Raw genomic sequence first — 68,719 nt, forward strand, 5'->3', positions numbered from 1 at the left:
CTGCACCTCTCACTGCATCTCTCACTGCACATCTCACTGCACATCTCACTGCATCTCTGACTGCACCTCTCACTGCACATCTCCCTGCACATCTCACTGCACCTCTCACTGCACATCTCACTGCACATCTCACTGCACATCTCACTGCACATCTCACTGCACATCTCACTGCACATCTCACTGCACATCTCACTGCATCTCTCACTGCACCTCTCACTGCACCTCTCACTGGGCCTGCTCTTCTCCCTGGGCCCCTTGCTCTTACTCTTCCTCGTCCAGACATTACAGTGTTTGTCTTTTTCTGTTTCCAAAAACATATCTCCTCAAATTCCTCCTTTTACTGTATAAGTGTCAATGTAACAGAAAAAAATAACCCCTGCCACTGAGTCTAAGCCAGACTGCAATCAGCTATGGTTGGCCCAATTTACCCAACATAAATCAGGTGTGTGTCAATTATTCAATTGTTTGTTTATTATCAGCTGAGATATATTGTTTTTGAACTGATATCATTGAAGAAGCCGAGGTTTTTATACTGTATCTAAGGTTTGGAATATTGTTTTTGCTATTGTGGGGTGGTGTGTGTTAACATTTGTAAATACTACAAAAACAATCCATAATTTTGTTGGGAGGTATAGCTTGTCTGTTACGAAAATGTAAGCATTGTGGAAATGTGTTCACTGACTGCATATTGTGTGAAAACTGTATAGTATTGCTTTTAATTCATTATGATAAGATTTCCTGCATACAAAATATATTTCTAAAAAGTGCACAGATGTGGAATGTGTCTTAGAATGCAATGTGGATTATGCCAGTACTTACAGAGACAGTGGTGCTTGGTGTAGGGGCACTGGACACTGCTGCGCTGGGTTGGTCAACAGCCTGAGATGGTCTCCTAGCCACACTCAGATTTGGCTTTGCAGCAGCAATGTGGGACCCACCAAATCTTGGCTTGGTAAACTAAAAAAGGGCAAAACAACTTCAATGAAAAGACAAATTGAATTGTAACAGCACATTGGCCAAAAATATAATAAAATGTAAAATGAGAAAATATCTATTGATTAGAGTTGAGCCGGATACTTGGCTGAAACGAGTATCCGGTACGGATAAAGCACTTTTGCCGAGTACGAGTATAATACGAGTAATACGAGTCAATATCTGTGCTCGGATTGAATAAAAATCCTCATTGGGTAGCTGACTGTGTCTGCGTTCTGTGATAGACTAGTCACAACGCCCCTCCCCTACACGCATACAGATTTGATTTATTGTGCTGCTGTGTCCCGCTCTGCTCACTCACACACAGAACACTCTCTCCCTCTGTCTCTCCCTCAGTCACTCAGGTTCGCGGGTCTTTTTTCCGTTAACGTTTAGGGTTTCTTCAGCTTCAGGTTTGTTTTTTACTTCGGTTTGTAGTACACTTACTTATTAACCAGTAGAGTTCTGGTAAACGTGGGGTTTGTTCAGACGTGGTGCTTGGTAGAATGCGACTCGCGTTGTGTCTCTGCCAGTCGGAGTTTTTTTTTTTTTTTTTTACCGTTTGTTTTACTTCATGCACTGAGTGTCTGACACTTTTTGCTGGATTTCATTAAAAAAATAAAGGAAGTAGTGGTATAAAACTATATTACAAATGAATTAGCTAGCAACACACACACACACTCTCTCTCTCTCTCTCTGCCGGTCATCTGAGTTTTTTTTTTTAAACCGTCTGCTGGCTCTAACCAGTTTTTTTTTACTTCACGCACTGAGTGACACTTTCTTGCTGTATTTTATAAATAAAATAAAGGTAGTTGTGTTATAAATAATATTACAAATTAAGCTGCTACACTCACAAAAACACAAACACCCCCCCCCCCTCTCATGATCAGTGATACAGAATAATGAGTAAATAGTTTTCTAATCAGCAATAAATAACAATTTCTCAACAACCCATATCAATTGCATGCTTAAAATACCATACCGGTTAAAGCCCCGCCCATTTCAAGACAACCTGACCCACTTCCGGGTTAAATCCCACCCACTTCCGGGTTAGGCCCCGCCCAGTCCGAGTACAGATACAGATAATTCATATGGTTAACAGATACAGATACAGATACAGATAATGCTGTACTCGCTCATCCCTACTATTGATCCTATCATTCATTATATAACTAAAGGACCTGCTTTCTTTCTTTAACTTATTTTTTTGTCTGTGTATTACCACACTCTACTACTTATACAGATTGAAATAAGCACAGTTAGAATAGAAAAATGTTTGGGAAGGTATTGCTAGAATGTGAGTATATAGTAATTTAACAAGTACCTTTTAAAAATGACTTAAAATCAAAAATAGTTTGCACATACCCAGATAGCAATGAGTCGGCGGACCACCGTCGGTTCTCCGGCGGCAGTAGAAGCGTCAGAATGGCGACATCGCAAACACGTTGGACGGCGCACCGCCGGCGGCAGCCGCTTTTTAAAAGCGGCAGCCGCCTTCATACCGCCTTCGTTAAGCGGCCGGCCCGCGGGCCAACCGCCGTTCCGCCGCCTTTATATTGAAGGCCGTCCTTCCGCGGCCCGCCGGAGGCAAACGCTATTTTCGAGCGCTCTGCCGCCGCTTATTCTGGCTATATATATTTTTATTTATTTATAGCATGCAGTTTAGCAAGAATAATGATTGCTCAAACCAGACAAATTTACAATTGGCATTTTTATTCTACATTTCAAAGTACAGTAACTGTCATTTAAACAAGATATTTCAGATCACTGAAACATAACAGAAAAATAAATAAATCAATATACTAACATGCAGGTTTCCAATTCAATTTTGGTTAAACAGCCTTACAAGCAAATTACAACACTTACAATAAGTGTTCATATAAAAAGGACAGCTCTAGGGTAAAAAATTACCAGTAAACATTATGACAAGTAAAGAGGATATTTGATACCAAATAATGTGCAAGATACCAAATAAATAAAAGTATAACTACATTTACAAGCCATTTCTAACAATATGATAAGTGGTAGTAATTTATAGTAAAGCTCTGGAGTAGAATAGGCCGTTATAACGGCAATGCTGACCTGTGGCACAAGGATTTACAAGCTTTATTTGAAAAAGAAAAAAAGAAAGTAATTTCCACAGTGAGTGAGTGTAGTCTGACACTTCTGACTTCTTTAGGGGTCTTGATTCTACTGACTGCAAGATAAAGAAAGGATTCCAGTTGTCAGTGATTCTGGGGTGTCAGTAGTCAGTCTAGTTTTAAGTGGTCGGCTGTGGGTCCCTCTCAGCTGTGCGGCGCCTTTTTCTGCCTTCACGGTCAGATGCTCCTTTCAGGTAACGCGTAACGTTAACCTGGACCGCCTCATCAGTGCATCCTGGGTTGCCGGGTCCTTCCGGATGGCTAATATAGAAAATACAGATCTGTCATTTAATTTGAATTGCATGAGGACAATAGGACATACACATCTACTTAAATCTAAAAAAAATATCCAACTTACTTTGAACAATGGTCTTCAGGAACATGTCTCTAAAACATGCTTTATCCCCTACACCAAGCTGAAAATCCAAAAAAGTGTTACAAATTACATTTCTCTGAAGCTTCTCATAAATAAATAAAAAATGTGATTGCAGTATACAATCTTAAATTTTACTTTATATCTAGGTCTACTACATGTACAGGTAGCCCCAGTGGGAATTAAACCGACAACCACAGGTGCTGTTTGCAAGTTGTGCCTAATTGCTCAGTGCAAGCAAACGTCTTCAACATTGTTTGTTGAACTTGTTTCACCTGCTCTTGAAGTAAGATTTTACAATTCGTATTTTTATATGTAATATTGTAGTGTTTATTATAAATGATTTATCTGTGCACTTCATTATTCTTTTAAAATTCATGTAGCCTTATAATCTTTAATCAAATACGTTACCCTTCCCTCCCCCCTCGAAACGACTTCTCTTCTCTTCCGGTCATGTGCTATGGTGCGAGGGCGTGGCAACTCCCCTCAAACCGTGCTATGAGCAGAGATGGAGAAGAGGAGCGCTAGAGTAAAACCCTGCCCTCCGTTCAATATACCGTTTCACTTTTAAATACGTCACAACACTGGAGAAAAGTCGTTTGTAACTTCCGGTTCATGCCGACATCAAATAGAAGCAATAGTTTCCAAGACAAAAAAACTTCACAAATAACATCACTTACTTGTACTCAAACTCTTGGCTCTGTGAAGTGGAGTCTGGATTACTGGGGAGAAACCTGGTTGCGAGAAAGAGGAAACAGAAATTTGAAAATCTAACAAATGGTATAGTTTAGTGGCAGGATCACAAATCCAGCATCACAGCAATAGATTTTACATACCAGTTCAGCATTTTTCTGGTTTTCTGGAATCGATGCATCTTTCTAGAGTTTTTTTTTTTCTTGAGACTTCCAAGATTCTAGAGTAGGGAATAATGAATGAAAGAGTCAGTTATCCACAATAAACAGAAAATAAATTACACAGATGAAATACAGGAAAATCAAATACACAAGTCAGACCCATTTACCTGCTCCCTTCATGAACTTAAAATGATGTTTCTCCCAGGTGCTGTGTGGAGGTGTGCAGAGGATGGCTAATTTGTTGCCTTCGTCTTTTTGCTGAGGTTAAATGGGGGCCAATGGCACATGCTCTCGCTGAGCCACTCTTGCGGAACCACTGCAAATGGCAGATCCTCCTCGTTGATAAACTGAACAATGTGAACCATCTAAAATAGAAGAACATTTTGCATAAAGTATACTTTTTGATTAATTTCCAGGCAAAATCAATAACATTAAAATGCTCACCCCTTCAAAAAAACGAGTCATTTTCACAAGTGGATCAACAGAAAACCATGTTCAGACAAACACAATCATATACATATACACACACATATATACATATAAACACATATATACACATTATATATATATATATATATATATATATATATATATATATATACACACATACATATACATATATATATACATACATATACATACATATACATATATACACACACATATATATATATATATATATATATATATATATATATATATATATATATAAACACCAAAAGTTAAACTTTCTAGATGTAAAGCATTCTTTCTAGATGTAAAGCATTGGCGATTTACTGTAGCTAGATACATTTCAACATGTCGAACATGCTTGAATTCAGTGAGTAAAAAAGGCGAAGCAGCATGTGTTAGCTAACACTGTAAGTTAAACTAGACTAGCAGCATGGTTGTCGAATCAAACAAAACATCATTATGTTTAGTTAGAAAACAACACAAGTTATACTGATCAGTCTTTCTTGTCGTAAAGATTTTGCTAACGTTACCATTCCCACGTGGGCGGGAGAATTGTCCTTCAGGATTTGGTTACGTAAGTTAGTTAATTATTCGACTGACCAATACTATCTTAAACCACATACTCTAGTACTCACACTGGCATAAACATACGTAAATATAGTTAAAAGAAGAAAAGAAAAAACTAACGCCAGGAAGAAACTAAGTAACGTTAGCCTAACTAACGTTAGCTATGTGATGTCAGAAACATGACGGAAACTTTGTAAACAAGGCTAACTTACTAGCTTGACTAGTAAGGCAAGAACATATTTGAAAAAGATGAACTAAAAATGTAAAAAATGAACATAATATTGCGTTACAGAAAAAGGAAAAATGTACTTACTTTAAAGATCGTAGTCAATGACTAGATAGGATATCCTCTCCAAATACTGAAATCGTGTGACGAGTGGCCACTGTTGTGTTGGTAAATCTGCTTCTGTTTTTTAGGTACTGCCCCTCTCGGCCGGTGAAGGTACTTCTCTGTTTGTGCTTTAATACTTTCTTAAACATTTGTACAGATTGCAAAACTCGCAATTGCAAATTAATCCCTTATACCTGTAAAAGGTCAAATAAATAAAAAAATCGAGCTTGTAAAAAAATGAAAGACATAAACGAAATTTCCTGGGGTGACAGAGAGACAAAATATTTCTAAATATTTCACTTTATCTTTCAGGTCAAAACAGGGATTTTCATGTTTATTATAAATATTACCATGGTTGCAAATTAATAAAAAAAATCTAAAGCATACTCAAGCTTTTGGCCAAGTTGCAGATGTCTTTCACTGTTCACTGATTTCAGGCATTGGTGAAAAGTCTAACTTCATCCATTTATTCTGCTAAATTGTTCATACCATGAATGAAATATTTATTTTAAAACCTAATCAGAAAGATATTTATTGCCAAGTAAGTTTTACAAAAGGAATTCTTTTTGGACTATTTGTGCATCTCAATTGTGCATAAATCAAAGAAATGTAAAGAATTGTCACCTTAAGTGACTAAAATAATTCTATATATTTTACATAGGCATATCACTGAATCGCTTCAGAGTTTCAACGTAATTTAAATGTATTTTCCTAAACCTTATCATGGAATCAGACTGAGTCAAATCTGTTATAAACCCTAATGACTTTGGAGCAACAACAACAACATAATTTGATATAATTCACATAATAATTATAATCGCTTTAAATGTGAAAGTTAAAATGCTGTCAGTTCCACTCATGCCAATGACATGGCTGGTCGATTTCAAAGCGGCTTGCCGCCAGCCGGCCGCGGTTCATTTAGACGGCGGCAACCGCCAGAGAGAATGAAGTCGGCGGCCCGGCGGCTGTTCGCCGGCGGCATCTCGCAAGAAATGGGAGTGACGTATTCGGCGGCAAACGTTTCATCTCCGCCAGCGGGACGCACCTATAGCCGACAGTTTTGGGGCCGGCGGCAAAAAGAAGCCGTGCCGATATTTTTTGCTATCTGGGTAGTTTGTAAGAGAAAGCGTTTATTAACAGTAATGAAGGTTACACTTGAAATGGCAACAAAGCAGATTCATGATGACTTAATTAATAATACGTGTATAATTAATTGTGCATAAAAAATCAAGAGAGTTGGAAAAATCAAGAGAGATGCCATGAAGGACGCGAGTGTCCTTTAACCCATAATGGCAAAGCCCAATTAGAGAGGAAGAGGAGAATGCAAGAGCAGAGCCCAGAGAAGAAAGAGAGATCACATAGGTTACATTGTTCTTTCACCATTTTACTTGATCTAAACCAACCTGAGACAGTGAAACTGACCAATAAGCAGACTACAGCTGCCCCTGTACAAGGTGTGACAGCTGGCAGGTAGGTGTAAAAACATACCAGCCATTTCCACTGAACTTAAACCTTTATACTAAACGCATATTAAAACTGCAATTATATAAAAAAAAATGTTATTACCTTTGACAAACTTGGTATAATTTTAGAAGTAGGCTGGGGTGGGAGCTGACGCTGACTCTGCGCCATGACCTCCTGTGCTGGTCCAGTAGCGGCAGACTGTTGTTCAACAACCCTTGGTGCTTGTCCAATAGAGGCTGTGGCCTGCTTAAGACAACCACAAAAATACATAGGCTACAATAATTGTTGAACGAGAAGAATTTGTTCAGTAAATTATATATATATAAAAAAAATACAAGTTACATCTTTACATTGTTACCTTTTGAGTGTGAAAACCACATATGCACTTTGGGACCGCTCCGAGCAAGGTTGTCTGGCCGCGAGACTGCATCGGACATCTTTCAATCTGTAAACATTATCACACATATAATATAGAATACATGCAAGTATGAATGGCACATTAATTTATTGTAGTGTGTCATTTATTTTTATTCATGTTCTTTGAAGGGGAGATACAAACTGTAAAATTAGAGATAAAGAGTGAGTAAAGTTTGTATCCTCCTTTAAAAGAACAAGAGAGGAACATTTCACACCTTCAAAAAAACATCCATTCACTCAACATCCCCACCCCCACTGCCTCAAATCTCTGAATCTCCCAGTGCAAAAAAACGTTTTTTTTTACATAAATAAACATAAATCTCAAATACCTGCAACATTATCTACATACATATCTATAAATAATGATGACATAGAATTAAATTATTAGGATTACAATTATTACATCATGCAAAGGTGACAAAAGCACACTCACCCTTTGGTACACGTCATGCCACTTTTTCTGTCGAGGAGCTGGCCTGTTACCCTCATTTGATGGCCAAACTCCTGTGCTTGCAAACTTTTTTAGCCTTGCAATCCAGTCAGTATCTGACATGGCTTTATGGGATTTTTTGCCAGACATTTTTTTGTTGGGGGGCTAATGGTTAGGTTATATCGTTTTGAACAAAACTACTATAATACAAATTATTTCTTTAAAAAAAGCACACACGATATTTACAATTATAATATAGTATACAATTATATACAAATATAAAATTACATTGTCCGAAAATACAGTTAAAGTTACCGAAAAATAAGTTTCGCAGTCCTCCGTTAAAATGATGCTGCCTGACCTCCGTGACAGTGATGCTCGACGTCTGAACTTTTTGACCTCTGACACGCCCCTCAGGATATGTCATTACTTCGTACACCTTCGGCTCAGTTCGGCAACTTGATTGACACTTGGCTAGCTTCCTGACTCCTCCTCCTAGCGGTGCTAAGCGTAAACGTGCCATCGACATTTCCTTGTACTCTGATTGGTCAAATGTCGAAAATGATAAGGAAAAAGTCAAGAATGGCGCTCTCTGATTGGCTGCAGATGTTATAATGTCGAGAATGGCGCTCTCTAATTGGCTGCAAATGTTATAGCGCGTCGACGTGATTGGCTGTGGCGTTCAACATTGTTCAACATTATCCCCATTTTGACGGACTATCCTTCGGCAGCTGGCGTTCAGGTCGCAGTCTCCCCTGGAGGCGTTGGTTCGAATCCCACTTCTGACAAACCTAACCTTTGGCTGCCGGCTCAAGCTAGAGTCTTTAACCCTCTGGCAAGTTTATCAAGAAATGCAGTAATGTTGACAAAGCACTGCAATTCAGTTCATGCTAGAATTAACCAAACATTAAAGTAACACTGACCTGCAGTACATGACCTTTAAAGTAACACTTTAGTGCAATGTATGGGATTCTATGGCACTTGGAATTTCAAGTCATGACATTTCAGAAAAAATGGACATGTTGATTGAATCGGATTCAACTGAATTTCACGAAATAACATGTTGTGATGTTTACCGGAAGAAGATGTAGTAGAATTTCATGGCACAGATTCTTGGAAATTTCTTGGAATGAAATGTCATGGGTTTGGGGGCATGGGGTGGAGTGTCATGACACAAGATTCAAGGAATGTCATGTAAAACATTACATAACATTAGCATTAACAAGACATTCCATTAGAATGAAAGAATGATATAAGCCTTAACAAAACATTGTAACAACTGTCTAGTAAACAGGAGATCATGGATTCGAATCCCAGCAGTGCCTATGCCACAGGATGTGGGCACCGCTCACTTAATCTTTTACATATGTAAATCTTTGCATGCTGAACAGTGTGCATCTGCACAAAATGTGGAAATCTAAGATGTGATGTGCATGCAATAGCGTCTTAAAGCTTGTCTTTTGTGGCTCTGTGGCGCAATGGATAGCGCATTGGACTTCTAGATTTTGAATGGAGGTGTTCAAAGGTTGTGGGTTCGAGTCCCACCAGAGTCGTGCATACCCTCTTTAGCTCAGATGTCTTTGTGTTGGACAAGCATATGCTTAAAACTTGAATCCACAAACTACTTCAGAAGCATACCCTTCACGTTCTGCTTATTTCCCTTATTGGACACACCCAACTCAGATCACAGAGTACTCTACTAATTAACTTAAGTCACCTATTTAAAGAAGAATAGGTTGAAATCCACTGGCCTAGGCCAAAATCTGCAACAACCTATTGTTGGCCACCTACCTAGAAAAAAAAGAAGAAAAAAAACACGCTTTCCATTTCTCCAGGCTGAAACAGCATTTAGATGTATCGTAACTGGAGGTTCCCGAAACATTTGAGACACGAGTACTGAGAGTTTCGATCCAGAAATAAATGGCTTGAGATATTCCCTTGTCCCTCAACAGAAGCCTGCACACCTTTCAGGTTTTGGAAATAATCCTGTAACTTCAAAGGGACCTATTCATGATGTAATCAGCTATTCTCCTGACATGCTACCTCTTTTAGACTTTGTATACAAAAGCATCGAACTAGTGACAGTAACTGGCGCTGTGGCTTAGTTGGTCAAAGCGCCTGTCTAGTAAACAGGAGATCCTGGGTTCAAATCCCAGCAGTGCCTAATCTGTGGCTTTTAAGATTAGTCATTCAACCTTCTCTGATGTGAAAGTCTTGGCAGGAAAGACAATCTGGACTTCTCGGTTGCAAATGAAGGTTTTAAAAAGGTTGTCGTTTTTTGGGTCCCACCAGAGTCACGAATGGTGTCCCTTTGGTGTCCCTAATGGTGTACATTTGCTTAAAGCTGGGGTTTTCCAACTTTTTCAGAAGCCTACGCAACACATTTTTCTTCTTTTCCTTATTGAGCACACCCAAGTCAGATCGTCGAGTACGTTACTTATCAATCAATTATTTGATTCACCTGTATTAAATGAGAGAGATAATAAAAAATATGTATATGTGGTGCAAATGCGCTTCAAGAATGGTTTGCAAGCTCCTGGCTTAGGCCTGAAATCTGCTACTACCTATTGATATGGTCAAGCCTATGGATATTTGTACAAACAAAGTCTTTACATATATGAAGAATAATACATGGATATCTTTTTGGATTTTGCCCTTTCATATCAGAAGAAGGCTCAGGAAACATTTTAGGCATGACTATCGAGAGTGTAGAGCCAAAATTAAATGAGTTCAGACATTCCCTTGAGGCGAGAAAGGCCCTCGTGTTTTGGAAACAATCCTCTTACCTCTAAGGGACCTCGTTCATGACGTTATCCGCTGTTTTCCTGATGTGGTACCTCTTTTAGACTTGTTTTACCAACAAATTTCACCGTATCTGGCGCTGTGGCTTAGCTGGTCAAAGCGCCTGTCTTGTAAACAGGAGATCCTGGGTTCAAATCCCAGGAGTGCCTTTGGCACAGGATATGGGAGTGCTTAACCTTTTCACATATGAAAGTCTTTGCGTGACAAACTGTGTTTACCTGCACAAAACTGGAAAAACTAAGAAGTGCTGCGCATGCAATACTTCCCTGAAGTGTGTCATTTTATGGTACAATGGATAGAACTTTGGACTTCTAGGATGCGAATGGAGAAATTCCCTGGTTGTGGTTTTGAGTCCCACCAGAATAGTCAGTGGCCTCTTTTGCTCTGATGTCTCTGTGAGTCAGACATATGTTTAAAACTGGGGTCCACAAACTACTTCAGAAGCCTACCCTTCACATTCTGCTCATCTCCCTTATTGGACACACCCATGTCAGATCATTGAGTCCTCTACTAAGTAGCTCAATTAACCCTTTTGAAATAAGGAAGATAACGAAAATGTATAGCGTCTGGGAGGTTTTGAGAATGGTTTGAAAACCACTGGCTTAGGCCAGAATCTGCTACTTCCTATTGTTGAGATCCAGCCTCTGGATGTATTCAAAACAGTCTTTACTACGGTGGCCGAGAAGGGTCACAACACATACAAACCCCACAACAACTACATATTCAGAAAACACATACAAATTCAGAAAACACATGCAAACAACGCCACAACAACTACATATTCAGAAAACACATACAAATTCAGAAAACACATACAAATTCAGAAAACACATGCAAATTCAGAAAACAACTTTGTCGATTTCACATTCGCTACAAATATTCGCAGCACGAGCAAATAGGGAAACGAACTGCAAACTGCAAAAACACAACGGAAATGTTTCCGGGGGGGCCATAATCAGTGACGGACCCGCATCCATCCGGTTGTCTTAGCGCTATTTTTTGAATGTGTGCTGTGCTTTTGTTGTCTCAAGAGGTAAGTGTTTCTCTTTCATAATGACAGACTTGTCGATGTGCTCTGATACCGAAGTGGTTTTGTGTGTTTTTAACATATTAAGTTATTGTCCCCATAACGTATTAATCTGCCAACGTTGTTAGCTGGAAACTAAGTTAGCTGGCTAGCTCGCGTCTGGCCATTAAATAGATGCATTACTGGCGTTTGTACAATGTTGTCCTGATATCTGAACTATTTATTTAATTTTTAGTTTGAAATGTTCTGTCCGTATTGTGCCGAGCAACTGGGGGACGCTCCCAAGTTTGCACGTCGTGTGGTCTGAACGTGGGGTTCCTTACGGAGCGTCAGCCTACAGGTAACATCCCCTTACTGTGTTCCTATTTATACATTTATCAACCCCATTAAAGAATATTAGTTTTTATAATTAATCTTTCTTTGCGTGTGTGTGTGTGTGTGTGTGTGTGTGTGTGTGTGTGTGTGTGTGTGTGTGTGTGTGTGTGTGTGTGTGTGTGTGTGTGTGTGTGTGTGTGTGTTGTGTCGGTCCAGAGGATGACCTAATACGTGCTTACTTTAGAAAGGACCACTCCAACGACGTTATTCGCGATTTTTTGGAGTCAAAGCATGGTATTGTAATGAGCCTGAAAACTCTAAAAAAGAAGGCTGAAACGGCTAAATCTAAGTCGGAGAGCAAATTACAGTCCACTGGAGACTGTGAATGCTGCCATCACTAGTGAATTGAATGGCTCAGGACAGCTGTTGGGCTACAGGGCTATGTGGCAGACCCTGAGACAGAAGCATTCACTGACAGTGAAACAAGACGATGTCATGCAAGCCCTCAGATTATTAAATCCAACAGGAGTATCTCTCCGTCATAGGCGCAGGTTTGTTAGGCGATCCTATTGCTCTGCAGGACCCAATCAGGTGTGGCACGTGGATGGCTATGACAAGCTCAAGCCCTTTGGGATTGCCATCAGTGGCTGCATCGATGGGTATTCAAGGCGGGTTATGTGGCTCAGTAGTGGCAGCACCAACAACGACCCTGCAGTAATAGCTGTAGGGTCTGGACCAATCAGACACACACTAATTATTCATATTCACTATATTTAATGAATATAAAGGTCTATGAAACTCTCCCCCAAAACTAACCTCACAAATGAAGTTACTTTGTCAGCCGGGTGTCCGGTTACAGAACACTTTAAGACTGATAACAGACTTTACGACCTCAAAGGAATGTGGCCACATGCGCCACATGCTTAAGAGAGAGAGACCATCTTTAATTAAATAAACTTTGCGGTGTTACTCTGATCTATGAAGGAACATGCCTCACAGAAACTGTGATGATTTACTGTCTCGTGTACTATTAGGTATAACAACATGGTATGTTTGATTGGGGTGTATGTGGTTGAACAACCACCCAACGGTCAATATAACCTCACCTGTATCATGCTTCCTAGCAAATTAATCCTCATTTAATGACACACACTTTGATGTACATCACCTTCTCTTAGAATGCAATGTGAATTTGTTATGTCTATTTGAGCTTGAATGAACAGTCTAAGCATGCTGGGGACAAAGACCATAAATCAACTAAGAGCCGCTTCCCCTCTCGGACATGTCACCTTACTCATAGGTCAGTTCAAACCTTAGGGGTTGGTTCTTTCTCAGGGTATATCAGAGGCAGGCAACAGTGACCGCCCTCTCTTAGTTTTTTCATCCAGCCGCAACACTGTTCTGGTGAGACTGGGGAGCCCCCTCCCCCTCCACGGGGGCCCCAGGGCCCAGCAGGCCTCGATTCCAACCAGATCCGGCCTCATGGAAAAGAGAGAAGACTCTCTCACAAAGAACCAAGGACAATCTCAGGAGTTTTGGAACAAAGACTCCAACCAACAAAGACTCCAACCAACAACGACTCCAATCACCCATCCTTCCGACTTCCTCACTTCTCCTGGGTGCTCGGCGTGGCCTCAACAGAGTCCCAGGCCTTCACCAAACCAGTCATGCGTTCCTGGAGAAAGAGAACGCTCAACCAACTTCCACTTGACACTGCCGGAACCATCAACGACTCCAATTTTCAACAACTTCAAGAATTGTTCCCATTACAAATGCAAGTATTCAATTCAATGAAATGTGAAAATGAAATTCTGATGGTTCTTCTCATAGACCCTCTTCCGGTTTCCAATTTCATCCTATCACTAACCTATTTATGTATTCATGTGTGTATGTTGTTTAGTTTATTTATATTCATATAAATATCTATATTTAGTTAATAAAACTTGTACATAATATGTATTTGGTTCTGTTTTGTTTGCAATACAAGTCACTTTACGATCACGGTTTTTGCTACTGGCTCAAAGTACTGTACAGGCGAAGAAATAATTATTCTTCGGTGGCCATGGAAGATACCCTTTATTAGAATAAATTAATAATCAAAATAGTTCGTTGGAAGAACTGATTAATTGATTGTAATATTAATTCAGCCACATCAAGTTAATCCAATTAACTGACCCAAATATTTATAATTAATAATAACAAGATATTATTGATTATTAATATTTCCAAAAAGCTGAGTTCCTTACATAGCTCACCATTACCTGCAGTGTGTTTCGAGCTGTGGCCTTCCGGCTCGTCTTAGGACAGACTGTGGGACAGAAAATGGAGACATGGCTGCCATCCACTGTTCTTTAAGAGAGGACCACACCGATGACTTTGCAGGTTCTCTCAGCCACATGTATGGCACTTCAACTGCCAATCAAAGGATTGAAAGTTGGTGGTCCTTTTTCAGGAAACAGAGGTACGTTTAACAATACTGTTACTCACATATTTTTCAATACTGTTTCATATTTCTGTAATCTTTTCGTAATATTAGGCTGGGTTGGAACCATACAATGCTGACTTTGAAAATGTAGGCTTATTTATATGAGCGTCATACATGGATCAGGCTGTGTACTGCCGATTGTGCAATAGTTATGATAAGTAAAAGGATTAGTGTGCATGGTTGACTGTTTCAAATTGTAATAAGTGTTGACAGTCCATTCTGCACTGGTGAATGCAGTGCAGAATGTTGTTTTCCAAGACTGTCACATAATTTAAGTATTTGTATTAGAAACATTTATACAAAACTAAAATCACTGTACTCCATTATTAGGACACAGTTCTGGATGGATTTATTCAGTGACCTGAGGGAGAGACACTACTTCAATGGCACCCATGAACACAAGTGCCTTGTACGGTATGTGTTCCTGGGCATCTTTCAGAAAGAGCTTGATGAACACCGAGAGCTTTGGAATAACCATACCATCAGACCCGTCCGGCAGTCTCTCTGTCCATCTGGGAAACCTGATACCATTTACAACCTGCCTCACAGGTTTGTATGTAACACCTGTATTGTCATTTTCAATAAATGTTTGGTTGGTTTCCCTTTGAGATTTAAACACTATTCAAAATGAGTTCACTGTTGTGCTTTCTGTGCGGCCTTAGGTTTGGTGGAAGGGATTGTGGATTCCCAGTGGATCCCCAAGTGTTACAGGAGTTCAAAGACCTTCTGCCACCCACAAACAGTTTGTGTGGAGATGCTAACCTCCAAGCATATTTTGCCAACTTGGAGAGACAGAGCCAGCTCGCTCCACCCATCAACTGGCCAGCTGCTGTTGACAACTACATTAGACTTAAGGAAATGGCTGGTCTTTGAGAGAGAGAACTAACAGACGTGTAGGCAGTTTATTTTCTTTCAGACAGCATTGCCTCCAGTGTGGTGTACTGATATGGACACCTTAAATTAAAGGTTAAATTAAAAGCAAAGATATTAATCGATTGCAATGACTTCCCTTACTTTTTCCACCATCACAATGTATGCTTTTGGTGTTAACAGTGTTGATAAATACGGTATGCTGAAGCTAATGGTGACTTTCATGCTAGATCGGTAACATTTCATGACCAATTTATGCAACAACAAATAAACTTCATTCTGATGGCTCTTGCAAAATGTTTCAGAATAGACAAACTTACATTTTCTTATAAAAATTATTTTATTTCTTTTAACTGTTAAAATACTGACAAACAGTAAAGTGCGAACAGTAACAGCAATGTAAATCTGTCACGGAAAGTTTCCAAATAGAGAAACTTGCACCTTTTCTTATACAAAAAATCATTGGACTTCTGTAAACCATGTAACCATACAAATAGTAAAGTGCGAACAGTAACAGCAATGTAAATCTGCCATGAAAAGTTTCCAAATAGAGAAACTTGCACCTTTTCTTATAAAAAAAAAATGGATTTCTGTAAACAATGTAACAGTGCAAAGTGCAATGCAAACAGTAACAACAGTAATGCAAATTTGCCACTGATAATTAATTTCTGATTGACACCTCAATGGAGCCCAAATCCTGGAGCGTTCTTGATTCCATAATTCATGGCTTCCTCAAAGATTTCATATGAGGGTAAGATCGGGAGTTTTAATGTGTTCGCGCAGACATTAGCCTCAGGAAACCTTGAGTGTTTTCTGGAATGTGAGTTGAGGCTGTGGTATTAATTTTGCTGCTGGGATTTCTTTCAGGCCTGTGGCGAACATCAGAATGTCCTGCAAGGACATCCCTGACCCTTCCTCTGTGGGGGTTGGGAGTAAAGAAACACATTGAGATTTATCATCCATTTGTGAACTTCACTTCAAACAACATACAGAAAATTATACCTTTTACAGCGATTAAGTAGTCCAGCCAGTAGCCAAGCACTCTCTCCTCCTCATGGCGATTTGAGCTACCAGTTGGGCTCATTTCTGGACGGAACAGTGACTCTACACTCTCGGCTGTCAGGTCTTCCGCACTGTAACACATGTAGGGCAGGAAAATGGAGGGATGCTGTTCCAGAGCGTTGAAAAAGTTGAGGGTAGCCAGGCCATCCTTGAACCTATTACCGGGTTGGGTTGTGGGTGAGGGGAAGAGGCAGATCATGGTAAGTTCTTAATGCTATTGCCAGTAGGACTCACATTTGTTAGACACTCATTTGAGTTTCATTCAAATTCTCGTTTGAATTCTTACAAAGTAGTCAGAGTGACCTACCTCTGGAAGGAAACATGGTTGCGGTAGGTGAAGTACCACTGGATGTAACCATCCACAACTTTTTCCTTATCCTCCAGTGTCCTCAGGCATTATAGCATCCTGCTGTCTGAAGCATGCTGGAGTGCTTATCTGCGAGTTCCACGAGTTCTTCCAGTGTCCTAGCATTCTTAATCTAGAGTAAAATAAAAACACTGTCTGTACACTCTAAAAAATGTTGGGTTATTTTGTGTACCCAATAACATTTCTTCTGGTGAGAAAATCCTGCACAACAGCTCTGTACTTTCATGTCAAGTTATAATATTTTGTCTATGATATAATGCACTTGTTTAAAGATTAATCCATTGTTCTTTCTGTTTTATGTAAAGACACTCTTGGAGATGTTGCTTTAAAAACCCTGCCAGCTATCCTTCCTCCATTGCCACACAAAACAGGCTGCAAGATGGCTCGGCCCTCTTACCATGAGGCAAAACAAGCATTTGTTGATTTACAGCCTGTAGGTACATCATTTATGACAACACATTTGGGGTAATATTTGATCCATTTGTGCATATTTACCATTTAAAATTTCTATTTAAAGGTTGGAACAAACATCATCAAGTATTTGGAGGAGGAGGAGCAACGGAGGCAATTCCCTCATGTCCTGCAGCTTGGGGACAAATTCAACTGCTCACAAGCCTTCGTCATTGTGGGAGGAGCGGCACTAGAGCAAGACAGCCTTTTACAAGCTGTGGATACATGCTTTAAATTATTTTATGTTTTAGACATTGAGTATCCAACGCCTGCGGCAGCTGTTTGGCAGTTGCTACAACACACAATATTTCACGAGTTCACACTTACATACAATTAAAGGGAATAAAGTATAATGCGTATTTGGCGTGCTGTACGGGGGGAGGGCTCCGAGCTCGGAATTCGGCCCGAACCCAGAGTACTCCCCCCTGTATGTAAAGTGGTTTAGGACTAGAAGAGTGGAGAAGGGGTGGTGGAGGGACGCTGCTAAACTGTCAGAGAAATGAGGTGAGAGTGCTGAGTCTATATATACACGTTTTAATCATGATTGCTGAGTGCTCTCCACCCGTGTTAATTATCTGAACGTGCTTCTCCCGAACTTTGTTAATAAAACATCATATTCTGTGCCAGGAGGAGTTCCATCAACTCATTGTCGCCTACTTAGGCAGTTTATAATTGGATAAGCTGGACAAGCTTTGGTTTGTTTTGTTTGTGTATTTGTATTCCATGTTTCTTAGAACTTAAAACATAATTGTAATTAAATTAATTTTAGCATTCTGTGGCAGGAGCTGTTCCCTCAACACACTGTCGCCTTATGAGGCAGTTTATAATTGCATTACTTCTATTTATTTATTTATTTATTTATTGAAAGAATTTCTTATTTTAAGGAAGTAAATGAAAGCAATTGCAAACAATAACTTAATGAAAATGTTTACAACTTGTAATGTTTACAACTGTTTATTTGTGTTTTTGTGATCCATGTTTCTTAGAACTTAAAACATAACTCTAAATTAATTAATTTTAACATTAATATTCTGTGCCTGGAGGTGTTCCCTTCAACACGTTGCCTTATGAGGCAGTTTATAATTGCATTACTTTTTTTTTTTTTTTTTATTGAAACACTTGCAACAATAACTTTTGAATGCAATGTCTAATTGGATGTAAATAAAGCATTGTTAATATACTTAAGTTGTGAGTGAGTGAGTTATTTTCATGGAAATAATAGTAATTATAATTAATATTAATAATAGTTTGATTAAAGCATTTTGGCCAAATAACCCAACAGATTCGTTTTTTGAAACCCAATTTATTGGGTAAAACTAGTTACCTAAGTTATTGGGTTAAAATAACCCAACAATAGGTCGGTGCTATATCAACCCACCATTGGATTAGCTGTTGGGTTGATTTTAACCCAACTTTTTTAAGTGAGTATTGGTTGGAATTTAGACTACATATTAGTGACAAAGCATGGAAGTCACTGGTTTTATTCCAATATCACACTGGTTTTTCGAGCTACTGGGGTGTCCAAATTGTTGATTGTTCATCAAAATATATAAAAAAAAAATTCTTGAATATTCTTAGAAACACATAATTACAATTACCTCAAGGAGAACATTCCTGACTTCAGTATCAGGTATATCCTCAATTGGTGCCTCAATGGTCTTAACTTTACCAACCAGGTACTGGTAGAAGCTTGGGGAAAAGCATCGAGGCCCTGGACCACCATGTACAATGGAGACGGCAACCATTCTTCCAACATGGAAATACTCATCACCTTCTGCAGCTAACAATGGCAATGTTCCACGGTTAGTTCAAATTGATTTATAATACTGTCAAAATGTGACAAAAAGTGAATTACCTTTGCTATCAAATGACAGGTATTTGCCATCTTCTTTGCCTTCAAAAAATCGACTGGTTTTAATGGCGTCCATCAAGAGTGTCAGAAATTCCCGTGTAGGCCCTCCTGTGTCCACAGCCTCCTCTGTTTGCCCGATGTCATCAGTGAATTTGACCAAAAGGCTACAGGTGGGGTCAAATGAGGAACGTTTGAATCCCCTCAGAGCACCATCCCAGACATTAGCACGGTTTATATTTAACCTGCTACAGCTTTTTGTGTTAATGTTGTATGACAGATTTGACAGAACGTCTGCAGCCGTCAGTCCAATATCTGCGTCTCTCTAACACAAGAAAGAGAAACATTAACACTGCCTTTTATTTGGATAATTAAAATATAAATCTTTTATGGTCCCATTACAGTGAGAACACCATATGTGTGTGATGAAATGTGATGGGCATAAGCATGAAGCACACATTGCAAGCTTTCAATAATTTCTGCCAGATTTTGTTTCGGTTTAGGGGTAAGTAAAAAAATATATACAATTTGAATATTTGCTTTAATAATTGTATGGCAACAGAAACCAGGTAAAATGCCAAATGTAGCTTGAACTATGTAATATATCTGAGGAAACAAACAAAAAAAACAACAACAAAGGTTGACAGCATTATTTCTATCAAAGTACCTGTCTTCCTCCTGAAAATTGTCTACGTCCTCAACATCAGAGCAACTGCTGTCAATGACAACTGGTGCATAGATCTTGGTATATGTGCTGTGGATTAAAGGAACAATGAAATACTAAAACAAGATGGTTGTGAAATTACAGTAAAAAGTGTTATACTTGGTACTGTAATGCATTACATTCAGCAGTCAATATTTCATGCTAAACCCAGAGCCAAAAGTATTAGTGCAATGAACGAACAATTTGAATCCATTGTGACTTACTTGTAGAAGTCACATGATGTGGTGTTTTTGGGTCCTGGTCCTGCTCCATTGGCCTGTTTATGAAAGTAGAGATAACACCAAACAAATTAACAATAATTACATCATTAACATAAACTTAATAACATTACAGAATAATACATACTTGCCCATCAGATGGCCTGGACACTGTTGGTGGACATTGTTTTGGTAAACTAAAACAAACAAATAATTTGAATAATTTAATTTAAATCATAATATAGATATTTGTTAATATGATTTAAAGAGCACAACATGCTCGATCTATTCCTTCTCGCAATTGAAAGAAAAAATAAATGAATGCTGTGAAATACGTGGATAATCAAAAACCACAAGCACAGGTCTCAAATTAGCGGGAGAAACTTACATTTTCAGTGGAAGGCTAGCAAATGCCTCATCATCGGATTCTGAAGAGGAGTCATCTCCATGACTTTGGAAAGAGAAAATGATGCATCATTATTAGGCTAGGTATATGCAAAATATATGGCAATTTTACAACCAGCACAAATTAAATTAAGAACTCACTTAATTACCAACCATTATCAATTATTATTATTATTATTTTACATACATGTACTTCAATACTTACTCGAATCCTGAAGGGGGCAGATGTACAGTACGATCCTCTGGTAAGACTTTCCAATGGCCTCTTTATAATGTTCAAGGACAAAGGGTTTGTCTGTGCCTGGTATATTTTGTACCTGAGAGCCATCAGGATATACCAGGACATATTCTCCATCGTACATCATGTCTTGATTAAAATCTCGCTGTTTTTTTATAGCAGCTGGCAAAATTTGTTTTGATGACCACAGGGGTTCAACATTTAATGGCAAAGTTTTCCCTCTTATAGGTTTTAACCCATATTTTGTTCTGGTCATTATGCCAATTGAAATCTACAGAAATAAGAAAAGAAGAAAAACAAACATGTTTAAGACTGTGTGTACTGTGTAATAGTCACATTGTGACCTAAACCTCCATATTAGTTTACCTTGACCATAATGTTTGGTTTCTTTTTAGCCTTTGAAAAGGTCCTCCTCTCAGCCTCTTTAACTTCCCTGAACCTCATGAATTGACCTGCTCTTCCTTGGATACTTGTCTCATTCACTAACACACACACACACACACACACACACACACTGATTCATTATAGCTATGCTTTGTGATTGGTTGATAAATTGCCACCTTTCTGACAGCTAAAACCATGGGACAATTCAATGCAGCACAGTAACGTTAAAATGGGAGCACAGTAAGGGGATATTACCTGTAGGCCCACGGCCTAGGCTTGATGACGTGGATGGACACACCGTAAGGAACCCCACGTTCAGACCACACGACGGGCAAAACTTGGGAGCGTCCCCCAGTTGCTCGGCACAATACGGACAGAACATTTCAAACTAAAAATTAAATAAATAGTTCAGATATCAGGACAACATTGTACAAACGCCAGTAATGCATCTATTTAATGGCCAGACGCGAGCTAGCCAGCTAACTTAGTTTCCAGCTAACAACGTTGGCAGACTAATACGTTATGGGGACAATAACTTAATATGTTAAAAACACACAAAACCACTTCGGTATCAGAGCACATCGACAAGTCTGTCATAATGAAAGAGAAACACTTACCTCTTGAGACAACAAAAGCACAGCACACATTCAAAAAATAGCGCTAAGACAACCGGATGGATGCGGGTCCGTCATTGATTATGCCCCCCCCCGGAAACATTTCCGTTGTGTTTTTGCAGTTTGCAGTTTGTTTCCCTATTTGCTCGTGCTGCGAATATTTGCAGCGAATGTGAAATCGACAAAGTTGTTTTCTGAATTTGCATGTGTTTTCTGAATTTGTATGTGTTTTCTGAATTTGTATGTGTTTTCTGAATATGTAGTTGTTGTGGCGTTGTTTGCATGTGTTTTCTGAATTTGTATGTGTTTTCTGAATATGTAGTTGTTGTGGGGTTTGTATGTGTTGTGACCCTTCTCGGCCACCGTACTTTACAAATATGAATATATAATTCATGAAAATCTTTCTGGATTTTGTCTTTCAGATCAGCTGAAAGCATAGCAGAGATTGCTTTCCATTTCTCCCAGCTGAGACAGAGTTTAGATGTATTGTAACTGGAGGTTCCAAAAACATTTCAGACACAAGTATTGAGAGTTTCAGATATTCCCTCTTTCTTCAACAGAGCCCTGAATGCCCCCCGGGTTTTGGAAATAATCCCCTAACCTCTTTCATGATGTAATCAGCTATTTTCCTGACCTGCTACCTCTTTTAGACTTTTTATGCCAACACATTGTAGAAGGTTCAGCAAGTGGCGCTGTGGCTTAGTTTGTCAAAGTGCCTGTCTTGTAAACAGGAGATCCTGGGTTCGAATCCCAGCAGTGCCTATGCCACAGGATGTGGGCACCGCTCACTTAATCTTTTACATATGTAAATCTTTGCCTGCTGAACAGTGTGCATCTGCACAAAATGTGGAAATCTAAGAAGTGATGTGCATGCAATAGCGTCTTAAAGTTTGTCTTTTGTGGCTCTGTGGCACAATGGATTGCGCATTGGACTTCTAGATTGTGAATGGAGATATTCAAAGGTTGTGGGTTCGAGTCCCACCAGAGTCGTGCATACCCTCTTTTGCTCAGATGTCTTTGTGTTGGACAAGCATATGCTTAAAACTTGAATCCATAAACTACTTCAGAAGCATACCCTTCACGTTCTGCTTATTTCCCTCTTTGGACACACCCAACTCAGATCACAGAGTACTCTACTAATTAACTTAAGTCACCTATTTAAATAAGAATAGGTTGAAATCCACTGGTCTAGGCCAAAATCTGCAACAACCTATTGTTGGCCACCTACCTAGAAAGAAAAGAAGAAAAAAAAAACACGCTTTCCATTTCTCCAAGCTGAAACAGCATTTAGATGTATCGTAACTGGAGGTTCCCGAAACATTTGAGACACGAGTACTGAGAGTTTCGATCCAGAAATAAATGGCTTGAGATATTCCCTTGTCCCTCAACAGAAGCCTGCACACCTTTCAGGTTTTGGAAATAATCCTGTAACTTCAAAGGGACCTATTCATGATGTAATCAGCTATTCTCCTGACATGCTACCTCTTTTAGACTTTGTATACAAAAGCATCGAACCAGTGACAGTAGCTTTTGTGTGGCTTAGTTGGTTAAAGCGCCTGTCTAGTAAACAGGAGATCCTGGGTTCGAATCCCAGCAGTGTCTTATCTGTGGCTTCTAAGAGTAGTCATTCAATCATCTCTGATGTGAAAGTCTTGGCAGGAAAGTCAATCTGGTCTTTTCGGTTGCAAATGAAGGTTTTAAAAAGTGTCCCGTTTTTTGGGTCCCACCAGAGTCACGAATGGTGTCCCTTTGCACAGACGTCTTTACCAGACTGACATTTGCTTAAAGCTGGGGTTTTCCAACTTTTTCAGAAGCCTACGCAGCACATTTTTCTTCTTTTCCTTATTGAGCACACCCAAGTCAGATCGTCCAGTACGTTACTTATCAATCAATTATTTGATTCACCTGTATTAAATGAGAGAGATAATAAAACAAATATATATATATGTGGTGCAGATGCGCTTCAAGAATGGTTTGTAAGTTCCTGGCTTAGGCCTGAAATCTGCTACTACCGATTGATATGGTCAAGCCTATGGATATTTGTACAAACAAAGTCTTTACATATATGAAGAATAATACATGGATATCTTTCTGGATTTTGCCCTTTCATATCAGAAGAAGGCTCAGGAAACATTTTAGGCATGACTATCGAGAGTGTAGAGCCAAAATTAAATGAGTTCAGACATTCCCTTGAGGCGTGAAAGGCCCTCGTGTTTTGGGAAACAATCCTCTTACCTCTAAGGGACCTCGTTCATGACGTGATCAGCTGTTTTCCTGATGTGGTACCTCTTTTAGACTTGTTTTACCAACAAATTTCACAGTATCTGGCGCTGTGGCTTAGCTGGTCAAAGCGCCTGTCTCGTAAACAGGAGATCCTGGGTCCAAATCCCAGCAGTGCCTTTGGCACAGGATATGGGAGTGCTTAACCTTTTCACATATGAAAGTCTTTGCATGACGAACTGTGTTTACCTGCACAAAACAGGAAAAACTAAGAAGTGCTGCGCATGCAACACTTCCCTGAAGTGTGTCATTTTATGGTACAATGGATAGAACTTTGGACTTCTAGGATGCGAATGGAGAAATTCCCTGGTTGTGAGTCCCACCAGAATAGTCAGTGGCCTCTTTTGCTCTGATGTCTCTGTGAGTCAGACATATGTTTAAAACTGGGGTCCACAAACTACTTCAGAAGCCTACCCTTCACATTCTGCTCATCTCCCTTATTGGAAACACCCACGTCAGATCATAGAGTACTCTACTAAGTAGCTCAATTAACCCTTTTGAAATAAGGTAAATAACGAAAATGTATAGCGTCTGGGAGGTTTCGAGAATGTTTTGAAAACCACTGGCTTAGGCCAGAATCTGCTACTTCCTATTGTTGAGATCCAGCCTCTGGATGTATTCAAAACAGTCTTTACAAATATGAATATATAATTCATGAAAAGCTTTCTGGATTTTGTCTTTCAGATCAGCTGAAAGCATAGCAGAGATTGCTTTCCATTTCTCCTAGCTGAGACAGAGTTTAGATGTATTGTAACTGGAGGTTCCAAAAACATTTCAGAAACACGTATTGAGAGTTTCAGATATTCCCTCTTTCTTCAACAGAGCCCTGAATGCCCCTCGGGTTTTGGAAATAATCCCCTAACCTCTTTCATGATGTAATCAGCTATTTTCCTGACCTGCTACCTCTTTTAGACTTTTTATGCCAACACATTGTAGAAGGTTCAGCAAGTGGCGCTGTGGCTTAGTTGGTCAAAGCGCCTGTCTAGTAAACAGGAGATCCTGGGTTCGAATCCCAGCAGTGCCTATGCCAGTGGATGTGGGCACCGCTCACTTAATCTTTTACATATGTAAATCTTTGCATGGTGAACAGTGTGCATCTGCACAAAATGTGGAAATCTAAGAAGTGATGTGTATGCAATAGCGTCTTAAAGCTTGTCTTTTGTGGCTCTGTGGCGCAATGGATAGCGCATTGGACTTCTAGATTGTGAATGGAGATATTCAAAGGTTGTGGGTTCGAGTCCCACCAGAGTCGTGCATACCCTCTTTTGCTCAGATGTCTTTGTGTTGGACAAGCATATGCTTAAAACTTGAATCCACAAACTACTTCAGAAGCATACCCTTCACGTTCTGCTTATTTCCCTTATTGGACACACCCAACTCAGATCACAGAGTACTCTACTAATTAACTTAAGTCACCTATTTAAATAAGAATAGGTTGAAATCCACTGGCCTAGGCCAAAATCTGCAACAACCTATTGTTGGCCACCTACCTAGAAAAAAAGAAGAAAAAAAAACACGCTTTCCATTTCTCCAAGCTGAAACAGCATTTAGATGTATCGTAACTAGAGGTTCCCGAAACATTTGAGACACGAGTACTGAGAGTTTCGATCCAGAAATAAATGGCTTGAGATATTCCCTTGTCCCTTGAAGGAATACAAGTTTATTAAAAGGTTTAATCTAACTTCTAATACTATCATATATAAACTGAGAAAGTTCTGTTTGTTGAAGTTAGCATTTCAGGTTAGGATGGTAAATGATATCAGCTGTGAAACAGTTTCCAGCAAGAGAATCTGGCAAATCCTGTTTTCTCCATTGTAAGTTAAATGAGTCTGATCACTGAGACTTTCTTTAATGGCTCTGGGATGGCTCTTGGAACCAGAGTTCCTGGCCACTATCAGCATTTGAATAGTTATCCTGATTCCATTGGATTGGTAATGCCCTCAGAGTAGGGTGTGTTCGTACTACATTTGCATGCTTTGTTTGAATTTGTCTCCACCTCCAGAAGTCCCTCCTCTTAAAAGGCCTATAATATACTATGTAAAGTTACTTTAATTTAGACGATGTTGGAATGACTGCAGCTACCGACAAGCAATAAAGAACTTCTGCTTGGAAAACTTCCACCGTCTCCTGGTCTGAGCTTCTAACTTTTCTACAAAGAAAAAGTTCACAACACCCTTATCCCTCAACAGAAGCCTGCACACCTTTCAGGTTTTGGAAATAATCCTGTAACTTCAAAGGGACCTATTCATGATGTAATCAGCTATTCTCCTGACATGCTACCTCTTTTAGACTTTGTATACAAAAGCATCGAACCAGCGACAGTAACTGGCGCTGTTGCTTAGTTGGTCAAAGCGCCTGTCTAGTAAACAGGAGATCATGGATTCGAATCCCAGCAGTGCCTATGCCACAGGATGTGGGCACCGCTCACTTAATCTTTTACATATGTAAATCTTTGCATGCTGAACAGTGTGCATCTGCACAAAATGAGGAAATCTAAGAAGTGATGTGCATGCAATAGCGTCTTAAAGCTTGTCTTTTGTGGCTCTGTGGCGCAATGGATAGCGCATTGGACTTCTAGATTGTGAATGGAGGTATTCAAAGGTTGTGGGTTCGAGTCCCACCAGAGTCGTGCATACCCTCTATTGCTCAGATGTCTTTGTGTTGGACAGGCATATGCTTAAAACTTGAATCCACAAACTACTTCAGAAGCATACCCTTCACGTTCTGCTTATTTCCCTTATTGGACACACCCAACTCAGATCACAGAGTACTCTACTAATTAACTTAAGTCACCTATTTAAATAAGAATAGGTTGAAATCCACTGGCCTAGGCCAAAATCTGCAACAACCTATTGTTGGCCACCTACCTAGAAAAAAAGAAGAAAAAAAACACGCTTTCCATTTCTCCAAGCTGAAACAGCATTTAGATGTATCGTAACTGGAGGTTCCCGAAACATTTGAGACACGAGTACTGAGAGTTTCGATCCAGAAATAAATGGCTTGAGATATTCCCTTGTCCCTCAACAGAAGCCTGCACACCTTTCAGGTTTTGGAAATAATCCTGTAACTTCAAAGGGACCTATTCATGATGTAATCAGCTATTCTCCTGACATGCTACCTCTTTTAAACTTTGTATACAAAAGCATCGAACCAGTTACAGTAACTGGCGCTGTGGCTTAGTTGGTTAAAGCGCCTGTCTAGTAAACAGGAGATCCTGGGTTCGAATCCCAGCGGTGTCTTATTTGTGGCTTCTAAGAGTAGTCATTCAATCATCTCTGATGTTAAAGACAATCTGGACTTCTCGGTTGCAAATGAAGGTTTTAAAAAGTGTGCCGTTTTTTGGGTCCCACCAGAGTCACGAATGGTGTCCCTTTGCACAGACGTCTTTACCAGACTGACATTTGCTTAAAGCTGGGGTTTTCCAACTTTTTCAGAAGCCTACGCAGCACATTTTTCTTCTTTTCCTTATTGAGCACACCCAAGTCAGATCGTCCAGTACGTTACTTATCAATCAATTATTTGATTCACCTGTATTAAATGAGAGAGATAATAAAAAAAATATATATATGTGGTGCAGATGCGCTTCAAGAATGGTTTGCAAGCTCCTGGCTTAGGCCTGAAATCTGCTAGTACCGATTGATATGGTCAAGCCTATGGATATTTGTACAAACAAAGTCTTTAAATATATGAAGAATAATACATGGATATCTTTCTGGATTTTGCCCTTTCATATCAGAAGAAGGCTCAGGAAACATTTCAGGCATTACTATCGAGAGTGTAGAGCCAAAATTAAATGAGTTCAGACATTCCCTTGAGGCGTGAAAGGCCCTCGTGTTTTGGAAACAATCCTCTTACCTCTAAGGGACCTCGTTCATGACGTGATCAGCTGTTTTCCTGATGTGGTACCTCTTTTAGACTTGTTTTACCAACAAATTTCACAGTACCTGGCGCTGTGGCTTAGCTGGTCAAAGCGCCTGTCTCGTAAACAGGAGATCCTGGGTTCAAATCCCAGCAGTGCCTTTGGCACAGGATATGGGAGTGCTTAACCTTTTCACATATGAAAGTCTTTGCATGACGAACTGTGTTTACCTGCACAAAACAGGAAAAACTTAAGAAGTGCTGCGCATGCAACACTTCCCTGAAGTGTGTCATTTTATGGTACAATGGATAGAACTTTGGACTTCTAGGATGCGAATGGAGAAATTCCCTGGTTGTGAGTCCCACCAGAATAGTCAGTGGCCTCTTTTGCTCTGATGTCTCTGTGAGTCAGACATATGTTTAAAACTGGGGTCCACAAACTACTTCAGAAGCCTACCCTTCACATTCTGCTCATCTCCCTTATTGGACACACCCACATCAGATCATTGAGTACTCTACTAAGTAGCTCAATTAACTCTGTTGAAATAAGGAAGATAACGAAAATGTATAGCGTCTGGGAGGTTTCGAGAATGGTTTGAAAACCACTGGCTTAGGCCAGAATCTGCTACTTCCTATTGTTGAGATCCAGCCTCTGGATGTATTCAAAACAGTCTTTACAAATATGAATATATAATTCATGAAAATCTTTCTGGATTTTGTCTTTCAGATCAGCTGAAAGCATAGCAGAGATTGCTTTCCATTTCTCCCAGCTGAGACAGAATTTAGATGTATTGTAACTGGAGGTTCCAAAAACATTTCAGACACAAGTATTGAGAGTTTCAGATATTCCCTCTTTCTTCAACAGAGCCCTGCATGCCCCTCGGGTTTTGGAAATAATCCCCTAACCTCTTTCATGATGTAATCAGCTATTTTCCTGACCTGCTACCTCTTTTAGACTTTTTATGCCAACACATTGTAGAGAGTTCAGCAAGTGGCGCTGTGGCTTAGTTGGTCAAAGCGCCTGTCTTGTAAACAGGAGATCCTGGGTTCGAATCCCAGCAGTGCCTATGCCACAGGATGTGGGCACCACTCACTTAATCTTTTACATATGTAAATCTTTGCATGCTGAACAGTGTGCATCTGCACAAAATGAGGAAATCTAAGAAGTGATGTGCATGGAATAGCGTCTTAAAACTGTCTTTTGTGGCTCTGTGGCGCAATGGATAGCGCATTGGACTTCTAGATTGTGAATGGAGATTTTCAAAGGTTGTGGGTTCGAGTCCCACCAGAGTCGTGCATACCCTCTATTGCTAAGATGTTTTGGAAACAATCCTCTTACCTCTAAGGGACCTCGTTCATGACGTGATCAGCTGTTTTCCTGATGTGGTACCTCTTTTAGACTTGTTTTACCAACAAATTTCACAGTATCTGGTGCTGTGGCTTAGCTGGTCAAAGCGCCTGTCTCGTAAACAGGAGATCCTGGGTTCAAATCCCAGCAGTGCCTTTGGCACAGGATATGGGAGTGCTTAACCTTTTCACATATGAAAGTCTTTGCATGACGAACTGTGTTTACCTGCACAAAACTGGAAAAACTAAGAAGTGCTGCGCATGCAACACTTCCCTGAAGTGTGTCATTTTATGGTACAATGGATACAACTTTGGACTTCTAGGATGCGAATGGAGAAATTCCCTGGTTGTGAGTCCCACCAGAATAGTCAGTGGCCTCTTTTGCTCTGATGTCTCTGTGAGTCAGACATATGCTTAAAACTTGAATCCACAAACTACTTCAGAAGCATACCCTTCACGTTCTGCTTATTTCCCTTATTGGACACACCCAACTCAGATCACAGAGTACTCTACTAATTAACTTAAGTCACCTATTTAAATAAGAATAGGTTGAAATCCACTGGCCTAGGCCAAAATTTGCAACAACCTATTGTTGGCCACCTACCTAGAAGAAAAAGAAGAAAAAAAAACACGCTTTCCATTTCTCCAAGCTGAAACAGCATTTAGATGTATCGTAACTGGAGGTTCCCGAAACATTTGAGACACGAGTACTGAGAGTTTCGATCCAGAAATAAATGGCTTGAGATATTCCCTTGTCCCTCAACAGAAGCCTGCACACATTTAAGGTTTTGGAAATAATCCTGTAACTTCAAAGGGACCTAATCATGATGTAATCAGCTATTCTCCTGACATGCTACCTCTTTTAGACTTTGTATACAAAAGCATCGAACCAGTGACAGTAACTGGCGCTGTGGCTTAGTTGTTTAAAGCGCCTGTCTAGTAAACAGGAGATCCTGGGTTCGAATCCCAGCAGTGCCTTTGGCACAGGATATGGGAGTGCTTAACCTTTTCACATATGAAAGTCTTTGCATGACAAACTGTGTTTACCTGCACAAAACTGGAAAAACTAAGAAGTGCTGCGCATGCAACACTTCCCTGAAGTGTGTCATTTTATGGTACAATGGATACAACTTTGGACTTCTAGGATGCGAATGGAGAAATTCCCTGGTTGTGAGTCCCACCAGAATAGTCAGTGGCCTCTTTTGCTCTGATGTCTCTGTGAGTCAGACATATGCTTAAAACTTGAATCCACAAACTACTTCAGAAGCATACCCTTCACGTTCTGCTTATTTCCCTTATTGGACACACCCAACTCAGATCACAGAGTACTCTACTAATTAACTTAAGTCACCTATTTAAATAAGAATAGGTTGAAATCCACTGGCCTAGGCCAAAATTTGCAACAACCTATTGTTGGCCACCTACCTAGAAGAAAAAGAAGAAAAAAAAACACGCTTTCCATTTCTCCAAGCTGAAACAGCATTTAGATGTATCGTAACTGGAGGTTCCCGAACCATTTGAGACACGAGTACTGAGAGTTTCGATCCAGAAATAAATGGCTTGAGATATTCCCTTGTCCCTCAACAGAAGCCTGCACACATTTCAGGTTTTGGAAATAATCCTGTAACTTCAAAGGGACCTATTCATGATGTAATCAGCTATTCTCCTGACATGCTACCTCTTTTAGACTTTGTATACAAAAGCATCGAACCAGTGACAGTAACTGGCGCTGTGGCTTAGTTGGTCAAAGCGCCTGTCTAGTAAACAGGGGATCCTGGGTTTGAATCCCAGCAGTGCCTAATCTGTGGCTTCTAAGAGTAGTCATTTAACCTTCTCTGACGTGAAAGTCTTGGCAGGAAAGACAATCTGGACTTCTCGGTTGCAAATGAAGGTTTTAAAAAGGTTGTCGTTTTTTGGGTCCCACCAGAGTCACGAATGGTGTCCCTTTGCACAGACGTCTTTACCAGACTGACATTTGCTTAAAGCTGGGGTTTTCCAAGTTTTTCAGAAGCCTACGCAACACATTTTTCTTCTTTTCCTTATTGAGCACACCCAAGTCAGATCGTCGAGTACGTTACTTATCAATCAATTATTTGATTCACCTGTATTAAATGAGAGAGATAATAAAAAATATATATATATGTGGTGCAGATGCGTTTCAAGAATGGTTTGCAAGCTCCTGGCTTAGGCCTGAAATCTGCTACTACCTATTGATATGGTCAAGCCTATGGATATTTGTACAAACAAAGTCTTTACATATATGAAGAATAATACATGGATGACTTTCTGGATTTTGCCATTTCATATCAGAAGAAGGCTCAGGAAACATTTTAGGCATGACTATCGAGAGTGTAGAGCCAAAATTAAATGAGTTCAGACATTCCCTTGAGGCGTGAAAGGCCCTCGTGTTTTGGAAACAATCCTCTTAACTCTAAGGGACCTCTTTCATGACGTGATCAGCTGTTTTCCTGATGTGCTACCTCTTTTAGACTTGTTTTACCAACAAATTTCACTGATCTGTGGCTTAGCTGGTCAAAGCGCCTGTCTCGTAAACAGGAGATCCTGGGTTCAAATCCCAGCAGTGCCTTTGGCACAGGATATTGGAGTGCTTAACCTTTTCACATATGAAAGTCTTTGCATGACGAACTGTGTTTACCTGCACAAAACTGGAAAAACTAAGAAGTGCTGCCATGCAATACTTCCCTGAAGAGTGTAATTTTATGGTACAATGGATAGAACTTTGGACTTCTGGGATGCGAATGGAGAAATTCCCTGGTTGTGGTTTTGAGTCCCACCAGAATAGTCAGTGGCCTCTTTTGCTCTGATGTCTCTGTGAGTCAGACATATGTTTAAAACTGGGGTCCACAAACTACTTCAGAAGCCTACCTTTCACATTCTGCTCATCTCCCTTATTGGACACACCCACGTCAGATCATAGAGTACTCTACTAAGTAGCTCAATTAACCCTTTTGAAATAAGGTAAATAACGAAAATGTATAGCGTCTGGGAGGTTTCGAGAATGTTTTGAAAACCACTGGCTTAGGCCAGAATCTGCTACTTCCTATTGTTGAGATCCAGCCTCTGGATGTATTCAAAACAGTCTTTACAAATATGAATATACAATTCATGAAAAGCTTTCTGGATTTTGTCTTTCAGATCAGCTGAAAGCATAACAGAGATTGCTTTCCATTTCTCCTAGCTGAGACAGAGTTTAGATGTATTGTAACTGGAGGTTCCAAAAACCTTTCAGAAACACGTATTGAGAGTTTCAGATATTCCCTCTTTCTTCAACAGAGCCCTGAATGCCCCTCGGGTTTTGGAAATAATCCCCTAACCTCTTTCATGATGTAATCAGCTATTTTCCTGACCTGCTACCTCTTTTAGACTTTTTATAGCAACACATTGTAGAAGGTTCAGCAAGTGGCGCTGTGGCTTAGTTGGTCAAAGCGCCTGTCTTGTAAACAGGAGATCCTGGGTTTGAATCCCAGCAGTGCCTATGTTAGAGCTTGCAATGGTTTGCAAGCTCCTGGCTTAGGCCTGAAATCTGCTACTACCTATTGATATGGTCAAGCCTATGGATATTTGTACAAACAAAGTCTTTACATATATGAAGAATAATACATGGATGACTTTCTGGATTTTGCCATTTCATATCAGAAGAAGGCTCAGGAAACATTTTAGGCATGACTATCGAGAGTGTAGAGCCAAAATTAAATGAGTTCAGACATTCCCTTGAGGCGTGAAAGGCCCTCGTGTTTTGGAAACAATCCTCTTAACTCTAAGGGACCTCTTTCATGACGTGATCAGCTGTTTTCCTGATGTGCTACCTCTTTTAGACTTGTTTTACCAACAAATTTCACTGATCTGTGGCTTAGCTGGTCAAAGCGCCTGTCTCGTAAACAGGAGATCCTGGGTTCAAATCCCAGCAGTGCCTTTGGCACAGGATATTGGAGTGCTTAACCTTTTCACATATGAAAGTCTTTGCATGACGAACTGTGTTTACCTGCACAAAACTGGAAAAACTAAGAAGTGCTGCCATGCAATACTTCCCTGAAGAGTGTAATTTTATGGTACAATGGATAGAACTTTGGACTTCTGGGATGCGAATGGAGAAATTCCCTGGTTGTGGTTTTGAGTCCCACCAGAATAGTCAGTGGCCTCTTTTGCTCTGATGTCTCTGTGAGTCAGACATATGTTTAAAACTGGGGTCCACAAACTACTTCAGAAGCCTACCTTTCACATTCTGCTCATCTCCCTTATTGGACACACCCACGTCAGATCATAGAGTACTCTACTAAGTAGCTCAATTAACCCTTTTGAAATAAGGTAAATAACGAAAATGTATAGCGTCTGGGAGGTTTCGAGAATGTTTTGAAAACCACTGGCTTAGGCCAGAATCTGCTACTTCCTATTGTTGAGATCCAGCCTCTGGATGTATTCAAAACAGTCTTTACAAATATGAATATACAATTCATGAAAAGCTTTCTGGATTTTGTCTTTCAGATCAGCTGAAAGCATAACAGAGATTGCTTTCCATTTCTCCTAGCTGAGACAGAGTTTAGATGTATTGTAACTGGAGGTTCCAAAAACCTTTCAGAAACACGTATTGAGAGTTTCAGATATTCCCTCTTTCTTCAACAGAGCCCTGAATGCCCCTCGGGTTTTGGAAATAATCCCCTAACCTCTTTCATGATGTAATCAGCTATTTTCCTGACCTGCTACCTCTTTTAGACTTTTTATAGCAACACATTGTAGAAGGTTCAGCAAGTGGCGCTGTGGCTTAGTTGGTCAAAGCGCCTGTCTTGTAAACAGGAGATCCTGGGTTTGAATCCCAGCAGTGCCTATGCCACAGGATGTGGGCACCACTCACTTAATCTTTTACATATGTAAATCTTTGCATGCTGAACAGTGTGCATCTGCACAAAATGTGGAAATCTAAGAAGTGATGTGCATGCAATAGCGTCTTAAAGTTTGTCTTTTGTGGCTCTGTGGCGCAATGGATAGCGCATTGGACTTCTAGATTGTGAATGGAGATATTCAAAGGTTGTGGGTTCGAGTCCCACCAGAGTCGCGCATACCCTCTATTGCTCAAATGTTTTGGAAACAATCCTCTTACCTCTAAGGGACCTCGTTCATGACGTGATCAGCTGTTTTCCTGATGTGGTACCTCTTTTAGACTTGTTTTACCAACAAATTTCACAGTATCTGGCGCTGTGGCTTAGCTGGTCAAAGCGCCTGTCTCGTAAACAGGAGATCCTGGGTTCAAATCCCAGCAGTGTCTTTGGCACAGGATATGGGAGTGCTTAACCTTTTCACATATGAAAGTCTTTGCATGACGAACTGTGTTTACCTGCACAAAACTGGAAAAACTAAGAAGTGCTGCGCATGCAACACTTCCCTGAAGTGTGTCATTTTATGGTACAATGGATACAACTTTGGACTTCTAGGATGCGAATGGAGAAATTCCCTGGTTGTGAGTCCCACCAGAATAGTCAGTGGCCTCTTTTGCTCTGATGTCTCTGTGAGTCAGACATATGCTTAAAACTTGAATCCACAAACTACTTCAGAAGCATACCCTTCACGTTCTGCTTATTTCCCTCTTTGGACACACCCAACTCAGATCACAGAGTACTCTACTAATTAACTTAAGTCACCTATTTAAATAAGAATAGGTTGAAATCCACTGGCCTAGGCCAAAATTTGCAACAACCTATTGTTGGCCACCTACCTAGAAGAAAAAGAAGAAAAAAAAACACGCTTTCCATTTCTCCAAGCTGAAACAGCATTTAGATGTATCGTAACTGGAGGTTCCCGAAACATTTGAGACACGAGTACTGAGAGTTTCGATCCAGAAATAAATGGCTTGAGATATTCCCTTGTCCCTCAACAGAAGCCTGCACACATTTCAGGTTTTGGAAATAATCCTGTAACTTCAAAGGGACCTATTCATGATGTAATCAGCTATTCTCCTGACATGCTACCTCTTTTAGACTTTGTATACAAAAGCATCGAACCAGTGACAGTAACTGGCGCTGTGGCTTAGTTGGTCAAAGCGCCTGTCTAGTAAACAGGAGATCCTGGGTTCGAATCCCAGCAGTGCCTAATCTGTGGCTTCTAAGAGTAGTCATTTAACCTTCTCCTTCTCTGACGTGAAAGTCTTGGCAGGAAAGACAATCTGGACTTCTCGGTTGCAAATGAAGGTTTTAAAAAGGTTGTCGTTTTTTGGGTCCCACCAGAGTCACGAATGGTGTCCCTTTGCACAGACGTCTTTACCAGACTGACATTTGCTTAAAGCTGGGGTTTTCCAACTTTTTCAGAAGCCTACGCAACACATTTTTCTTCTTTTCCTTATTGAGCACACCCAAGTCAGATCGTCGAGTACGTTAATTATCAATCAATTATTTGATTCACCTGTATTAAATGAGAGAGATAATAAAAAATATATATATATATGTGGTGCAGATGCGCTTCAAGAATGGTTTGCAAGCTCCTGGCTTAGGCCTGAAATCTGCTACTACCTATTGATATGGTCAAGCCTATGGATATTTGTACAAACAAAGTCTTTACATATATGAAGAATAATACATGGATAACTTTCTGGATTTTGCCATTTCATATCAGAAGAAGGCTCAGGAAACATTTTAGGCATGACTATCGAGAGTGTAGAGCCAAAATTAAATGAGTTCAGACATTCCCTTGAGGCGTGAAAGGCCCTCGTGTTTTGGAAACAATCCTCTTACCTCTAAGGGACCTCTTTCATGACGTGATCAGCTGTTTTCCTGATGTGCTACCTCTTTTAGACTTGTTTTACCAACAAATTTCACTGATCTGTGGCTTAGCTGGTCAAAGCGCCTGTCTCGTAAACAGGAGATCCTGGGTTCAAATCCCAGCAGTGCCTTTGGCACAGGATATGGGAGTGCTTAACCTTTTCACATATGAAAGTCTTTGCATGACGAACTGTGTTTACCTGCACAAAACTGGAAAAACTAAGAAGTGCTGCGCATGCAATACTTCCCTGAAGTGTATCATTTTATGGTACAATGGATAGAACTTTGGACTTCTGGGATGCGAATGGAGAAATTCCCTGGTTGTGGGTTTTGAGTCCCACCAGAATAGTCAGTGGCCTCTTTTGCTCTGATGTCTCTGTGAGTCAGACATGTGTCTAAAACTGGGGTTCACAAACTACTTCAGAAGCCTACCCTTCACATTCTGCTCATCTCCCTTATTGGACACACCCACGTCAGATCATAGAGTACTCTACTAAGTAGCTCAATTAACCCTTTTGAAATAAGGTAAATAACAAAAATGTATAGCGTCTGGGAGGTTTCGAGAATGTTTTGAAAACCACTGGCTTAGGCCAGAATCTGCTACTTCCTATTGTTGAGATCCAGCCTCTGGATGTATTCAAAACAGTCTTTACAAATATGAATATATAATTCATGAAAAGCTTTCTGGATTTTGTCTTTCAGATCAGCTGAAAGCATAGCAGAGATTGCTTTCCATTTCTCCTAGCTGAGACAGAGTTTAGATGTATTGTAACTGGAGGTTCCAAAAACCTTTCAGAAACACGTATTGAGAGTTTCAGATATTCCCTCTTTCTTCAACAGAGCCCTGAATGCCCCTCGGGTTTTGGAAATAATCCCCTAACCTCTTTCATGATGTAATCAGCTATTTTCCTGACCTGCTACCTCTTTTAGACTTTTTATAGCAACACATTGTAGAAGGTTCAGCAAGTGGCGCTGTGGCTTAGTTGGTCAAAGCGCCTGTCTAGTAAACAGGAGATCCTGGGTTTGAATCCCAGCAGTGCCTATGCCAGTGGATGTGGGCACCGCTCACTTAATCTTTTACATATGTAAATCTTTGCATGCTGAACAGTGTGCATCTGCACAAAATGTGGAAATCTAAGAAGTGATGTGTATGCAATAGCGTCTTAAAGCTTGTCTTTTGTGGCTCTGTGGTGCAATGGATAGCGCATTGGACTTCTAGATTGTGAATGGAGATATTCAAAGGTTGTGGGTTCGAGTCCCACCAGAGTCGTGCATACCCTCTTTTGCTCAGATGTCTTTGTGTTGGACAAGCATATGCTTAAAACTTGAATCCACAAACTACTTCAGAAGCATACCCTTCACGTTCTGCTTATTTCCCTTATTGGACACACCCAACTCAGATCACAGAGTACTCTACTAATTAACTTAAGTCACCTATTTAAATAAGAATAGGTTGAAATCCACTGGCCTAGGCCAAAATCTGCAACAACCTATTGTTGGCCACCTACCTAGAAAAAAAAGAAGAAAAAAAAACACGCTTTCCATTTCTCCAAGCTGAAACAGCATTTAGATGTATCGTAACTAGAGGTTCCCGAAACATTTGAGACACGAGTACTGAGAGTTTCGATCCAGAAATAAATGGCTTGAGATATTCCCTTGTCCCTTGAAGGAATACAAGTTTATTAAAAGGTTTAATCTAACTTCTAATACTATCATATATAAACTGAGAAAGTTCTGTTTGTTGAAGTTAGCATTTCAGGTTAGGATGGTAAATGATATCAGCTGTGAAACAGTTTCCAGCAAGAGAATCTGGCAAATCCTGTTTTCTCCATTGTAAGTTAAATGAGTCTGATCACTGAGACTTTCTTTAATGGCTCTGAGATGGCTCTTGGAACCAGAGTTCCTGGCCACTATCAGCATTTGAATAGTTATGCTGATTCCATTGGATTGGTAATGCCCTCAGAGTAGGGTGTGTTCGTACTACATTTGCATGCTTTGTTTGAATTTATCTCCACCTCCAGAAGTCCCTCCTCTTAAAATGCCTATAATATACCATGTAAAGTTACTTTAATTTAGACGATGTTGGAATGACTGCAGCTACCGACAAGCAATAAAGAACTTCTGCTTGGAAAACTTCCACCGTCTCCTGGTCTGAGCTTCTAACTTTTCTACAAAGAAAAAGTTCACAACACCCTTATCCCTCAACAGAAGCCTGCACACCTTTCAGGTTTTGGAAATAATCCTGTAACTTCAAAGGGACCTATTCATGATGTAATCAGCTATTCCCCTGACATGCTACCTCTTTTAGACTTTGTATACAAAAGCATCGAACCAGCGACAGTAACTGGCGCTGTTGCTTAGTTGGTCAAAGCGCCTGTCTAGTAAACAGGAGATCATGGATTCGAATCCCAGCAGTGCCTATGCCACAGGATGTGGGCACCGCTCACTTATTCTTTTACATATGTAAATCTTTGCATGCTGAACAGTGTGCATCTGCACAAAATGAGGAAATCTAAGAAGTGATGTGCATCCAATAGCGTCTTAAAGCTTGTCTTTTGTGGCTCTGTGGCGCAATGGATAGCGCATTGGACTTCTAGATTGTGAATGGAGGTATTCAAAGGTTGTGGGTTCGAGTCCCACTAGAGTCGTGCATACCCTCTATTGCTCAGATGTCTTTGTGTTGGACAGGCATATGCTTAAAACTTGAATCCACAAACTACTTCAGAAGCATACCCTTCACGTTCTGCTTATTTCCCTTATTGGACACACCCAACTCAGATCACAGAGTACTCTTCTAATTAACTTAAGTCATCTATTTAAAAATTTATTTAAATATTCTATTTAAAACAAAGCGCCTGTCTAGTAAACAGGAGATCCTGGGTTCGAATCCCAGCAATGTCTTATCTGTGGCTTCTAAGAGTAGTCATTCAATCATCTCTGATGTGAAAGACAATCTGGACTTCTCGGTTGCAAATGAAGGTTTTAAAAAGTGTGCCGTTTTTTGGGTCCCACCAGAGTCACGAATGGTGTCCCTTTGCACAGACGTCTTTACCAGATTGACATTTGCTTAAAGCTGGGGTTTTCCAACTTTTTCAGAAGCCTACGCAGCACATTTTTCTTCTTTTCCTTATTGAGCACACCCAAGTCAGATCGTCCAGTACGTTACTTATCAATCAATTATTTGATTCACCTGTATTAAATGAGAGTGATAATAAAAAAAAAATATATATGTGGTGCAGATGCGCTTCAAGAATGGTTTGCAAGCTCCTGGCTTAGGCCTGAAATCTGCTACTACCGATTGATATGGTCAAGCCTATGGATATTTGTACAAACAAAGTCTTTAAATATATGAAGAATAATACATGGATATCTTTCTGGATTTTGCCCTTTCATATCAGAAGAAGGCTCAGGAAACATTTTAGGCATTACTATCGAGAGTGTAGAGCCAAAATTAAATGAGTTCAGACATTCCCTTGAGGCGTGAAAGGCCCTCGTGTTTTGGAAACAATCCTCTTACCTCTAAGGGACCTCGTTCATGACGTGATCAGCTGTTTTCCTGATGTGGTACCTCTTTTAGACTTGTTTTACCAACAAATTTCACAGTACCTGGCGCTGTGGCTTAGCTGGTCAAAGCGCCTGTCTCGTAAACAGGAGATCCTGGGTTCAAATCCCAGCAGTGCCTTTGGCACAGGATATGGGAGTGCTTAACCTTTTCACATATGAAAGTCTTTGCATGACGAACTGTGTTTACCTGCACAAAACTGGAAAAACTTAAGAAGTGCTGCGCATGCAACACTTCCCTGAAGTGTGTCATTTTATGGTACAATGGATAGAACTTTGGACTTCTAGGATGCGAATGGAGAAATTCCCTGGTTGTGAGTCCCACCAGAATAGTCAGTGGCCTCTTTTGCTCTGATGTCTCTGTGAGTCAGACATATGTTTAAAACTGGGGTCCACAAACTACTTCAGAAGCCTACCCTTCACATTCTGCTCATCTCCCTTATTGGACACACCCACGTCAGATCATTGAGTACTCTACTAAGTAGCTCAATTAACTCTGTTGAAATAAGGAAGATAACGAAAATGTATAGCGTCTGGGAGGTTTCGAGAATGGTTTGAAAACCACTGGCTTAGGCCAGAATCTGCTACTTCCTATTGTTGAGATCCAGCCTCTGGATGTATTCAAAACAGTCTTTACAAATATGAATATATAATTCATGAAAATCTTTCTGGATTTTGTCTTTCAGATCAGCTGAAAGCATAGCAGAGATTGCTTTCCATTTCGCCCAGCTGAGACAGAATTTAGATGTATTGTAACTGGAGGTTCCAAAAACATTTCAGACACAAGTATTGAGAGTTTCAGATATTCCCTCTTTCTTCAACAGAGCCCTGCATGCCCCTCGGGTTTTGGAAATAATCCCCTAACCTCTTTCATGATGTAATCAGCTATTTTCCTGACCTGCTACCTCTTTTAGACTTTTTATGCCAACACATTGTAGAGAGTTCAGCAAGTGGCGCTGTGGCTTAGTTGGTCAAAGCGCCTGTCTTGTAAACAGGAGATCTTGGGTTTGAATCCCAGCAGTGCCTATGCCACAGGATGTGGGCACCACTCACTTAATCTTTTACATATGTAAATCTTTGCATGCTGAACAGTGTGCATCTGCACAAAATGAGGAAATCTAAGAAGTGATGTGCATGCAATAGCGTCTTAAAGTTCGTCTTTTGTGGCTCTTTGGCGCAATGGATAGCGCATTGGACTTCTAGATTGTGAATGGAGATATTCAAAGGTTGTGGGTTCGAGTCCCACCAGAGTCGCGCATACCCTCTATTGCTCAAATGTTTTGGAAACAATCCTCTTACCTCTAAGGGACCTCGTTCATGACGTGATCAGCTGTTTTCCTGATGTGGTACCTCTTTTAGACTTGTTTTACCAACAAATTTCACAGTATCTGGCGCTGTGGCTTAGCTGGTCAAAGCGCCTGTCTCGTAAACAGGAGATCCTGGGTTCAAATCCCAGCAGTGTCTTTGGCACAGGATATGGGAGTGCTTAACCTTTTCACATATGAAAGTCTTTGCATGACGAACTGTGTTTACCTGCACAAAACTGGAAAAACTAAGAAGTGCTGCGCATGCAACACTTCCCTGAAGTGTGTCATTTTATGGTACAATGGATAGAACTTTGGACTTCTAGGATGCGAATGGAGAAATTCCCTGGTTGTGAGTCCCACCAGAATAGTCAGTGGCCTCTTTTGCTCTGATGTCTCTGTGAGTCAGACATATGCTTAAAACTTGAATCCACAAACTACTTCAGAAGCATACCCTTCACGTTCTGCTTATTTCCCTCTTTGGACACACCCAACTCAGATCACAGAGTACTCTACTAATTAACTTAAGTCACCTATTTAAATAAGAATAGGTTGAAATCCACTGGCCTAGGCCAAAATCTGCAACAACCTATTGTTGGCCACCTACCTAGAAGAAAAAGAAGAAAAAAAAACACGCTTTCCATTTCTCCAAGCTGAAACAGCATTTAGATGTATCGTAACTGGAGGTTCCCGAAACATTTGAGACACGAGTACTGAGAGTTTCGATCCAGAAATAAATGGCTTGAGATATTCCCTTGTCCCTCAACAGAAGCCTGCACACATTTCAGGTTTTGGAAATAATCCTGTAACTTCAAAGGGACCTATTCATGATGTAATCAGCTATTCTCCTGACATGCTACCTCTTTTAGACTTTGTATACAAAAGCATCAAACCAGTGACAGTAACTGGCGCTGTGGCTTAGTTGGTCAAAGCGCCTGTCTAGTAAACAGGAGATCCTGGGTTCGAATCCCAGCAGTGCCTAATCTGTGGCTTCTAAGAGTAGTCATTTAACCTTCTCCTTCTCTGACGTGAAAGTCTTGGCAGGAAAGACAATCTGGACTTCTCGGTTGCAAATGAAGGTTTTAAAAAGGTTGTCGTTTTTTGGGTCCCACCAGAGTCACGAATGGTGTCCCTTTGCACAGACGTCTTTACCAGACTGACATTTGCTTAAAGCTGGGGTTTTCCAACTTTTTCAGAAGCCCACGCAACACATTTTTCTTCTTTTCCTTATTGAGCACACCCAAGTCAGATCGTCGAGTACGTTAATTATCAATCAATTATTTGATTCACCTGTATTAAATGAGAGAGATAATAAAAAATATATATATATGTGGTGCAGATGCGCTTCAAGAATGGTTTGCAAGCTCCTGGCTTAGGCCTGAAATCTGCTACTACCTATTGATATGGTCAAGCCTATGGATATTTGTACAAACAAAGTCTTTACATATATGAAGAATAATACATGGATAACTTTCTGGATTTTGCCATTTCATATCAGAAGAAGGCTCAGGAAACATTTTAGGCATGACTATCGAGAGTGTAGAGCCAAAATTAAATGAGTTCAGACATTCCCTTGAGGCGTGAAAGGCCCTCGTGTTTTGGAAACAATCCTCTTACCTCTAAGGGACCTCTTTCATGACGTGATCAGCTGTTTTCCTGATGTGCTACCTCTTTTAGACTTGTTTTACCAACAAATTTCACTGATCTGTGGCTTAGCTGGTCAAAGCGCCTGTCTCGTAAACAGGAGATCCTGGGTTCAAATCCCAGCAGTGCCTTTGGCACAGGATATGGGAGTGCTTAACCTTTTCACATATGAAAGTCTTTGCATGACGAACTGTGTTTACCTGCACAAAACTGGAAAAACTAAGAAGTGCTGCGCATGCAATACTTCCCTGAAGTGTGTCATTTTATGGTACAATGGATAGAACTTTGGACTTCAGGGATGCGAATGGAGAAATTCCCTGGTTGTGGGTTTTGAGTCCCACCAGAATAGTCAGTGGCCTCTTTTGCTCTGATGTCTCTGTGAGTCAGACATATGTTTAAAACTGGGGTCCACAAACTACTTCAGAAGCCTACCCTTCACATTCTGCTCATCTCCCTTATTGGACACACCCACGTCAGATCATAGAGTACTCTACTAAGTAGCTCAATTAACCCTTTTGAAATAAGGTAAATAACGAAAATGTATAGCGTCTGGGAGGTTTCGAGAATGTTTTGAAAACCACTGGCTTAGGCCAGAATCTGCTACTTCCTATTGTTGAGATCCAGCCTCTGGATGTATTCAAAACAGTCTTTACAAATATGAATATATAATTCATGAAAAGCTTTCTGGATTTTGTCTTTCAGATCAGCTGAAAGCATAGCAGAGATTGCTTTCCATTTCTCCTAGCTGAGACAGAGTTTAGATGTATTGTAACTGGAGGTTCCAAAAACATTTCAGAAACACGTATTGAGAGTTTCAGATATTCCCTCTTTCTTCAACAGAGCCCTGAATGCCCCTCGGGTTTTGGAAATAATCCCCTAACCTCTTTCATGATGTAATCAGCTATTTTCCTGACCTGCTACCTCTTTTAGACTTTTTATAGCAACACATTGTAGAAGGTTCAGCAAGTGGCGCTGTGGCTTAGTTGGTCAAAGCGCCTGTCTAGTAAACAGGAGATCCTGGGTTCGAATCCCAGCAGTGCCTATGCCAGTGGATGTGGGCACCGCTCACTTAATCTTTTACATATGTAAATCTTTGCATGCTGAACAGTGTGCATCTGCACAAAATGTGGAAATCTAAGAAGTGATGTGTATGCAATAGCGTCTTAAAGCTTGTCTTTTGTGGCTCTGTGGTGCAATGGATAGCGCATTGGACTTCTAGATTGTGAATGGAGATATTCAAAGGTTGTGGGTTCGAGTCCCACCAGAGTCGTGCATACCCTCTTTTGCTCAGATGTCTTTGTGTTGGACAAGCATATGCTTAAAACTTGAATCCACAAACTACTTCAGAAGCATACCCTTCACGTTCTGCTTATTTCCCTTATTGGACACACCCAACTCAGATCACAGAGTACTCTACTAATTAGCTTAAGTCACCTATTTAAATAAGAATAGGTTGAAATCCACTGGCCTAGGCCAAAAGCTGCAACAACCTATTGTTGGCCACCTACCTAGAAAAAAAGAAGAAAAAAAAACACGCTTTCCATTTCTCCAAGCTGAAACAGCATTTAGATGTATCGTAACTGGAGGTTCCCGAAACATTTGAGACACGAGTACTGAGAGTTTCGATCCAGAAATAAATGGCTTGAGATATTCCCTTGTCCCTCAACAGAAGCCTGCACACCTTTCAGGTTTTGGAAATAATCCTGTAACTTCAAAGGGACCTATTCATGATGTAATCAGCTATTCTCTTCTTATAGACTTTGTATACAAAAGCATCGAACCAGTGACAGTAACTGGCGCTGTGGCTTAGTTGGTCAAAGCGCCTGTCTAGTAAACAGGAGATCCTGGGTTCGAATCCCAGCAGTGCCTAATCTGTGGCTTCTAAGAGTAGTCATTTAACCTTCTCTGATGTGAAAGCTTAAAGCTTGTCTTTTGTGGCTCTGTGGCGCAATGGATAGCGCATTGGACTTCTAGATTGTGAATGGAGATATTCAAAGTTTGTGGGTTTGTCATATGGGTAATTAATAAATAAAAACGTATCGATACAAGGCCCCCACTCCAGAGCATTTTTTCACACACCGGCTTGTCTTGTGGATGTCTTGTGGATGCCATACCACCTTTGGAAGGTCAGGCTGTGCTGTCCTGTGTGTGGAGAATCAGAGTGTTCTGGTTAACCTCCACCAGCTGCATGGATGTTCCTCCCATCACCAAGCTGTTGCCCAGTACAAGCTGCCTTATCCTGCGATAGTCTTGCAGGATCAGAGACAATCTTGACAGGGCTCCCTTGCCTTTTCTTTTGGGGCTTGGGTGGACAGTGCAAAGTCTGATGAAGATGGTCTCCAGCAGACGGCAACAGTCAGGCCACTGAGCAGGTGCGCTGCTTGCACCCAGCACACATCTGGTGGTGCTCTCTACACCAGGGTGAGTGGGCTTCTTCGGGACCTTGAAGCGTCCACTCAGCAGTCTCTTTCGGCATCGACTGTCTTACACCACCCGTTCCTTGTCCCGGTCATCCAGGTTCTGCCAAAGAGCAATTATGGTGTTGGCTTCCTGGTTGGTCAGGCTGAGGGCTGTGTGGTCCCGGAGATCCACCAGATATTCTGCCAGCTGGTCCACATGTTGATAACCCGGGATATTTTGGTAGTCAACAGCCTATTAAAAAACACAAACATGCAATACAATTATTACATCACATCTGTCTAATGCATAATTCCATAACTGATTGTGTTATTTTCCTGTTTATCACCGTAAAGCACTGTATAGTACAAAGCAGAGAGAGCGCCATTCTTGACATTTTACAAAGCACCAAATAAATAAAGATGACTTGACTTGATGTGTATTTGCAGCTTACAAATGAATTTAGGCTGTACTTTTAAATGTAAAATATGTGGAAAGTCTGGATTTAAAGCACTGGATGTTAATTCATCATAATTATTCTAGTTAATTTGAAAGACATACAAAGGAGTAGTATTTACCGTCTCTTCTTCATCATCATCCTGACCAGCATCCTCTGGCTCTGAGGGGAGAGTTGAAACAGATGTTTCAGAGGGAACAGGTGTGACAGCAGTCCCTGAGGGTCCAGGTGATGAAGGAGACTGTGTGAGGACAAGTTTGAGGTCAGGGACCAGTGAAGGGGATGTGGAGCCCAGTACAGGTGTGGCACTGCTGGTGACCAGGGTGGAAGAACCCAGTGTCAGTGTGGAAGAGGGTGGTGACAGAACAGCCTCCGGATCTGCTATTGTGTAATCCTCGCTGATGTCACAGAAGCCCTCATCTTCATCTCGCTCCTCCACACTGAGGTCCTCAATGAGCTCTGCTGTCTGCTCAGAGTCAGGATTCATGTCCTGCAGTGCCTGACCAGTCTGCTGGAACAGATATTGCACTCCAATGAGCTCACCTGAAATAAAAACAATAAACAAACGGAAATTAAATAGAATGTTGTGTATCATATTTGATACATTAGGCTTTTGTAGTAGCTCATATAGTGTGAGAATATAGAGCTCATCGTCAAGGAGAAAAAAAACTAAATAGTTTTATTAAGAGGCCAAACACGTTTAATTATGGGGGCAAAACATGAAATGAAATGCAATACAATGATGATTGAGAGAAAAGTCTGATGATCATTTTGATATTTACATGTAACATGATTTTCTAATCAAGTGAACCCAAACTGCTTCAGTCTAGTAACTAGTCATTAAATATTACAAACAATATAAAAGTTATTCTTACAATTACTTTATAAAATCAGTAAAGGTTTTACAATGAAAAGAAACGTGAAGCACGAGCTGAAGGTGGACACTTTTACAATTATACTAAAAGACTATAATCAATCAGACGACAGAGGGCATGTTTCCTAAAAATTTTTGATCATGTTGATCATTTAGAGTCCTTTAGAAACTTGCATATCAATTATGATACAATCGACTCTATAGGGTTAAATCTGACATATAGACGGAGGTTACACAGAAATTGCAAGTTGATAAAATAAAAAATATATAAAACAATTCTCACCGGTGTAACATGCAGGGGGACAAAACGTGGGGACCACTTTCCTGCCAAACAGCTTTTCATAATTGCCGTTTACACAGTGAACAAGTTCTCCTGTGTAGCTGCGCAAAGCTGATGGCTCCGATGACAGGGAAGCAGCCTCCCGGTCCTGGTTCCACCGGTGTAGACCCTCCAGCAGATAAATCTGAAAGTTCAGACTGTTTGCACTGGTCCCTGTAAATAGACACAACAGTGTTTAGGAGGTGTTAAAGGAACACACAAAAACACTTAATGCTCTTTCTTTACACCTGCACAGTGTGTGTGACAAAGACAATACCTGGGATGAAACGGTTCAGGTGTAAATGAAAGGACTCGAGAGAAGTGGAGCCTCTGGCACATCTGTAGGTCTTCAGAAGCACACCTCCCTTGTTTAGGCTCCCTGTCTCTGTATAGAGCACAACACCAGGGGGGTCTTGAATGCATTTCACATGCTTCTTCTGGACATTCCAGATGTGCTCCATCCTTTCTCGGTCCAGGAGAGGAACACCCAGGGAGTCTTTGCCCTTGCTGCTCAGGAGCTCTGTAAGCAGCCGCTCAAGGAGAAGGATGGTAGTCTCCTCTCCACAGGTCCTCCTCCGGCAATGGAGTGCCAGCTCATTCCTGGTAAGATGCTTGTTGACATCTTCATCTGTCAGCGCAGGCCAACCCTGGGATATCAACAGCTCTCTCTTTGCTTTGCGAAGCATAGAAACATCAGCCGCATCCCACTCAAAAATGCACGCTGACAGCCGTGACATGAAGATGGGATACAGCTGATGGGCATCAGTTGTACACCCCATGGCAATCCTGCGCATAAAATGCCAGATGTCCAAGCGAATCATGAGATCAGGCCACCCTCTGAATCTGGTTTTCAGCTTGGTCTCACCCACATCAGTGCAGCAGCCACAGTCCACGTACAAAACAGCAGGTGGATCCACACTAGCCTGCTGGTACCTTTTCACCAGACCATCGACCATCATGTCCAGTCCTGCTCCTTCCTGTGCTGTCAGCACACTCATGAGCACCTGACCAAACTCATTGCCAACAGAGGTAAGCCAGAGTCCCGTTCCCCTTGCCGTCCCAGCCAGCTTCTTAGTGATCTGCAGTAGATGACAGGAAGCATGCAATGCAATGAAACATCACACCATGTAGAATATGATACTCATGCTCTTATAATGATATAACAGTAAACACCATAAATTAACAAAAATCCCCTGCTAACCTTTTTAGTGGAATCCATCTTCAAGACTGAACCATACGTAGATGTTATCCTTGCATGGATTCATCCAGCCTTGTCAGGATGTCTTGGCTGTACACGGTGAGCAGCCACTTGCAGCTTGGGACCACTGTAGGCTCTGGGGGTTCCTGGAATTGTATTTGCAACACCCCGGGTCGTTTGAGGAAGTCCACACATTGGGTGGTGTACCGGGCCATACGCTGGAGCCACTCCTCACTGTGGTTCTCACGCAGCTGTTTGATGACACGGGACTGTTGCCTAGGCCACGCTCACGCAGGAGCCGAATGACTCTCATATCACAGGCATACCTTAGGAAAAGCTAAATCCACACATTCATATATTTTACACAACTGATTTGTAAAGTATTTGCAAACATATGTGATGATGGGCTATCAACTGGATGTGGAATTAAAGTGTACTTACTTCCGCGTGAGGATGACCCGAAATTCAGAGCGATTGCCCAGATCCAGCTGTTGCAGGACAGTCTGACTCCAGGACACATGCGAGGCTTTACACTTGGTACAGATGAGGGTTTCTGTGACCATGTTGTACATCCTATCGATGTCCAGAACCTGCCGTGCCCTTTTGTGCAGACCGCCTCCAGTCAGCTGATGCTGCCCGCAGGCAGAATTGGGACAGAGAGCCTTGATCTTCCAAAGCTTGTACGGCATCCACAGCAACAGAGCAAGACAAAAAAATCTGTCTGGAGCTGGAGCCTGGTTGTAAATAAGTGCTGGCTGTGGTGGGTAATACCAGAGCTGTAGGTTGTCTCGAAGCTCTGGTTTTCCCTTGGGCCCCATTTTAAAAAGCCTGCTGGCAATCCACCTGTGATCCTCTGGTGGCAAAGTGTCCGACCACAAACGATGCAGTCGAACTAGAGATGCATCTTGCAGTAATGCCCCCGAAGGAGTAGTCTGTGAATGAAAAAGACAAAACATTTAGTCTAGCAGGTCATTTATTTAATTACCGCTTTATCTATTCAAGACTACCCTCATATAAAATAGAAAATATTGGATGTCAAAAACGTACTTAAGGTTATAGAATAAAATGTATACATTTGTTCCAATAGTTTTCAGAATTGTGTCAGCTGCTAGCACTAATTTGTGTGACTACTGAGTTGTGACAGTTAATATGCAAATTCAATTATTTTGGACCAATAAAATTTGAAATTACTTACCGAGACAACATGCAATGAAATATAATATATGTTGCATATATAACAAGAGAAAGAAACAGTCATAACTGTCCAATAATTTTAACTAATCCTAGATGGAATTATACAATACTGTTTAAAGGTCTATGTTCAGTAAGATTCTTTTTGTTTTTGAAATATGATTAAAATACAGTCAAAAACAGTAATAGTGGGAAATAATATTGCAATTTAGGATCGCCGCTTATTTGAATCTGTTTTCAAAAGTATTTACAGTTTTTTTCAATCGCTAACAAGCGCTTACCCATACTTCAGATACTTTTTCCTAAACTCTTAACACAGACTCACACCAACAAAACACAATTGGCCAAATTGATAATTTTCTTCTCAAGAACACATTTTGTTACAGATTTTTATGATTGTTTACACACTAAAATAAAAATTTCCACACAATTTGCAAAATTCTACTCCAATGAGCAAAACCCCTCCGCAGATTTGCACAACATTACACACAATGTCTGCCTTACCCTTATAGCAAAACATTACACACGGTGATTTGTAAAACTCTACACACATTTTCACACCTTAGACACAGATAAGGATTGTGAGGTTACTTCCTTGTCATTACAAAGCCCCGGATTGCCATTGACCACACTAATGAATGAATTGGATATGCACATCCATCAGGCGTGGAAGCACACATGTGCTAATTTGAAAACGCATCACTCAGGAGTGCTATAAAAGGCAGCAGGTGAGTTCACCTGTCTTCAACAAAAATGGAAGGAGCTAGAAGAAGAAGAAGAAGAAGAAGAAGAGTGAGAATAAGAGGGGGGGGGCTCAAAGAGGAGATGAAGGAGGTAGAGGAAGAGGAGAAGGAGGTAGAGGAAGAGGTGAAGGAGGTAGATGAAGAGGAGAAGGAGGTAGAGGAAGAGGAGAAGGAGGAAAGGAAGAGGTGAAGGAGGTAGAGGGACCATGGACTGACACCGATGGAAGCTGGACAAAGAGTTCAACCAAATCTCTGGTTGATACTGTAACTGAATAGTTACAGTATTCTTGTTGCTTTTACAGCAGTTTTTCTTCAGAGTCAAACTGTATGTACTTCATGCAGTAATTTTAATTTGTCTACAGATTTTATTTTTTTCATTGATTTCATTGTTGGTTGATTACTTTAACTGATTATGGTAAGAAATACTGTAAATAAATACTTGAAATATGAGTCTGCAGAAATCAGTGTTGTGCAGTGCTTGGTAAGTTTATAGTAGGCCTATTTGTGTACATTCTCCCTATATCTCAAACTAATCATGAAGAATGTTGTTTGTGTGTCACAATTTTTTTTTTCATCTAAATTATCCCTTACATAACAATGTCTGGCCAAAAATCTAGCACATGCTATTTCCTAAAAATAGTATTTTTACAAATGTGTTTTTTATTTATCACAACAGTGTGAAACTGGTTACAATAGTGTCTGATCATTGAGGACTGTGTTGGTTAAATGAAAACTAATAGCATTTTCACAAATATGTGTATATCTTTTGACTGAAGTGTGTATGTTTTGACAGAAGTGTGTCATTTTCCAAACAATCTAGAAATTATGCCAATTGAGTGTGGTGTTTGGATAATTGTGATTACATTTTGAAAAAAAGAACCCGGTTTTCAAAATTGCGTGTAAACAATTGAAAAAAACTGTAAATATATACTAACTCTTGTAAGGAACTCAGCTTTTTGGAAATATTAATAATCAATAATATCTTGTTATTATTAATTATAAATATTTGGGTCAGTTAATTGGATTAACTTGATGTGGCTGAATTAATATTACAATCAATTAATCAGTTCTTCCAACGAACTCTTTTGATTATTAATTTATTCTAAGAAAAGGGTATCTTCCATGGCCACCGAAGAATAATTATTTCTTCGCCTGTACTTGTACTTTGAGCCAGTAGCAAAAACCGTGATCGTAAAGTGACTTGTATTGCAAGCAAAACAGAACCAAATACATATTATGTACAAGTTTTATTAACTAAATATAGATATTTATATGAATATAAATAAACTAAACAACATACACACATGAATACATAAATAGGTTAGTGATAGGATGAAGTTGGAAACCGGAAGAGGGTCTATGAGAAGAACCATCAGAATTTCATTTTACACATTTCATTGAATTGAATACTTGCATTTGTAATGGGAACAATTCTTGAAGTTGTTGAAAATTGAAGTCGTTGATGGTTCCGGCAGTGTCAAGTGGAAGTTGGTTGAGCGTTCTCTTTCTCCAGGACCGCATGGCTGGTTTGGGCAAGGCCTGGGACTCTGTTGAGGCCACGCCGAGCACCCAGGAGAAGTGAGGAAGTCGGAAGGATGGGTGATTGGAGTCGTTGTTGGTTGGAGTCTTTGTTGGTTGGAGTCTTTGTTCCAAAACTCCTGAGATTGTCCTTGGTTCTTTGTGAGAGAGTCTTCTCTCTTTTCCATGAGGCCGGATCTGGTTGGAATCGAGGCCTGCTGGGCCCTGGGGCCCCCGTGGAGGGGGAGGGGGCTCCCCAGTCTCACCAGAACAGTGTTGCGGCTGGATGAAAAACTAAGAGAGGCAGGTCACATGTGGACTGTCTCTAATAAGGCCTGGAGAAGATCCTCCCCTAAGGGTTGAACTCGACCAATCAGAAAGGGGACATGTCTGAGAGGGAAAGTGGCTCTTAGTTGATTTATGGATCTTTGTCCCTAGGAAGATTATACCTTCATTAATGCTAAAATAGCTATAACACATCCACACTGCATTCTAGAAGAAGGTGATGTACATCAAAGTGTGAGTCATTAAATGAGGATTAGTTAGGTAGGAGGCACTATACAGGTGAGGTTACATTGATCGTTAGTTTGTTGTATACCAGGATACATACCATAATATATACCTAATAGTACACGAGACAGTAAACCATTTACACTGTTTCTTTCACAGTTTTATGCATGTTCATTTATAGATCAGTTAGTCTATGATTAATGCAGCAAAGTCTGTTTTAAAGAGGGTTTCTGTTTCATAGTCTCTCTCTTGAGTATGTGGCCACATTCCTCGGAGGTCGTAAAATCTCCTTGTCATGCCCTGTAACATGACACTGTTTCTGCCCTTGTGTTTGTTCATTTGGGCTGTGTGAGGAGTTTCATAAACCTTTGTATATAATGAATAATTAGTATGTGTCTGATTGGTCCATACCCTACAGATCCCCCCTCTCGATCGTTGTTGTCCCCCCTCAAGGACAACCACGAGCGAAGTTGGAAGTGCAGAGAGATCGGACACACACTTGTCATAGAAGGCTGGAAGGCCATGGTGGCCTCTGGTTGCTCGTGTCTTCTGGAGCGGTGGTCGTTCCACGGCTGGTGATGTGGACAGTAGCCAAGTCCAGGTCTCTGCAGCAGGTGTTGAGGCAGCAGGTGTTGGGACATTCTGAAGTTCATTAGTTTTGGGGCAGGTGTTTCCTTGTGGTTGCAGGAAGTGGTTAGGCCTCTATGTAGCATAGAGAGGTTTTCAAGCTGACATGGTGCTGGTGGCCGGAGGTCAGAAGGTGGTTGTTAGCCTCTCAGTCACGAGAGGTCTGAAGGATTGAAGTGTTGTTCTGTCCTTATGGTGGTTCCGACGCAAGCTTGCCTAAGCTGGGGTGGGCAAGGAGTCGGAAGCTTGTACCTTACAGGACTCCTCGGGTGAGTCCTGTGCAGGGAGCTATTTTGCGTGTGTCAGCGGCTCCAGTAACTCTGAGGCAGGTGCGTCCAGCTGTCCTTGCGGAGCCTCAGATTGACACCTGTGTGAAGGGTATGGAAGAGGATGCTGTCGTTGACAGCCGTGGTCTTCCTGTGGTGTTTGCAGGGTGCTGTCCTCCATGGCTTCTCCAAGGGGCTTGGCTGGTACCTGGGTTGTTGCCATGGTGACAGTTCTGTGCTGGTCCTGGGCATGCTCAGTCCAGCTGCATTGAATCTGGTTCGAACCTCAGTGTCTAGCTGGTCTGTAAGGCTTTGGGCACAGGTCCGCTCCTTGTGGGACGCTGTGATCTATTATGTGAGGTTGTTTACCTTCTGTTTTATACCCATAAGGTGGGGTAAGGAGATGAGAATCTTGATCACCCCGGTGTGGCTGTAACTCTGGCTTGGGGCATGGGTCGTTTGTCCTCTTCTCTCATGGTGCAGTTCCGTTGGCTCCGGTGCCGTCGGATGTCAGCAGCCATGGGTGGAACAGTGTTCCTCGCGATGGCTTGTCAGTCTTTTCGTTCTCCTAACCGGTTAAGGTCAGGTTAAGCAGAGGATCTGCAACATTTTGGCTAGGGATGCACCGATACCGATACCAGTATCGGTATCGGGCCCGATACCAAGCTCATGTACTTGTACTCGTACTCGTAAAAATACCCCGATACCAAAGACCGATACCTCACGTATATCCTCAGCTTATATTTCTTAATCCTTATAAACACTCTTCCTGTAGTTATAGTGTTGCTAGATTTAATAGTACACTCTAATATTTCACTTTACACTTTCGGCTGTGATGTTATGTTAAACATTTGTTCTGTGATTTCTTTGGCACTTTATAACAAATTTGATTGTCTTGTTGTCTGTGATTTCTTTAGCATTTTGACAACTTTGTGACAGGCAGGTAAAATTTACATTCATTATGTCCTTGGTTTTGCCCTTTGGAGGTTATTGGACTCTGTGAAATTTGGGCTTTGAAAATTTGTGATAAGCACAATAAGAATGAATTATTTTTTTAAGTTTATTTAAGTTGTTGAAAATAAAGATGCTGATATGTTCATTAGTCTCATTGTGTTGTTCTTAGAAAATTGCCACATAAAACGAGAACCCCCCAGTACAACAGGCATCGGTATCGGTATCGGCGAGTACCAGGAAAAAAATATCGGTACTCGTACTCGACCCTTAAAAAGTGGTATCGGTGCATCCCTAATTTTGGCACACCTGTGGTGAGAGACTAATGCATGACCCTAGAAAGTTCAGAGCCACGGTTTAATGGGTTCGCTAGATATGTAGCATAAAGCTAGGTATTTCATGTGTAGCTAGCTAGTGAAGTGTGTATTGTATCCTTATCATCTTAGCTGTGAATGTTAGGAGGCTAAGACTTGTGTGGTTCCGAGAGTATTTCCTGGAAAGGGCATAGCCGAGATGAAATAAATGACTTAAGATGGTTCTTATGACTAAAATATTTCTCTGGACTTAACTGGTGGTTCACTACGGCTTGACGAAGTGAAGAATAGGAGGAAAAAGGACAGCTTTCCTATTCAAATTATGCTTATTATCAATCCTCGGGACTATAGTTATGCCCTAGTAATCGTTGAAGTTACTTGTGTTGCAGGGTCATAAAAATTAGTGCACTTGTTGAAAATAAACAAAATCACAAATAAAGGTGTCTCTGGTTCCTTTCTGGGCCCTATGGGAAATGGAACCACATTTGAACAAGAGAAGAAATGGAAATAAATCATATACATGACAGTATAGACAAGTGAATAGCTGACTGCTATTATTATCGAAGTAAAATAAAAATAAAAAGGACTTAAGTAAGTGATAAAAACAGCCGGAATGATCTGAAATTGAGAGTAATCAATAGCACTAGTGACTAACCTTTAGATTTGCCTGGACCAAAACTCCATAGTGGGTCACAGCTGTTGCGTGTTTAAGACCACACCGTGTGTGTCCCTCCAAAGGTTTAGTCAACATGCTGATGAAAATTCTCATAACTATAAGAATTCTTCTCTAGCTACACAGCTTACATGTAATTAAACTTGGGTTTAATTGACAGGGCATCTGCAAATTTAGCCTACAGCGCTCAGCAAGGACTATGCCTAAACTAGTGAAGGTGAAATTCAGCTGAGAAGAATTGAAAGTAAGGAAAGAGAAAAATTAGAAACCCTAAATGGGGTTAAAGAAAGTATTTTAGAATACTTTGCGCTGTATACATAAAAGCTGTAATTAAGGCTTCAAGTAAATGATGCTAACCGCTAACTGTAGAAGTTATTATGTAGCTTAGCCTAAGCTGGATGGATGCTAGGTTAGCTTAGCTTAGCCTAAACTGGATGGACACTAGGTTAAGTTAGCTTAGCCACCTAGGCTGGTTTGTTTACAAGATGACGTCACGAGTTAGCACTTCCTGTGACAAGTCGTTGTCATGGGAACCAGTGCATGTAAGAACAATTCAACAGTCCATGAAGAATGTCCGCACATTTTAAATGAGTTATGCATGTTTAAACGGGTTAAAAGGGGGCGCCTATACTTTAAATCTTTCAAGAACTTGATGTTACATTCAGTAAAATGCAAATGTGGTTTGGCATTTGCAAATTTTACTCATGGAACACTTCTCTTTACTGTACGCAACTTATTCTATTTGTTTACAGAGTAAGGAAATAGATTTGCTGTAAGTCAAAGCTTGTCTAAGCCTATATAGTTACGTCCATCTCGTGCATAAATACTGACTTTTCAGCGAGTAAACAGTTTTGATCGCTAGGTAGCTCTCTGCTTGTAGATGCAGCCAAAATTTAGGTGAATTTACATCAACCTAACAATAATTTGTAAGGTCTATACTTTGTAGAAAGGGGAGCATCACCCAAGTCTACGTGTATATAACACTGTACTGAGATTCCTTCGTCAGAAACAGATTAAGCAATACTGCAATTTGGATTCCTTCAACCAAAGCAGACTAATAAATACCGGTACAGTTTGCATGCCGCTGAGATGAGATTCCTTTGTCAAACAGACTTACGCTTTAATGCTGAAATTACCGATACCAGTTAAGACCCCTTTTTTTTTATTTTTTATTATTATTATTTTAAGTAGAGATGTCAATTCCAGCTATCGTTTTATCTGCATTTAGACAAGCCAGCAGCTAGTGATCAAAATGTGTATCGCATATCATGTCCCGTTTGGATCGGAATGATCAAATAAGCACTTTTTTAGGATAACAGTAGTTACGAAGGGGCTATAGGTCATGCTAGTTTTCCTGTAACCCTTCATTGTCATGGAAACTAATGTGTAGCAGTGCCAATTCAACCAGCATGTAGCAAATGTTTGTTTCAAAAGAGTCGTGCATAGTCTGTTGGCAGGTGAGGCTTACACGTCCATTCAAGATTTCCTTTATATCAGTAAAATTCTACTTTTACTAATGCAGAGTCTTGCTGCTCTTTGAGCACACATTTTCATCTACTTTAAAAGTTTTATGTCCTATGTTGACCAGGGACTTTTTAGCAGAGTCTTGCATTGTTTTCATGCTGTGTGCCTTCTGGCTTTGCAGTTCAGAATCAATGGGGTCTTAGGAACCTTTTCTGGGGAGGCCTTCTGTGTTAGAGGCCTTCTGCATCAGGTCACGCATCGTTGAGTGGGCATTGCGTGGGGGCAGGTGAAAATATGGTGACTAACTGGTTTTGGAGGAAAAGTTTCTTGAAGCTGGTGTCCTCCTCCGTCACAGGTTCGTTGTAAGTTCCACAGAAAACTCGTTCGGAGTCGGTGGTGGTAGCACAGGCCCTTCTAGGTCTGTCCTGCTTGGTGTTTGGGCAGGGCCCAGCTGGGCTAGATGTGTCTAGATCAGATGGAGTCTGTCTCGGTGTGCCACACCGGCTGCAGGTGCAGACTGCAGGTGAAAATCAATGTCTCGTGGATTGGCAGGGATGTCTCTGACCTTTCACTTGAGATTGTTGAGTGTCACTTCATGTGCCATTTCAGGGATTGTCTGAGTTACCTTTTCCTCCTGCAGCTGCAGGGGCTCTCAGGACACTGTCTGGTGAAGTGTTAAGCCGAGGGCTTTGGCTCCTCCCCCCCTTTGTGCAGGGCTGGGGAAGCTTACGCTGCTAATGTGAAGGTCAGCAGGGTCCATCTTTCTTGTGTGGTCCATTTGCAGTGGGTTGGACTGTTGCAGCTCTCTTTGGACCACATGGAGTGCGTCAATAATGTTACAGCATCGCTAAGTCAGTGTTCGGACTTCCGCTGCACATTGATGGCTTTAGCTCTCTTTGAGTTCAACCATTTCTTTAAGTTCTTTGAGTGAAACAGTTCTTTACCCGTCGGTTTGCAGGTGCTCAGAGCTGTCGTCCGCCTGAAAACTGATGATCTCTTTCAGTTGCTCTGCTCTGTCAGGGTCCTTGCATCTGTCCTGTGCCTTCTCCCGTTGAGCAGGGTTCGTTCTCTGTGGAGTCCTGTGGCTGGCAGCGTTAGTTCATTTACCTCCTGTTTGAGGCCTGCGGGAGCATGGCCAAGGAGAAGATAATGCTGGTCAGCTCTTGGTGGCTCAGGCTGGGTGTCAGACGTCTGCTTTCATTGTTGCCTAACTGTTCCTTCCTCTGCCGTGGCAGGTCGTTGCCTGCTTCAGGCTGAAGGATGTCCATGACACTGCTCTGCTGGGTCTTCAGGTGGTCCTGGTGGCAGAGCTGGGTGTCTGAGGCCTACTGGAACACTTGTGGGAACACGAGAGAGAAATGGCAAAGGCAAATGCAAGTTTCTACAGAGGTGGTGAGCTATCTGTGTGGGAGAATGGCTATGTGGAGCAGCTAAAATTTAGTGTTGGTGAGCACACACAACAAAAAAAAAAAGTTTTGAGTATCTTAGTTGACGTGCTTTAAGCAGCATCGACTGATGACTGGGCTCTTACATGTCATAACCTATTACTCAAAAATGCTGATGGTTCTTCTCACATGTTGTGCTACGAGAGTAACAGATAGAGCAAAACCAAAATAAAACAATGGGATGAAACCAGAAAAGAAGAGGAAGAAAGGAGTGTTTTACCTATTTAGGTTTAGCTAGGAGACATAGGTAAACAGGAGTCACTTATGGGTTATGCTGCTGTTAGACTAAGCTACCAGGGACACATCAGACATCTCAAGGTCCAAAAGAAGAAGAAGAAACAATGGGAAGTGTTTCCAGTTCTGTCTGGGGCCTACTGTGCGTTTGTGTTTAGCCGTACTTCATGTACTTAGCTTGGTGCTAAGGAGTGAGGATGGGTAAAACACAGACAGGAAGTAGGATATTAATGACGTGTGTAACTCGCTATGGAAACAACAGTCGCTAGATATTGTAATCCTATAGAGAGAGAGAAGATGAGGATAGTGACTAGTGATCTAAAATAAGGTAAAGGTAAAGTTAGAACGTCCTTATAGCTCTAAGAAAACTAAAAGGAAAGGGAAGCGTATCAAGTAATTTAATTAAATTTCAAATTTAGTTAAGCCCTTCTTTTTTTCTTTAGCTGAATATAAGAATTCAGGCTGAAACAAACGTAAATAACTAAATTGAAATAAAATAAAAATAAATAAAAAAAATGTATGTAAACATTGTGTGTTCTCATAGCTCTGGTAACTAGAGGGGAACTTGACTAAGCAAATTGATTTAATTAAATTCCCAATTTAATTAAATTCAATTTAACTGAATAGGACTATTCAGGCTCAACAGGTGTAAATACACAAAATAAAATAGGGGTAGATTTAAGTAAAAATAAAAGAAACACAAATAAAAACCCAAAGTATCTGGGTTTCAATCTGAAAGTGAAACCAAGAGGAAGGGGTCGAGAGAGAGAAAGAGAGAGAGAAGAGGGTGGTTTAACCCTCTTATGAGACGTGCTTCGTGAAGCTCTGACACCAGGGTGAATCATTCGTCTCAAATCATTCGGAGTGTATCACTGCTAAGGTCACGTGATTTTATTAAACTGGGCTTCGTTACGCGTCATAGCTGTTTCGAAATTGTTTTAAATTTCAACGGTTCGTGAACCATTGTGTATCTGGTCTCTATGTGATCTCGTATCACTTTATAGATTCGTACACATTTAATGACGCATTTGATAAAGGGTCTGATTGACTTTCAAGTCAAGCTTTCATAAAACGAGCCCTACGGTTTACTAAGATATTATGCCTTGAAAGACACCTCATATTAAACGATATTAGGTAGCTCGCGGATTGCCATTACCTGATTACACCTTTTGATAAAACCTTTGCGATTGGTTTGTAAAAGGTGTTTCGTTGATTTGAGTTTCCGCTACGCTTTCACGTGTTGGGCGAATGTGATGACCACTACACTACAGAAACCTAATGTTGAGAGGGATGTGCTTTTTAGAAGATGGCTCCTTCCCATAATCTGCCCTGCAAGCAGTGTGACAGTCTGTAAATTCCACAACAACAGAACAGAGGTTATTCGGCATGGCAATCTGCCTACAGCTCCTTGGTACGATGGCCTTCACAAGGGTTATGTAGCGAATTGCAGCATTTATATTTAACATGCCTCCACTTGTTTCCACCCAGTTTTGAACTGAGGACCTGTCGCGTGTAAAGCGAACGTGATAACCACTACACTACGGAAACTTGATGTGGATGTCAGTCCCACCTCTTCTAGGGTACGCTTGTTCAAAAGCGACTGAAACTATAGACTGCCCAGTGTTTTTAACATGGCAAAATGCTGCTAATTTTGTTGGCAGACCGAACATTTTATATTACTGTACAGGAAACCTCAATGGTCATTTGTTTTATTTTTGTCCTTTTCTAAAGAGATTAAACCACAAACATCCCTGCAAGTGTACTGACCTGCTCAACAGAAAATCGCATACGAAATTTTTGCAAAAACCACCCACAGTTTCCGCCCAGTTTCGAACTGGGGACCTTTCGCGTGTGAGGCGAACGTGATAACCACTTCACTACGGAAACACATCTTCAGGATGCAGACATAAATCTTTAGGTGCACGCTTATTAAAAAGCATATAAAGCAGTGGTCTCAAACTCAATTCCTGGAGGGCCAGAGCTCTGCACAGTTTTGCTCCAACCCTAATCAAGCACACCTGATTCAGCTAATCAAGGTCTTCAGGATTGCTAGAAACTTCCTTGCAGGTGTGAGTTTGAGCTGGTTGGAGCTAAACTGTGCAGAGCTGTGGCCCTCCAGGAATTGAGTTTGAGACCACTGATATAAAGGAAATGAGCGCTTCACCCACCTAGTGTGGCAAACAGTTTACATTTTCTGTCAGAATCCAACCACTGTTTCTGCTCGGTTTCGAACCTAGGACCTTTCGCCCTTTAGGCCACCGGGTTAGGGAAGGGGACCCCCGCGCGTCGCCCCCTAGGTGATTTTTCGGGGACCGGCCGACGGTGCCGACGAAATCCGGCCCCCTCGCCCGCGATCCGGGCATCGGCCACAGGGGGGCGACTCGCCGACCGCCCTCAGTCGATTCGACACGCGCCGAACAGGTTGCGGGCGGGCGTCCACGGAGCGCACGCACGTCCCCCTGACCGCCCTTTCGCGAAATTCCCTGACCGCACCCACCGACCACGGAGCGCCCGTCCGTCCCACCTGTGACCTGCGAACAGCCCCCTGGCCACGCCCACTGACACGAACAGCCTATTCGTCCCACCGACCGCCTGTGTGACCACGAACGGCCTTTTCGCCCACGGCCAACCTGGGTGACGGCCCCTGGCCCCGCCCACTGACACGAACAGCCTATTCGTCCCCCTAACCGCCTGTGTGACCACGAACGGCCATTTCGCCCACGGCAAACCTAAGTGACGGCCCCTGGCCACGCCCACTGACACGAACAGCCTATTCGTCCCCCTAACCGCCTGTGTGACCACGAACAGCCTATTCATCCCACTGACCACCTATGTGACCACGAACGGCCTATTCATCCCACCGACCGCCCAGTGACCACGGACAGCCTATTCGTCCCACTGACAGCCTATGTGACCACGAACGGCCCGTCCGTCCACGGCCAATCTAAGTGACGGCCCGTGGCCCCGCCCAGTGACTACGGACAGCCTATTCGTCCCACTGACAGCCTGTTTGACCACGAACGGCCCGTCTGTCCACGGCTAATCTAAGTGACGGCCCGTGTCCCTGCCCAGTGACCACGGACAGCCTATTCGTCCCACTGACAGCCTGTTTGACCACGAACGGCCCGTCTGTCCACGGCCAATCTAAGTGACGGCCCGTGGCCCCGCCCAGTGACCACGGACAGCCTATTCGTCCCACTGACAGCCTGTTTGACCACGAACGGCCCGTCTGTCCACGGCCAATTTAAGTGACGGCCCGTGGCCCCGCCCAGTGACCACGGACAGCCTATTCGTCCCACTGACCGCCTGTGTGGCCACGAATGGCCTATGTGTCCCATCAGAAGAACTATACATTATTAGACTTAAAATGGCATGTCCATGGACAGCCTATTTGAACTCTGTCAAATAAGTTACAGGTCGGCAAAGTAAGGGCCCACCTGTAACTTATTTGACAGGGTCCAAATAGGCTGTCCGTGGTCAATGCATTAATAGGTCATATTTCATAATTACAGTGGTTTTATTAGGTGAAACCTACTGTACACCACACAGGGGCCACAATACAACACACTGATGTACATTAAAGCTATCAATTATGCATAATTAGCCTAAAAATGGACTGTCCACGAACAGCCTATTTGGACCCTGTCAAATAAGTTGCAGGTGGGCAAAGTAAGGAACCACCTGTAACTTATTTGACGGGGTCCAAATAGGCTGAGCGTGGTCAATGCATTAATAGGTCATATTTCATAATTACAGTGGTTTTATTAGGTGAAACCTAATGTACACCACACAGGGGCCACAATACTACACACTGATGTACATTAAAGCTATCAATTATGCATAATTAGCCTAAAAATGGACTGTCCACGAACAGCCTATTTGGACCCTGTCAAATAAGTTGCAGGTGGGCAAAGTAAGGGCCCACCTGTAACTTATTTGACGGGGTCCAAATAGGCTGTCCGTGGTCAATGCATTAATAGGTCATATTTCATAATTACAGTGGTTTTATTAGGTGAAACCTACTGTACACCACACTGGGGACACAATACAACACACTGATGTACATTAAAGCTATTAATTATGCATAATTAGCCTAAATATGGACTGTCCACAGACAGCCTATTTGGACCCTGTCAAATAAGTTACAGGTGGGCAAATTAAGGGCCCACTGTAGCCTAAAAATGGACTGTCCACGAATAGCCTAATTGGACCCTGTCAAATAAGTTACAGGTGGGCAAATTAAGGGCCCACTGTAGCCTACAAATGGACTGTCCACAGACAGCCTATTTGGACCCTGTCAAATAAGTTACAGGTGGGCAAATTAAGGGCCCACTGTAGCCTAAAAATGGACGGTCCACAGACAGCCTATTTGGACCCTGTCAAATAAGTTACAAGTGGGCAAAGTATACCTGTAACTTATTTGACGGGGTCCAAATAGGCTGTACGTGGTCAATGCATTAATAGGTCATATTTCATAATTACAGTGGTTTTATTAGGTGAAACCTGCTGTACAACACACTGGGGACACAATACGACACACCTATGTACATTAAAGCTATTAATTATGCATAATTAGCCTAAATATGGACTGTCCACGAACAGCCTATTTGGACCCTGTCAAATAAGTTACAGGTGGGATCTTTTTTATATTTTGTTGTCATGATTGATAAAAATGCATAAAAATGATTAAATATCAATTTTAAGTTCATCTTTGGGCCCCCCTGAGCAATTAGCAGCCTTCAGAACCCCGAAATTCCACTGTCCACGAACAGCCTAAATTTTTGAATGGGATAAGTTGCAGGTGGGACGTCCAGATCTCAGCCTCTGGACACAATTTGGAGCTGAAACCTGAAACAGGGCCCACCTGTAACTTATTTGACGGGGTCCAAATAGGCTGTCCGTGGTCAATGCATTAATAGGTCATATCTCATAATTACAATGGTTTTATGTCGTCAAACCTACTGTAAACCACACCGGGGACACAATACAGCACACTGATGTACATTAAAGCTATTAATTATGCATAATTAGCCTAAATATGGACTGTCCATGAACAGCCTATTTGGACCCTTTCGAATAAGCTACAGGTGGGATGCTGTTTTTAACTTAGACATTTTCAGCGGATGAATCCCCGTAATGATTAGGCGATTTTATCACATGTGGTGAAGTCCCACCTGCAACTTATTTGACGGGGTCCAAATAGGCTGTCCGTGGTCAATGCATTAACAGGTCATATTTCATAATTACAGTGGTTTTATGAGGTGAAACCTACTGTACACCACACAGGGGACACAATACAACACACTGATGTACATTAAAGCTAATAATTATGCATAATTAGCCTAAAAATGGACTGTCCACGGACAGCATTTAGGGCACCCGTCAAATAGGTTACAGATGGAATGCTGTTTTTAACTGTAACGAACTTAACGGGGTACTACGGACCCCAGTCTTTGCGGACCGTCTGAGGGGACCCTGAGGGGCCACAGATTTCAAATCGGAGCCATTCGGAGCTATTGGGACCGTTGCGTGGGGATGTCCACCAAACGCCTATGAAAATGAATGGGATAAGTTGCACGTGTCAGTGGCTCCCGCGCGGCCCCCGGGGGTCCGAGGGGCCCCAAACTCTACAAAAAGTTGCGTCACGTGGCCCTCTGCGACAGACAGAGCGGGCTAGGTCGAGACATGCCAAGTTTATTTTTAGCTATTTTTTATGCACCTCTCTGTCTCCCATTGATCTCTATGGGAGCATGTGTCTGCAAGGGTTAATTCAGCAGTTAGGATTAGACGGCCTACTTGTTCCAACTTATGTGCAACTTATTCCATGGGGCTGTTGGTGGCCAATTAGCGTGAAAAAAGGTCAGAGGGACGCGGAACTCTAGAACCCGTCCCCGGGGCCCGTGACGAGACCCACGTGTCGGTTTCGGGCCGATCGGGCGTTTCCTTCAAAGCGTTTGGCTGAAACACATACTTAGAACCGATCTAGAACCACCAAGCCCGTGATCTAGAACCGGGGGCCCCCGGACCACAGCCGTGCCGAATTTGGGGCCGCTGCGACCTTTCGACCCCTTTTGGCCCCTGTTTTTTTGACGTCCCACGTGCAACTTATTCCATGGGGCTGTTGGTGGCCAATTAGCGTGAAAAAAGTTCAGAGGGACGCGGAACTCTAGAACCCGTCCCAGGGGCCCGTAACGAGACGCATACGTCAGTTTCGGGCCGATCGGACCTTTCTGTCCACCCTTCACCGAGCACATGGTCCAATTAATGGCAGCCCTCTTGCACACACAGAAAGACATATGCTCAGTAGAACCAAAAGTGAGGAGATTTTTGAACAAAAAAATGATACACTTGGAACCGATCTAGAACCCTGCGATCCGGGATCTAGAACCGGGGGCCCCTCGACTACCAGGGCGGCGAATTTGGAGGCGGTGCGACCTTTCGACCCCTGTATTTCCGCCCTCCCACGTGCAACTTATTCAGTTTAAACTTCACAGTCGCTTCCAGGTCAAGGGGGGCTTTTTTCGGCCAAATGAGCAGTTTTGGGCACGGAACTCTAGAACCCGTCCCCGGGGCCCGTGAAGGGACGCATATGTCAGTTTCGGGCCGATCGGGCGTTTCCTTCGAACCGTTTTGCTGAAACACATACTTAGAACCCATCTAGAACCACCAAACTCGTGATCTAGACCCGGGGGCCCCCGGACTACCGCCGTGCCGAATTTGGGGCCGCTGCGACCTTTCGACCCCTTTTGGCCCCTGTTTATTTGACGTCCCACGTGCAACTTATTCCCTGGGGCTGTTGGTGGCCAATTAGCGCGAAAAAAGGTCAGAGGGACGCGGAACTCTAGAACCCGTCCCAGGGGCCCGTGACGGGACGCATACGTCAGTTTCGGGCCGATCGGACCTTTCTGAAACACGTCCACCAAACACCTGTGGAAATGAATGGGATAAGTCACACGTGTCAGTGGCCCCTGTACGGCCCCCGGAGGTCCCACGGGCCCCAAACACTGCGTGCCGGGGCCCCTCGGGCCCCCGAACGACATAGCAGGTGGACGAGTCTCTAGAGCTCAGGGCTAATTTTTTCTCCACATTTGTTCAAGTTTCTCTTCAAATGCCACTTGCACTCATAGTCAGCTCATAGACTGGCATTCCCTCTTGAAGGGTCAAACTGAAAACACACTCGGAACCGATCTAGAACCACCAAACCCGGGATCTAGAACCGGGGGCCCCCGAACACCCACCGCGTCGAGTTTGGGGCCGCTGCGACCTTTCGACCCCTTTTGGCCCCTGTTTTTTTGACGTCCCACGTGCAACTTATTCCATGGGGCTGTTGGTGGCCAATTAGCGCGAAAAAAGGTCAGAGGGACGCGGAACTCTAGAACCCGTCCCAGGGGCCCGTGACGGGACGTACGTGTCAGTTTCGGGCCGATCGGACCTTTCTGTCCACCCTTCACCGAGCACATGGTCCAATTAATGGCAGCCCTCTTGCACACACAGAAAGAAATATGCTCAGTAGAACCAAAGCGAGGAGATTTTTGCACAAAAAAATTATACACTTGGAACCGATCTAGAACCCTGCGATCCGGGATCTAGAACCGGGGGCCCCTCGACTACCAGGGCGGCGAATTTGGAGGCGGTGCGACCTTTCGAGCCCTGTATTTCCGGCCGCCCACGTGCAACTTGTTCAGTTCAAACTTCACAGGCGCTTCCAGGTCAAGGGGGTGTTTTTTGGCCAAACGAGCAGCTTTGGACGCGGAACTCTAGAACCCGTCCCAGGGGCCCGTGACGGGACGCATACGTCAGTTTCGGGCCGATCGGGCGTTTCCTTCGAACCGTTTTGCTGAAACACATACTTGGAACCGATCTAGAACCACCAAACCCGTGATCTAGAATCGGACCACCGTCCACCAAGTACCTGTGAAATCGCATTGAATAAGTTGCACGTGTCACTGAACCTCGTTCGGCCCCTGGAGGTGCTAGGGGCCCGAAACTTCTTGGAAAGCTGCGTCACTCGGCCCCGGAAAGCACACAGAGAGGGGAATGTCTAGTCACACAAAAAAAATACTTGTTGCCCAATGTCCACAGAACACCTATGAAAATCAATGGGATAAGTTGTAAGTGGGACGCTTTGCCGTTTGGCCCCCGGGGGCCCTGGCGGCCCCAAACTTAATCTGCCTACTGTCACTGGGGCCCAGAAAGACCCTGGGGGATGTAGAAAGCTGAACCATGTGTGGATCAGGCCGAACCACCGAAACGCACACTTGGGAACCACGTAGAACCTTGAAACTAAGGATCTCGCCCCGGGGCCCGCTGGGCTACCCTCACGCCAAATTTCGAGGCCCTGTGACTTTTCGGCTCAGAGTTAGAGACACAGTGAATTGAGACAAAAAACAGGTGGTTAGGGGTCAAAATAGGCACTTTGTGGTACTGAGGATGACTATGGTGAAGTTTAGGTGGTTAGGGGACCCCACAGGCACTTCGTGGCAATGGAGAAGAAAATAGGTGGTTAGGGGTCAAAATAGGCACTTCGTGGTACTGAGGAAGACTATGGTGAAGTTTAGGTGGTTAGGGGACCCCATAGGCACTTCGTGGCAATGAAGAAGAAAATAGGTGGTTAGGGGTCAAAATAGGCACTTCGTGGTACTGAGGAAGACTATGGAGAAGTTTAGGTGGTTAGGGGACCCCATAGGCACTTCGTGGCAATGAAGAAGAAAATAGGTGGTTAGGGGTCAAAATTGGCACTTCGTGGTACTGAGGAAGACTATGGTGAAGTTTAGGTGGTTAGGGGACCCCATAGGCACTTCGTGGCAATGAAGAAGAAAATAGGTGGTTAGGGGTCCAAATAGGCACTTCGTGGTACTGAGGAAGACTATGGTGAAGTTTAGGTGGTTAGGGGACCCCATAGGCACTTCGTGGCAATGAAGAAGAAAATAGGTGGTTAGGGGTCAAAATAGGCACTTTGTGGTACTGAGGAGGACTATGGTGAAGAGTAGGTAGTTGGTGTACCCCAAAAGCACTTGGTGGACTCCCACGTGGTGCAATGGCACCCCCAGAGGCGTCCACAGAGAGCCTATGGTAATATATGCTAATCTTGGCCTCTTTATATGCGATTTTGGAAAAGTGACACGGCACCACTGAATAAGCAGCTTGTGTCGTCCATTTCGAGCACGCGGACCTCGAAGTGTCGGTGCTGACAATGGCAACTTAAATGAATGGGGAAAAGCAAACGTGATAACCACTACACTACGGAAACTTGATTTGGACGGCACCCACCTAGTGTCATTCGGCATTGCAGTCTGCCTACAGCTCCTTGGTACGATGGCCTTCACCTGTCTCAAAAGTAAGGGTTTTGTAGCATTTATATTTAAAATGCATCCACTTGTTTCCGCCCAGTTTTGAACTGAGCACCTTTCGGGTGTAAAGCGAACGTGATAACCACTACACTACGGAAACTTGTTTTGGACGTCAGTCCCACCTCTTCTAGGGTACGCTTGTTCAAAAGCGACTGAAACTATAAACTGCCCAGTGTTTTTAACATGGCAAAAAGCTGCTAATAGGCGGCGAGCTACATAGGCCTACCGTGCACCCCCCCCCCCCACCTCCCAACAAAACCATACTTTTCTGAAAGGTCTGGATGTGTAGAATATGAATCTGAATGTTAACATTGAAAATGTTGGGTTGCACTACCTGTTTTAGGCCTGTGAATAGGGAAACCCTAAAAAACGATTGTAAGCGATTTTAACACGTCGAGATTGTCCTAGTCAATCAGAACAGCTTTTAGGGGACCCAATACACACTCAAACTTAACATATGATGACTTAGGTCAAATATCTACCATGCTGCTTATTGGTAGGTGTCTAAAATGAACATAGGTAAGGCTTTATGTTGATATAATGAGCCCATTTCATGCATAGGCCACGACCTAGATTCGCCTATCATACACCCCAACCCCCTCCCCTGACAAAATCATGCTTTTCTGAAAGGTCTGGATGTGTAGAATATGAATCTGAATGTTAACATTGACATTTTTGGGATACACTACCTGTTTTAGCCCTGAATATGGAAACCCTAAAAAACGATTTTAAGCTATTTTAACACGTCGAGATTGGCCTAGTCAATCAGAACAGCTTTTAGGTTACCCAATACTCTTACTACACTACATTGATAGTTACTTTAAATAGTTGTTTTTAATTATTTTTTATTTAATATAGTTAAGGCCTTGTATGGATATAATCGATCAAGGTCCATTTCCATAGTATCAGTTAATATGCTAACGTGCTAACATTCCAACCCTCATTACCCTTTCCATCAAAGGTGTGTGGCTCACAAGTCATTTCATTGACAAATCAGAAACCTGTCTGGGTTGTTCATCCAATGACAAAATAAGATATTTGTTGAATTTTCATTAATAGTTTCCTCTGTGTCAGACAGGTATATAAAGACCGTCCTGAAAGACTGTTCTTACTCACACAGACAGATTCTCCAAGTCTGCATCCTCTGCCTATACAGCAAGAAATTTGTTTCACTGAATTGCTCGATGTTTGATATTTTAGTTTACAATTTAATATAATTGACCCGTCTTACTACACTACATTGATGCTTACTTTAAATATTTGTTTTTAATTATTTTAAATGACATTTGATAGATTAATAGATATATACTTTATTCATCCCAAAGGGAAATTTTAGACGTCCAGTAGCTTATACATACACACACACACACACACACACACACACACACACACACACACACACACACACACACACACACACACACACACACACACACACACACACACACACACACACATATATCTCATACACATAGATAATCTAGTCGGTTATATAGTTGGTTTCTTCAACATAGCTGAACTGCTCAGTTATGTCTGAGTCAAGACATGAGTCAGTGGGCCAAGTGACTGCAGGTCCTTCAAGGCATAGGGGATGTCATGGGACAAAACCAAAGTCCAGATGCATTGTGCATGTCCC

General features: G+C 41.8%; 1 long non-coding RNA gene and 35 other non-coding genes across 36 annotated transcripts; 34 read left to right on the plus strand and 2 right to left on the minus strand.

Moving 5' to 3' along the window:
- Positions 1–9,466: 9,466 nt before the first annotated feature.
- Positions 9,467–9,555, plus strand: trnar-ucu (transfer RNA arginine (anticodon UCU)). The gene is given in 2 exon segments: positions 9,467–9,503; positions 9,520–9,555. It is a non-coding gene; the product is annotated as a tRNA-Arg (tRNA).
- A 537-nt stretch (positions 9,556–10,092) lies between these two features.
- On the plus strand, positions 10,093–10,166 carry trnat-agu (transfer RNA threonine (anticodon AGU)). Its single transcript has one exon. It is a non-coding gene; the product is annotated as a tRNA-Thr (tRNA).
- A 713-nt stretch (positions 10,167–10,879) lies between these two features.
- Positions 10,880–10,953, plus strand: trnat-ugu (transfer RNA threonine (anticodon UGU)). The gene has a single exon. It is a non-coding gene; the product is annotated as a tRNA-Thr (tRNA).
- A 9,811-nt stretch (positions 10,954–20,764) lies between these two features.
- On the minus strand, positions 20,765–21,568 carry LOC143715511 (uncharacterized). The gene is made up of 3 exons (XR_013195786.1): positions 21,433–21,568; positions 21,160–21,275; positions 20,765–21,064 (listed from the first exon to the last, which is right to left on the minus strand). It is a non-coding gene; the product is annotated as an uncharacterized LOC143715511 (long non-coding RNA).
- Positions 21,569–22,479: 911 nt separating this feature from the next.
- On the plus strand, positions 22,480–22,553 carry trnat-ugu (transfer RNA threonine (anticodon UGU)). The gene has a single exon. It is a non-coding gene; the product is annotated as a tRNA-Thr (tRNA).
- Positions 22,554–22,692: 139 nt separating this feature from the next.
- Positions 22,693–22,781, plus strand: trnar-ucu (transfer RNA arginine (anticodon UCU)). Its single transcript is given in 2 exon segments — positions 22,693–22,729; positions 22,746–22,781. It is a non-coding gene; the product is annotated as a tRNA-Arg (tRNA).
- Positions 22,782–24,117: 1,336 nt separating this feature from the next.
- Positions 24,118–24,191, plus strand: trnat-cgu (transfer RNA threonine (anticodon CGU)). The gene has a single exon. It is a non-coding gene; the product is annotated as a tRNA-Thr (tRNA).
- An 830-nt stretch (positions 24,192–25,021) lies between these two features.
- trnat-agu (transfer RNA threonine (anticodon AGU)) lies at positions 25,022–25,095 on the plus strand. Its single transcript has one exon. It is a non-coding gene; the product is annotated as a tRNA-Thr (tRNA).
- Positions 25,096–25,234: 139 nt separating this feature from the next.
- Positions 25,235–25,323, plus strand: trnar-ucu (transfer RNA arginine (anticodon UCU)). Its single transcript is given in 2 exon segments — positions 25,235–25,271; positions 25,288–25,323. It is a non-coding gene; the product is annotated as a tRNA-Arg (tRNA).
- Positions 25,324–26,398: 1,075 nt separating this feature from the next.
- trnat-agu (transfer RNA threonine (anticodon AGU)) lies at positions 26,399–26,472 on the plus strand. The gene has a single exon. It is a non-coding gene; the product is annotated as a tRNA-Thr (tRNA).
- A 139-nt stretch (positions 26,473–26,611) lies between these two features.
- trnar-ucu (transfer RNA arginine (anticodon UCU)) lies at positions 26,612–26,700 on the plus strand. The gene is given in 2 exon segments: positions 26,612–26,648; positions 26,665–26,700. It is a non-coding gene; the product is annotated as a tRNA-Arg (tRNA).
- Positions 26,701–27,236: 536 nt separating this feature from the next.
- On the plus strand, positions 27,237–27,310 carry trnat-agu (transfer RNA threonine (anticodon AGU)). Its single transcript has one exon. It is a non-coding gene; the product is annotated as a tRNA-Thr (tRNA).
- A 707-nt stretch (positions 27,311–28,017) lies between these two features.
- On the plus strand, positions 28,018–28,091 carry trnat-cgu (transfer RNA threonine (anticodon CGU)). The gene has a single exon. It is a non-coding gene; the product is annotated as a tRNA-Thr (tRNA).
- Positions 28,092–28,922: 831 nt separating this feature from the next.
- Positions 28,923–28,996, plus strand: trnat-ugu (transfer RNA threonine (anticodon UGU)). The gene has a single exon. It is a non-coding gene; the product is annotated as a tRNA-Thr (tRNA).
- Positions 28,997–29,134: 138 nt separating this feature from the next.
- On the plus strand, positions 29,135–29,223 carry trnar-ucu (transfer RNA arginine (anticodon UCU)). Its single transcript is given in 2 exon segments — positions 29,135–29,171; positions 29,188–29,223. It is a non-coding gene; the product is annotated as a tRNA-Arg (tRNA).
- Positions 29,224–29,359: 136 nt separating this feature from the next.
- trnat-cgu (transfer RNA threonine (anticodon CGU)) lies at positions 29,360–29,433 on the plus strand. Its single transcript has one exon. It is a non-coding gene; the product is annotated as a tRNA-Thr (tRNA).
- A 747-nt stretch (positions 29,434–30,180) lies between these two features.
- On the plus strand, positions 30,181–30,254 carry trnat-agu (transfer RNA threonine (anticodon AGU)). Its single transcript has one exon. It is a non-coding gene; the product is annotated as a tRNA-Thr (tRNA).
- A 747-nt stretch (positions 30,255–31,001) lies between these two features.
- On the plus strand, positions 31,002–31,075 carry trnat-agu (transfer RNA threonine (anticodon AGU)). Its single transcript has one exon. It is a non-coding gene; the product is annotated as a tRNA-Thr (tRNA).
- A 1,623-nt stretch (positions 31,076–32,698) lies between these two features.
- Positions 32,699–32,772, plus strand: trnat-ugu (transfer RNA threonine (anticodon UGU)). The gene has a single exon. It is a non-coding gene; the product is annotated as a tRNA-Thr (tRNA).
- A 1,273-nt stretch (positions 32,773–34,045) lies between these two features.
- Positions 34,046–34,119, plus strand: trnat-ugu (transfer RNA threonine (anticodon UGU)). Its single transcript has one exon. It is a non-coding gene; the product is annotated as a tRNA-Thr (tRNA).
- A 139-nt stretch (positions 34,120–34,258) lies between these two features.
- trnar-ucu (transfer RNA arginine (anticodon UCU)) lies at positions 34,259–34,347 on the plus strand. Its single transcript is given in 2 exon segments — positions 34,259–34,295; positions 34,312–34,347. It is a non-coding gene; the product is annotated as a tRNA-Arg (tRNA).
- Positions 34,348–34,483: 136 nt separating this feature from the next.
- On the plus strand, positions 34,484–34,557 carry trnat-cgu (transfer RNA threonine (anticodon CGU)). The gene has a single exon. It is a non-coding gene; the product is annotated as a tRNA-Thr (tRNA).
- Positions 34,558–35,304: 747 nt separating this feature from the next.
- Positions 35,305–35,378, plus strand: trnat-agu (transfer RNA threonine (anticodon AGU)). Its single transcript has one exon. It is a non-coding gene; the product is annotated as a tRNA-Thr (tRNA).
- A 1,633-nt stretch (positions 35,379–37,011) lies between these two features.
- trnat-agu (transfer RNA threonine (anticodon AGU)) lies at positions 37,012–37,085 on the plus strand. Its single transcript has one exon. It is a non-coding gene; the product is annotated as a tRNA-Thr (tRNA).
- A 139-nt stretch (positions 37,086–37,224) lies between these two features.
- trnar-ucu (transfer RNA arginine (anticodon UCU)) lies at positions 37,225–37,313 on the plus strand. The gene is given in 2 exon segments: positions 37,225–37,261; positions 37,278–37,313. It is a non-coding gene; the product is annotated as a tRNA-Arg (tRNA).
- A 1,076-nt stretch (positions 37,314–38,389) lies between these two features.
- On the plus strand, positions 38,390–38,463 carry trnat-agu (transfer RNA threonine (anticodon AGU)). The gene has a single exon. It is a non-coding gene; the product is annotated as a tRNA-Thr (tRNA).
- Positions 38,464–38,602: 139 nt separating this feature from the next.
- On the plus strand, positions 38,603–38,691 carry trnar-ucu (transfer RNA arginine (anticodon UCU)). The gene is given in 2 exon segments: positions 38,603–38,639; positions 38,656–38,691. It is a non-coding gene; the product is annotated as a tRNA-Arg (tRNA).
- A 960-nt stretch (positions 38,692–39,651) lies between these two features.
- trnat-cgu (transfer RNA threonine (anticodon CGU)) lies at positions 39,652–39,725 on the plus strand. The gene has a single exon. It is a non-coding gene; the product is annotated as a tRNA-Thr (tRNA).
- Positions 39,726–40,556: 831 nt separating this feature from the next.
- trnat-ugu (transfer RNA threonine (anticodon UGU)) lies at positions 40,557–40,630 on the plus strand. The gene has a single exon. It is a non-coding gene; the product is annotated as a tRNA-Thr (tRNA).
- Positions 40,631–40,769: 139 nt separating this feature from the next.
- Positions 40,770–40,858, plus strand: trnar-ucu (transfer RNA arginine (anticodon UCU)). Its single transcript is given in 2 exon segments — positions 40,770–40,806; positions 40,823–40,858. It is a non-coding gene; the product is annotated as a tRNA-Arg (tRNA).
- Positions 40,859–40,994: 136 nt separating this feature from the next.
- On the plus strand, positions 40,995–41,068 carry trnat-cgu (transfer RNA threonine (anticodon CGU)). The gene has a single exon. It is a non-coding gene; the product is annotated as a tRNA-Thr (tRNA).
- Positions 41,069–41,815: 747 nt separating this feature from the next.
- trnat-agu (transfer RNA threonine (anticodon AGU)) lies at positions 41,816–41,889 on the plus strand. Its single transcript has one exon. It is a non-coding gene; the product is annotated as a tRNA-Thr (tRNA).
- Positions 41,890–43,520: 1,631 nt separating this feature from the next.
- On the plus strand, positions 43,521–43,594 carry trnat-agu (transfer RNA threonine (anticodon AGU)). The gene has a single exon. It is a non-coding gene; the product is annotated as a tRNA-Thr (tRNA).
- A 139-nt stretch (positions 43,595–43,733) lies between these two features.
- trnar-ucu (transfer RNA arginine (anticodon UCU)) lies at positions 43,734–43,822 on the plus strand. The gene is given in 2 exon segments: positions 43,734–43,770; positions 43,787–43,822. It is a non-coding gene; the product is annotated as a tRNA-Arg (tRNA).
- A 525-nt stretch (positions 43,823–44,347) lies between these two features.
- trnat-agu (transfer RNA threonine (anticodon AGU)) lies at positions 44,348–44,421 on the plus strand. Its single transcript has one exon. It is a non-coding gene; the product is annotated as a tRNA-Thr (tRNA).
- Positions 44,422–59,547: 15,126 nt separating this feature from the next.
- Positions 59,548–59,620, minus strand: trnav-cac (transfer RNA valine (anticodon CAC)). Its single transcript has one exon. It is a non-coding gene; the product is annotated as a tRNA-Val (tRNA).
- Positions 59,621–68,719: the final 9,099 nt, after the last annotated feature.

This window comes from Siphateles boraxobius, unplaced genomic scaffold (genome assembly GCF_051911475.1).
Source record: "Siphateles boraxobius isolate OS27281-9 unplaced genomic scaffold, OSU_SipBor_1 6, whole genome shotgun sequence".
Taxonomy (NCBI): domain Eukaryota; kingdom Metazoa; phylum Chordata; class Actinopteri; order Cypriniformes; family Leuciscidae; genus Siphateles; species Siphateles boraxobius.